Here is a 64,505-nt window from a genome sequence, read left to right as displayed (position 1 = left end):
TGTGAGTGAGCATGGGGATGCTGGTCTGCCAGCATCTGGATACCCTGAGGCAGGACACCGGTCCCAGCTCTCGCCTCCAACTTCGAACAAGAGTTAGGAAGTTATTCAGTGTTCTGAGCAACTTAATGAAAAAAGTCCCCTTTGGCTGACTTGCAGAGAGGTGTGACTGTCACAGGGGCGCACCTAACATAACCTCCAGAGCAGATCACTTTTTAACCCTCCTTTTCTCTATACGGCAAGATTTTTTCAGTCGTGATCATGAAATAAAATAAGTTACAGTTACGACCAGAAAAGAAGCGGAGACAAGTGAAAACGTTCTTATATTGAACTTCAGCCACACAGTAGCCATGCCAGTAGGAAAAACTAAAATTGAAATGAACATGGTACCTCAAAAGAGAAAACTGTCACAGACGCCTCTCCTTCAAATCTGAACAAAAGCCGAGCCAGGCAGGGTATTCTTGGTTGTAGGTCTTTTCCTGTCATCATTTTAAATACATCACGCCACTCCCCTCTGGCCTTCAAAATTTCTGCCGAAAACTTAGCGGACACACTTAGTGTGGCTGAGTTCTCCATGGGGCTCACTTTATAATTAGTTGCCTAAGCCGACTACCATGCCTTTATTCATAAGTAATGACTCCATTTTTATGTGGTACTTACAGCAGTCAGTTCATAGAGACAGAAAGTAAAAGGGTGGTCACCAGGGGCTGGGGGGAGGGGGGACAACAGGAAGTTACTGTTTAATGAGGACAGAGTTTCAGTTTTGCAAGATGAAAAGCGTTCTGTGGCTGCGTGGTGGTGATGGCTGCACAATAATGTGAATGGACGTAATGCCGCCAAGCTGCACACTTAAACATGATCAGAATGGTCAATTGTACAGTTTACCACCACTTTTAAAAACAGCTAATTTTTTAAAAAAGATAAATAATTAAAATATGCCGACTTTCAGCTTGCATATGTTATGAAAAGTCAGCAGTCACCACAGCAGTTGTTTAGAACTCAGACCAACAAAAGATTTTATTCAAGGAGGAGCATTTTATCACTGACCAGGTCATCGTAGTAACAAAAGCACATCAACTTTTGTTGATCTCATTACTGTCTGTGAGTTCTCTGTAGACAGTGCCCTGCTATTCCCTGCCCCATGGAGGGCAGCCCCCACCTCCCCATCCTCGGTCGCACGTGTCAGGATCAGGATCGAAAGAGACAAGTGTTCTCCGTCCCAGCCTGTCTCAGCCCAAGCTCATCACCACCGCGGTCCCCACCCCTGCCCTGGATGACCGGGCGTCTCACCTTCCCTCTGTCAACTCATCCCCTCTCTCCAGTCTCCAGAGGTTAAAACTCATGTTTACCACTAGCCCGTTTCTCTCACTTCCACACCCAGCAAATAAAGTCCTGCCAGTCCTCTACCAGGTTCAAATCCAGGCTCCATCCTCCTGTCCTGCACTCACTTCAGGGTTTCCCAGCTGGGCTCCCTGAACCCCATTTCCCCTTTTCTCAGTGGATTTATTGTTCTGCTGGGGCTGGTCTTCCTCAGTGCCGCTTTCATCTCAAGACCTCCCGTCGCAACCTCTTCCCTGCCCCACCAGCGGGAAATGGACCTGCTGGCCCTTCCCAGCATGACCCCACCCCTTGACCAGCATTTCTCATAATCCCTCAAGTTCTGCTGGGTCAGGAAGACCCCTCAAAGCTCCACAGACCTGCCTTGCTCATTCCTGCCCCTGGGATTTGTTTGTTCCTCTTTCCCTGCACGTGACAGTCTTCCATCCGCCTGGCCATGTCCTACTCTCCCTGCGAGGTCGCTCTTGGTGCTAGGTTCTTGAGCACCTGCGTCATCTCTCATCTAATTTAAAAAAACAAAAAAACAGCAGGGTAAGAGACCCAGGACAAGGTGCTCTCTGAGACCAAATGCCCGTCCAGATCCGCCCCTCCTTCCCCATCGGCTCTCAACCCGGTGGGGGCTGACCTGCTCCGACAACCCCAGTGGACCCTTCCTCTCTGGTCTCTGACTGGAGGTCCTCTAACTCCTTTGTGAGATTGCCCTGGGGTTGGCCATGTCCCTTGACCAAAAGGTCCTTTTTTCTTCCGAGGTGACCTCTTCTGTACAACTCTCGCTCCGAGTCTAGTAGCCACTTGCTTCCCTTGGTCCCTCCAGCCTGGAGTTGGTGACAGTCTGCTGCTACCAGCCCAGCCCAGAGCTGCCTGCTCATCCTGCGGTTCCCCTAGACTCCTGCCTCTGGAGGGAGTGCCTCCATGAGCACGTTTCTCTCAGGTTGCCTTGTTGCCTGGAAGGGATGCTGCAGGATTTCCAGTGTCTGCAGTGCCCAGTGCTTTTCTCCTGGAACTGTGCATCTAACACAAGTCGCACACCTCCCAGGGTCACTTGACCGCACATGTCTCCTGTCCTTGGTTGCTGACTCCTGGTCACCCCCCCCAAATACGATTGCTCTTCTGCAAACACTGCCTTCTGTCACTGCCGGGACACGGTGTCAACAATACAAGACAACAGACGGTGCACTGATCTCCCTGCCTTGTTGTCATTTCACAGAGAAGGTGCTAGATAATCTCGTGTGTGTTGGTGGAGACTCTCTGAGCAGCGATTGCTTCTGGAGACTGGGCTGGGGACTGGTCGGGGCCAAGGAGGAGACTGAAGAAGGCATTTGCCAGATCTTTCTGTTCATTCCTGCCCCGCTGTCCAGGCAGCAAATGTAACTTGGGGTTTCGGTGAGAAAAGCCAAATTAATGACCTTGTGTGTGCTCTTTCTTTCCTGTGTTAGTTCATTAAGATAGAAGCAATTGGGGCTTCTCGCTCGCTGGTCCTGTGAGGGTTTAGAGATGAGTCCACATGGGGGGCTGTGAGGGATTCAGGGAGTCCCCATCCGGCCCTTGGTTCTATTGGGAGCAAAACTTTGGCAAGACCTGAATTTCCAAGCAGAAGAAATACCTGGGGTTGGGGAGGTTATACCATTTCCTTCCCACATGAGCCCGGAAGTTGGCAGAACACCTTGTTGGCACCAGCTCTTGCCATCCTGTAACTTCCGTCATCCTCACTGCCCGTGGGCTCACGGCCCCGCCGTCCGCACATGTGCTCTGGTGAAAAGCACTCTTGAGCTGGAAATCAGCTCCACTCCCAGTGTGCCTGACTCTCCTGTCCCTGAGAACATCCTTCTTCCTTTTCATCTCCTTGATCCCTCGGCAGAATGTTAATTAGGCTCAGAAGAACCAAGTCTGCTGGAGTTTATCTGTGGACAACTACAGAGACGGGTTCCATGAAACTCAGGGCAATTCCTGCTCTCTGAAGTGCTACATTCACACAGGAAAGGTAGACCTGAAGTCCACAGAGCTTCCTGGAGAGAGAATGCAGCGTGCATTAGTGAAAGGGAAGAATAACCGTGGCCCGTATTCGTAGAGCAGCCCCTGACTCTTCCAATTGTCAGTGCTAGTCCTGGGATGACACCGCTACCGGGCGCCTCCGGCTGGGCGCCTCCGGCTGGGCGCGGGGCTGTAATGAGAGGAAGCTGTGCTCCCGTGCTCGCCCCTCACTGTGCTTCCAGTGGGCTCCCCTCGTACAGTCCCCGGAACTTACAGGATCTCATGAAAGCAGCTACTGCGCGCTGGGCAGCCAGACAAGCCAGCTTCATCACTCCTTCTCTGTAATCTCTGATGAAACAGATGTCTGAATGGGTTAAGCACTCGGTCCCAAACTCCCCTGGCTGTTCTGACCACAGTCTCAGCCCCTGCCCTGCCACCCCAATCACCTCAGCAAACAAACATCCCCGGATCTTCCCACGAGAGCCCCAGTTTATTTAAAAGGAATGTTCTTCTGCAAGCGGAACTGGTTAACTGGAACTCAGTTCACAGGGTCTGTTTAGGTTTTTCACGGAAATCATCAGTTGTGCACATTGACCCCAGTGCAGGCCCAGGTGTGTTGGGCCTGGTCTGCAAGAACAGGAAAGTAGGGGCCCAGGTAGGTGAGGAGCCAAGGCTGAAGCTGCATTAGCTTCATGGTGAGTCCACCTGTGCCCTTAGAGAAGCACACCTTAGCAGACGCTGGGCTTTCTCTGCACTGAGACGCCCCATCGCTTATGATGGTGTCTGTCACTTTCAAGCAGCACAACGCAAGGAAGAAAATAATCATGGGCACCACGATGGCCTGGGTTCAAACACCACCCGTCTCTCACTTAGTGACCTTGAGCGTTAAGTTACCTAACCTCACTACGTTTCAGTTTCTTCCTCTGAAAAACACCAGAGGTGGCAATGCATCCTTCACGCGTGTGCTGTTGAGAATTACAGGAATGGCGTGTCTTATGAAACACACGTACGGGTGTTTCAGACTATCTGCTCAGTGAACAGTGGTTCAGACTCCCACTCTACAGTTCTCAATGAGAGTTCATTCATGTGACTGAAATCTGCCTTCTGCAAAGGCAAGTTGGTTATTAGCTTGACAAGAAGAGGCATGGAGGATGCGAGATCTACTCAGAGGGAGCAGAAATGTATAAAAGCAAGATGCAAAATAGAACAACACAGACTGAACCAGCGGCCAAGAATTATTTTCCGACCACTATGTACTGAAGGGATGAAACACAGTGCTTAACACAGCAGCAGAAGAGGAGACATACAGTTTGCAAAGCTCTCAGACGTTGTCTGCTTCCTCCTGGCTCATGTTCTCCTCCAACCTATTTCCCAGCCCCCGTGACCCATCCCAGTCCCAGCTGAGAATCACACTCTTTACTATAATTAAGGCAACATGTTGAATTTATTCAGTTGATTTGACCAGGCACGTCGGATAAAAGTGTTGTTTTCATTTGCATGATGTAAAAACTTACTTTAAGTAGGAATGCTCACATACTTTACAGTGTTAAAACTACGTACATACAGATGTGAAAGATTCATGAAGGCATTTGATAGAAAACATACACAGTATGCTATTTTCATATACAAATGCTTTAAAGAAAAGAGCCTTAATTATAAAAGTAGCATCATTAATAATTTATAAACATTTCCATTTTTCTTAAAGGTCACAATTTCATCCTTTGGGATGTACAGAAATTATGTGGTTTAACACAGTTTTATCCACATTCAAAACATCATGTTTTAAATGTTTTAAGCATAGCATGTACAATACAAAATGTTTCCATAGGAACATAACAGAACCCGTGACTCGTGGCCTGCTGTCAGATGGCCCCCCGTTAACCAGTTGGCCATTTTTAAGACATTAGTTCAGCTTATTGCTACAATATTCAAGTTGTTCTCTTCACCCAAAATATAAAGATTTTAATATATATTGGAATTTACTGACAAAGGCTCAGAGGGTTATCATATAATGTACACCAATATACACACAACTGTTTTGAGTTACACGAAGTTCCCAGATTTAAGTTAGAACCCAAGAATAGTCATTTCAGGCTAGTATATTATCCTTGTGATTGGCATCTTTTAAAAATTTCGAGCAAAGTGCACAGTGAATGAAATCAGTCACCAGAAGCCATCCTTCCGTGTAAGTCCTAGCATCCTGTGCGTCAGACGTACCACCTGAGAGGTGAGTCCCTTCCAGCCTGGTGGGTCCCAGGGCAGCTTCACCAACCAGAGCACGCCGGAGCCACATGGAGTCACAACTGTGAGCCCACGGGAGCCCGGCTAAGGAATGCACAATTCACTCGGCAGAGCCCCGGTGCAGAGTCAGCAGAACCAGCTTCCCAGAGAGAGAGAAACGCTGAGTCGTAACGGAGGGCAAAGGACGCCATCAGTCAGCCGTATTCCAGGGTTGGTGGACCCCGGACGAGGTTGAAATAGCCAGCCAGGGCCCCCAGGTCTATGTAGAGAGAACGCTGTCTCTTTAGCACCTCTGACTCCTCAGTGCTTCCTGTGCACGAAGAATCTGAAAAGGGAAACATTGAAAAAAATAAATGACCAGGGGACACGTTCAAAAATACATGTGTTCCTTTGAAAAATAAGTATTTTGAACCTCACGAAGCAGCATCGGGCTGTGGTGGTATTAAAGAGCTGGCGAGTCGAACACTGTGGGCTAGTTGATGCAATGCGACATACAGCAAAGAATTCAAAAACAGAGTCAGCGACCACAAGCAGCCTGAACTCCTGACCTGTGTTCCCACACCCCAGGTGGCTCTCTTCCAATGCAGAAAAGTCAGACAAGAAGCGGAGAAACACAAACCAGCGTCCCAGGCGTGACGTCTGGGTTTAGTCCCACATGGATTAAGAATGCCACAGTTTCATCATAAAAATAGAAACCTCTCTCCGTGTGTATTCAGTGCTCCCGGAATGCGTCCCTGACTTTCCTAAGTGGGAAAGTTTCACAGCTGGCCATGAGATTTTACGCAGAGGAAGACAGAAACGCCAGCTGACTTCAAACTCAATGTTTTACTAGTGCCGTGATGCTTCCAACCAAGGGCTGGCGTGGCTTACCACGACTGCACTGACCAGAACCCCGCTCTCTGCCAGCAGCCAAACCGTCATGCCTGATCTGTTTTTTTAAGGCAAATGCTCATCTCTGTTGCAAAAAAGCAAGGCAGAGGCGATTCTCAGTGTCTGCTCTACCTCCATGTGCACCAGAAACCTGTCAGACTTTGCTGGTAAATGAGCCAGTTTTTAAAAATACACTCTTGCTAACATTCTGGCTGAAGTTTCTCAAACAACTTATAGCACGCAAGGAGTCACTTCATTTTTTTTTTCCCCAAGTGTTTTTATGAGCTCCATGGGAAGCTGGATGAAGACAGAGAAGGAGGGGCAGCCAGGGCCCCGCACACAGCAGGGCGTCCGTACCCGCGATGTTCTCCGGAAGCTCCAGCTCCTTCCGGCTCAGCAGCCTTTTCCGCTCAAAGAGGGCAGAGTCCAGGCTCTGACAGCGGGGCTGGTCCTCCCTGGGGGGGTTCAGGGCCTCGTGCTTCAGGAGGGCGGCCGCCCCGGGGCGGTGGTGGGGGTTCCTCTCCAGGGCGGCCTCCATCAGCTCTCTCATGGCGGGGCTGCAGTCTTCAGAGATATCTTCCAGAGGGGGTGCTTGCTTGTGGATCTAGCGACAGACAGACAGCTCTCTCAGCATCAAGGGCAGGCAGAGACCCTCAAGCATTCTGGTTACAGGACCTGGCAAGTCCTTGGCTTCCCACCACATGCCCTGAAGCAACTATAGTTCCTACCCTTGAACAAATTTTCCTTCCGTTTCCAAAGGACACCAAGTTAAACCCATCTTTTGATTTACAGCAGTCAAAGATGGATGTTAGGTCTGGATAAACAGGGGCGGTTTTGAATGGGAGCAGCCAAGGTCACTGTGAGGTCACGGGGATGTACCTGCCTCAACATACTCAGTGTTCACCATGCTTCACCACGTGCCAGGCTGCCACAGGGATCTATAATCTAGTATCTTTGGGGCGGGGGGAAGTGTTCAAAGAACATCTACAAGTTCCTTGGCTCAATGACCTATGCCACTCTGATGCTTCTAAGTGGCGTCCTGTATGACGGAACAGCATATTATTCCGTGCAATGCACATTTTGGTAGCTTCCCGCTGAAACAGTGATGTCTTTGCAAGACTGGACCATCCCTCAGTGTGGGAGGAACTTGCAGCTCCCTCCCCTGGGTCCCTCATTCAGCATTATCCCCCTCAGGGTGAGTGTTCCCGGAGAAAGGACAGCTCTCTCCCTCCGCCCTCGCGCCAGCTGCCCCACTTACTATGTACAGGTAGGAGGGGTAGGCGGAGCGCGGGTAGCGCTTCACCCAGGGCGGGGTGCCCGTCTGCATGTGGATGAGCGTGGCTCCCAGGCTGTAGATGTCCGCTTTGGTTGAATGACCCCTGCAGAGGATCACCTCTGGGCTCATGTAAATCTGAAAGAGAAGCAGGACACATTAGCATGACTCCCCTCATCTGTCTGGGTACCAGTTCCCTCATCCGGTTCTGGAAGCTGGCTCGTCCCCCTTCACCATATTCATTGCACACATCATCCTTTCAGAAGAGCACGTCACTGCTACGTTCCCTTAAGTGAAGCAGCACAGACCCTCGGGGAGCCAGGCAGCTCTGGCCGAGGTGCCCCTGCAGCCAAAGAACACCTTTCCCCACAGAATGAACACGTGATGGGACTGGCAGCAAAGGACCCACCTGCGACTCCCCCTCATCAAAGTTCTGCAAAGCCTGGATCAACATTTAATGCCTCTAATTCGAAAAGATACATGCACCCTGATGTCCCTCACAGCACTGTTTACAATAGCCAAGACATGGAAGCAACCTAAGTGTCCATCAACAGATGACTGGATAAAGAAGTTGTGGTATATTTATACAATGGAATACTACTCAGCCATAAGAAAGAATAAAATAATGCCATTTGCAGCAACATGGATGGATGCAGAGATTATCATACAAAAGAGAAAAATAAAGTAATAAGTGAAGTAGATCAGACAGAAAGAAAAATATCATATGATACCACTTACATGTGGAATCTAAAAAAATGACACAAATGAACTTATTTACAAAACAGACTCACAGGCATAGAAAGCAAACTTATGGTTGGGGCAGGGTGGAAGGATAAATTGGGAGTTCAGGATTTGCAGATACTAACTACTGTGTGTAAAATAGATAAACAGCAAGGTCCCCCTGTAGAGCACAGGGAACTATATTCAATGTCTTGTAATAACCTATAATGAAAAAGACTAGGAGCAGGAATCTATGTATGTACATGTATCACTGAATCACTGTGCTGTACACCAGAAAGTAATACAACATTGTAAACCGACTCTACTTCAATTTAAAAAAAATGTTTCTATTAAAACACCAATTCCTTTTATATTTAAATGGACCCTGCAAATACATGTCCTCCTTTCATGTTGGTCATTAAAACACCAAACCTCTAATTATCTGCAGCAGTAAGAGGCAGAAGTGCACAGGGCATTAGCACCGAGTATGTGGAAAAGAACTCAAAGTGTAACGTTGGAAAAGGGGTCCTAAGTGGTCATTTCTATGAACTGCTTCTTAGTTCCACCTACCAGGTAGCCCAGCAGGTAAATATTAAAAGTCGTGCTGGTAACACTGTCTGCGCACTCTTTGGCTCTGTGAGCCAGCGCTGGCAAAGGGGGGTTCGTTTCAGAAAGAGTTTCTCTAAGGAGTGTTTGTTTCTAAATATAAAGAAGGAGAGAAAGAGCAAATGCTGGTGAGCCCGGACCCACGGGCTGTACCCCGTCGTCACGGCCGGTACAGACACAGTCACTACCCTCACTGTCAGTATTTGGCTTTAAGAAGTTTTAATACTGCCTGTCATTTGTGGAGAAGGAGGTGAGTGTTCCCAGAATACATTTCAGAGTAAAGAACCGGCTTACAAAAACTGGGGAAATTGCCCAGTTTCCCCTCCCAACGCGGTTCCAGTCCTTCCTATAACACACTTCCGGCTGGCTGGCTTTGGTTCCCGGCCTTGTTCCTCCTCCCTCCCTCCCTCCCTTCCTCTCTCTGCCTGTCTCTCTGTCTCTGTCTCAGCAAACAGGCTAAACCAAGCTCCCTGTTCTCAAACTTCCCCTAGAGCAACGACAGAGTATTTGGATCTTGAGGGACTTTCTTACTAAATAAAATCACCAAGTTTGGCAGCACACGCAGTGGGTGGGATGGCAGTCAACTGAGGCCGCCCCCTCCCCCTCCCCCCACCCCTAAAGGGATTAGACAGCGCGTTACTGTTGGTGTCACCAGTGGCCACTGTGCCCGTGGGCCCCGGAGGTGCTGTGTGATGGTGCATTTGGGGACGGCAGCATCCTCTCCACCTGGTAGCCTGGTGGCTGCCCCCTAGGCAGATTCCCACCCCCAGCCTCTGCCCAGAGTTCCTTGGCTCACAGATCCTACTTCCTCAAACTCCACAGCAGCCAAAGCAGCAGGGCGTGGGGTTAAGGACTGCAGGCCAGCTGACTGCAGCCATGAAACAGGCCTGGTGGGACCCCCGCAGGCTCTCTGGGAGTTGTGCACCCTCAGGTGCGGGCACTGAAGCAAAGGTCAAGGTCAAAGCCTTGACCTTGCAACACATCTATTACAAAGGGCAAGACTGTGTGTGTGTGTGTGTGTGTGTGTGTGTGTGTGTGTACATGTGCTGTGACTTGTTAACTTACATAAGAACTGAAAAGACTGAACCATGCCATAAAAGTGATTCTAATTAGTTATTCACGTTCACTCTTTATTCTTTTTCTGTACCAGGTAATTCAAAAACAATAGATTAAAGATATGCCAGGGGAAGGGGATAGAGCTCAGTGGTAGAGCGCATGCTTGGCATGCACAAGGGCCTGGGTTTAGTCCCCGGTACCTCCATTAACAAACAGACAAACAAACCAAACACACACACACACACACACACACAAAAGATATGCCAGATAAGCCGTGTGTGTGTGTATCACATGGTTACAAGATCATGTTCATACAGTTGCTGCAGGGGACCAGTGTTTGGATTCGTGAGCCATGTTGGGGGGATCAGAAATCATTGACAGCTACGTGGTGGCCAAGTGATCAGTCAAGTTCTAATGTAAAGCGAGTCTGCAAGGTTGACTTTGACTAACTACATCTTCTTGGCTGTCTAAGTATGAGGAGGCAAGACAAGCTTGCTGAGAGCGTTCACTAGCAGCTTCACACTTCATCTCCTGAGTGCCTCATGGACAGTAAACAAAGGCAGGCTGCTTACAAGGGTTTGGAACTAGGAACACCAAAGCTGGTTCAGCACTTCATAAGCAGCAATGTACATTTGGAGAAAAGACCTCAGTGCAGACACTGCTCAGGGCTAGACACCGTGTTCTTATCTCATACTCCAGCATCCACTCTCCTTCTGCAAGAAAATCCCAGAAAGGGGATGTCTCTCTCCAGCTATTGCAAAATGTTCAATTTGATCACACTTCTGGGAAGAGAAAGGTATTTTCCATCTTTAATACCATAAATAGTTTGTTTCTCAAACCGGCTCCAGGAAAAAGGGTAGACTGTCCCATATCTGAACGTCTGACTACTGCCAAAATATGCTGAAATATTTTCCAAAAAAAACCATGTCGTAAGCATTAAGTCTTATTAAATTTTGTGCTTTGGTGAAGGGTTCTTAAGATCTGGAGACTAAAACGTTCCTTAAAAAAATAAGACTACAGTTTTATTTTCTGAATATGTCTCTGCTCAGAGACAACTCTCAACAATCCTCTCCCAAGTATTTTCCAGAATAACTTCGGTAATAACAGCAAAACCAAGGATTTCTTCTCCTGTCCAGGAGAGTCTTTCCTTTGAGAAAGTTAAGAAAAGGCTTACAGAATCTTGGTTTGAAATGCACACATTTTTTTTTTTTTTTGTACTGCAGCAGGGTTCAGTGCAATACATCTTCTAGCTAAACTAAAGGTTACCATTTGGTTGAACACTAGGACTGACCTGGTAATCTTGAGGTAAAGGTGCAGCCAGCCACCCCCTCTCCATTTCCTGTGGGCACTTTCAACAGAGAGAAGGGCCCGGGCTGGGAGGCTGGTTGAGCATCCCATAGTAATGGAGGTGGGTCAGGAAGACAACTTCTACCCCCATTTACCTTCCCAGGTAAATCCAACCCCATGCCTACCACAACCTACTGTGAGCTCAACTATCAGTCCTTCATAATTCGGGTAAATTTAAAACAGGTCCTTTCCCGCAAGTAGAAAGTCCACTGTGGGCTTGTCCAGTGCTCCGTCCCTGGTACCCATGACAGCCTGAGCACACCAGATGCTCAATAGACACTACACGAATCAACTACTGATTCTAATATTGAAAGCCCATGAATGCATTTCCCTGAATCCCATTTAGAATCAGGAACATTTTGTGTTTGTTGTTTTTGCTTCACAAATGAGTTAAATGTTATAGCAAGCTCCTATCTTCAAATAAGATATATTTCTACTAAAATAAAGGAGGTTTATTATAAGACTTCCAGGATTAAAGGGAGACCAGAAATGTTGTCAGTTCTCAATAAATGTTATTAATGACCATGACAGTTCTGGCTGTAATTGAACCAAAAATATTGGTTATGCCAGAAACATATATTCATTACATTAAAAAGTTACATAGAAATTAAACCTTAGACTTTAGACTCAGAAAAAAAATAGTTTCAAGTCTCTGATGTATTGGTGGCTGAGGAACTTTGGGCACTTTAATTAACCTCTTCAAGCTTATTTTCTTATTTTAAAATGGGAATGATAGTATTTGCCTACGATAACGGTGTTTACCAATAACAAGGTTGTTACGAAGATAAAATAATGTAATTTATTGTAAAGCGCTAAAATATGAAAACAAATATATGTGTGTATATGCATGACTGGGCATTGTGCTGGACACCAGAGATCAACACATCGTAACTGACTGTACTTCAATAAAAAAAATAAAGTGCTGAATTGAATATTTGGCAGAGAGAGAATGCGCGTTTAGTATGTTCCATCGATAGTAATGATTTAATCCAATGGTTTTCCTTCCCTTCTTTGTCCTTTTCGCAGTAAAGCTAGAACATTTTATTTTTCCTCTTAATAAGATTTTTGCCCATTCCTGTTGACTATAATTACCTCTGTTCCTCGGAGGTCCTTAGGAAAATAGATCTCTTCAGTCATTTGAACACTGAGACCAAAATCCACCAAAACAGCTTTTGTGGACATGAAAACAATGTTGCTAGCTATAGAGAGAGAAGAATGTTCAGTCAAAAATTGTGTAGACATTCATACATAAAATGAAAACATTATTTAAAACAATGAGTTCTAAATATAGATCGAAATGCTTCCCCTACTAAAATAGGTGTATTATTGTATTCAATAAAGAAGGATGAATCTGGGTGAGAGTTTAGGTAAAAATCACTTCAGATTTGTCAAGAATTCAGCCAAGGTGGATATAAATGATTGCAGCCATTAATAATTCTCAAAATACAACAGCCAAGACATGGAAACAACCTAAGTGCCCATCAATGGACAAATGGATAAAGAAGATGAGAGATATATATATAAATTTTGTGATATGTCATATATATAGATTATGTGAGATATACATATAGTGGAATATTATTTAGTCATAAAAAGGCAGGAAATCCTGCTATTTGTGAGAACACTGATGAACTCTGAGGGCATTATGCTAAGCAATGTAAGACAAATACCATATGATCTCACTTACGTGAGAAATTTTTTAAAGAACAGCAAGAACAACAAACTCATAGGAACAGAGAACAGAGTGGTTGCCAGGGGTGGTGGGGCAGGGGGCCAAAACATGGGAGTACAAACTTCCAGTAGTAAGAAAAATAAGTCCTGGGGATGTAATGTACAGCATGGTGACTCTGTTTACCAATACTGTATTGTACATCTGCAAGTTGCTAAGACAGTAGATTTTAAAAGTTCTCACCACAAAAAAAAATATAAACATGTGAAGTGATAGATGCTTTAACTAACGTTATTGCGGTGATCATTTTGCAATCTATACATGTATCAAGTCATTATTACATCGTACACCTTAAACTCACATGTTGTGTGTCAACTATATCTCAGTAAAGCTGGAAGAATATTTTTAAATATTTGATACATTGTTTCAGAGTCTAAGATATAAGCCTACTATTATCAAGCCACTTTCTAAAACAAAAAAGTAAAAGACCCACTTTTTGTCAGCACAAGTTGTGCGAGTCCGATTGCTCATTAGATATTAGGGGTTCGTGGTGGGTCTCTCTCGAGTATTTCTCCACAGTCTCTCACTCCTAGAATGCAGTCAGTGAAGGCTTCTTTAATGGACTGTTGACAAATTAGCATTCAGACTTAGAAAGCTACTTGTTTTCCAAAAATATTGACTGTGTTTTTAAGGAAATAACTGCTTTAAAAGCCTCATTAACAAGGGCATAGGCAGTTGTTACTGACGTGTGGCTATCATCTTTTCCACAACAACTGGAAAATCATTCTTCCTATGACTTGGAAAGCTTTACTGACCTCACTTGACTCTACAGTGTGTTTCCAGAGCCCAATGGAGGACAGTGAAAAGTGCTCCCAGGGTGGGGGTCGGGTTGGGATTGGGGATCCTCCCTGCCGCTGAGGACCTTCAGACTGAAGGGAGGAGCCTGTCTGCCTGCGGTCTAACTAGTTTCTTTAAGCCAAAAAGGGACCCATCCAAAGATAAACTCACGTTTAATATCATGGTGAATCACTTTCTTCGAGTGTAGAAAATCAAGTCCCTTGAGAACATGCTTTGTCACCCAGATAATTTCAAATTCTCTCATTGGTCCACAGCTCTCCAGTTTCTCCAGAACAGACCCTCCCTCGCCTGCTTCCATGAAGAGATGGACGGTTTCGCCCCACAGAACCGCGCCATACAACTCAGCGATGTTCTCGTGCCGGAAGCAAGCCTGGATTTCTACGTCAGATGGCTTAAACTGGTCTACTGGGATCTGGAACACAATAATACAAGGAAGATTCTAAACAACCACAGGATAATGAAAAAAATGTATACACAATATAGGTCAACCTGCCAACCAGAAGGCAAATACACCCCCTCGAGGATTGCATGTGTTATCAAGCTGTCCTGCCAAGTTAAGATGATGTTTACTTGAGATCTGCCTTTATGTCTGCTTCAGGTAAAATACTCAAAATAAGGAAATTAAAAACAAAATAATGAAATACTACTTCATTTAGAATATAGACATCCAACCAAAGAATGATTCATGATCAAATCAAAAGAAATAATTTCTCACGTGTAATTTCTGTGGCACCTAGATTTGAGGTCATATTTTCAGTATTCCTTGTCATGAAATAAGACATGTTTGGCCTCACAGTTCATGGTCTAACAGTGCACCTGAATAGCACTGGTCGTCTATTCTATGAAAGATTGGAAGGCATTAATAGGGAAGGAATTCAGTATAGATAGATATAGAATGTCTCCAAAATACAGTGTTAGACTGGAAAAAGCAAGATGCAGAAGGCCATATGCTATGTTCCCATTTGAAAAATAATTTTCAGCAAATATATACATGTCCATAGAAATTTTCTTGAAGGATATGTAAGAACCCATGAACAGTAGTTGCCTCAAGGAAAGAGATCTCATTTTTCAGCCTGCATCCTTTTGAACCTGTGTGGGATTGTTAATCATCTTGTATGTTTCTCTTTTTTAAGAAAAAATACTACTTAAAAATTAAATATAAGCACTTCAAGGAAAACAAACCCACAGAGCCATTTTTCTGTAATGAAACTGAAAAATGGGCCACTTTGGTTCTAAGAGCTTTATAAAATATCTCCAGATTTTTTTAAAAACTTAGGCATATCTCCTTCCAAATGCAACCTTCAAATGACTTACTACAGTAAGTTAGTAGTAAGTACGTCCTTTTTTTCCTTTTAATAAAAGATGCTCTAGCCAGCCTTGATGGAGTAAAAAATGAGGCCAACATATTGTTGCTCTTTCTATGATAACAGAGATTAAGATAATATTCAGTAATTATTTTCCATTTTGGTTTTTGTTAAATCAGAAGTGAGTTTATTTTATTGTATTAAAAAAAACCTTTAAAACAGACACACATAAAAGTGGAAAACTGGTTAAGTATCAAACTCAGTGAATTTTCAACTGAACAAACCCACATAACCACCATCAAGACAGGAAACAGACCGCTACCAGCACCCCAGAAACCCCCTCCTGACCCCTGTCTGCCGCCACTCCTCACAGGCACCTGCTCACCTGACTACCAGCAGCACCGGTTTGTTCAGCCTTTGTTTTGGGCCGTTGTAGACATGGAATCTCATGACAGCAGATCTTATTCTGTGCCTGGTCGTTTGGCCTAACCTCATGTAGCTGTATCTACATCAGTACAGCTGTGAATCATCTCTTTTCTGTACTGCATCCCATTGTGTAAACATACTACCTTTCAGCATCTGGAAACATTCCAGTTCGGGGCTATTACAAATACTGCTATGAACATCCTGGCACACAGTTCCCGGTGACCACATGCGCAAGCCTGTTGAGTGTACGCCCGCAGAAGCGGGACTGCTGGTCACCGGGCGTGTGTGCGTTCCCTGTGGTAGGTCCTACCAAACAGTCTTCCAAAGTGGGAGCAGCTCAGTAATGACTGCTCAGTGAGAAGAGACGAGGTATTTCCAGTACTTGGTCTATTTAAACTCAGCCCTTTAATCTGCAGTCCTGAGAAGCCTGGCAGCTTTCCCAGCATCTGTTTCCCCGCCTGGTCCCCTCTCCAGGGGGTGGGATTAAAGGAGCAGCAAAATTTGCTCCTGCAGGACAGCTCCCTTCCCCCTGCCACCGGGCCACAGGAGGGATGCGGTTTCCCACACTGATGCCAAATAAGCCAGTGCTTTCTTTTTAATCAAAGCAAACGAGATGAAAATCAACTGTGCACTTCAGCAGACTTAGGGGCAGGTAGCAAATAGATCTAGAAACATAGATGCTTTTTTGGACAGAGCATCCTTAGATAAGATCCAGTCCAAGGGTAGCCGGCTGTGAGGAAAGCAAATAAACACACAAGAGCCACAATGCCCAACACGCAGGGCACGCTGTCTGGTTATGAAGTACATACCAATTTACACGCCATTCTTTTCTTCGTCTTTATGTCCTGGGCTAAGTACACTTTTCCAAAGGCCCCCCGAGGAATGAAATCGGAGCCAATGTTCCTGTACGTCAGCTTCCAAGGGATGAGCAGGACATCAGAGTCTATCTGATAACGTCCATTCCGGGGAGTGATCACCTGCAACAGAGTGAAAATGCGGGAGGGTGAGAATTTCAGCAAAGTCCTTGTTCTAAGACCCACCCTTTGGAAACTGGTTACATTAGACTGCATTCCTACACGCCCTGTTGGAAACTAATGTCACTGTATGTAACCATAACAGTGTGCAGGGACTATATTTAGAGCTTCGGCATGACAGAGAAAGCATGTAACAGAGACACGTCCCGGGTCAGACCTGCTCGTATTTCTAGCTCCTGGTGAGTAATTCATTGCCAAATAGAAGCTGAAAAATGATTTATCTGTGGGAGCATGACTGCCGTGACCAAAAGGCTGAAAATAAAGATTGCACAAATATAAGTTGGGCACGCAAGCTGCCTTGTTTCCAGTTAGAATGTGCTAACCTGTTAGTCTGCATAAGTCTTACTCAGAGATGATGCATACAGAGAGAGTGTAGAAATTGACTGATGAACACGGAGGAGTCTGGAAAACAATGTGTTATGGCAGAGCTGTGAGTCGCCAGTGCTACTTGAGTAAAAGAATTGTTTCTCACCTGCTTACTCATTTAATACTTATTGAGGGCATGATACATGCCAGGCACTGTGTTTGGTGCTGAGGAGGCATCTAAGGACAAGAAACAGATGGCCCTTGACCTCTGAGGGTTCATGAGTCAGCAAACACTTCAAATAAGAGGTTTCAACCAGTTGAGTCGGAAATTGAGAGAGATACCCTGATGGCAGCATGGGCTATCAGGATATGTGCCGTTGTCAAAACTCATCAAACTGGACAGCAGAGAGCTATGTGCTTTACTGCATGTAATGGCTATCACAATTTTTAAGAAGTGAAAAATTAAAAGGAGAAATAATTATAATTAAAATGAAAACAAATTAAGAAGACAGTCCATGGAAGATGTGACCCAGAGCACGTGCCTAAAAAAAAGGTGTGGAGTGTTCTTTCAAGGGCTGGACTCTGAAAAATACAGGTTTTCACTGACATGTTAATTAGCACTATTGTGACTTCAGACTATGAATCCGGGGATTATGAATCTATCAAAGTGACACAAAGTTATCTCAGGAATGGAAGAAGCAGAAGAGAAATGCAGATCACGTGGGGCAGGAAGGAACACCCGATTCATCTGTGGATGCCCGGGTCTCTGTGTGCCGTCACGGCTCCGGGAGAAATCCTGGTGACCGTAAGCGTTATTCACTTGGATCCATTATTGCTAATCTTGGCTACACCCCACCAACAGACGTGCTCAAGCTTAGTCAGGGAATGAAGCAGAGAACCACTCAAATACTTAGAAATGTGAAGTCACTACACTGAAAGATGAAGTATTTACGGAGCACGCCCTCCGTGCGGGACCCAAGAGGTAACACGATGAAGCAGAGGCCCCGGTCTGGCTGAGTGTGAAATATGACCTGCTTTCAAGAAGCGTGTCATCTGAGTTACGGGAGGCTGCATTGCCAGCACGCCGGGAACGTGATGCATTTAGGCCCTTCCCACATTCAGAAGAGGCCCCGCTCATGGCACTCAGGGGACTCAATTTCACTTGATTCTCCAGGAATCCACTTCCATGCTTAGCTCGCCTTCGTGAAAGTTCTGCTTTTGTCCAACCCAAATCTGCTGTCACCCACTGTGACCCGGTGTCCTCTTACTCTAGCCAAGAGGATGAGAAGTAATGATAACAGCCGTCTGCCACGGGCTAATTCTGGGCCAGGCACTGTGCCGAGTATCTCATACCTTCACTCAGCTAAGTCTCACAACAGTCCTCGGGGGTAAGCATCATGTTTTAGCTCCATTTACAGACAAGGAAACTGGCTTCAAGTGGTGACCTAACTTTTAGGTGGAGACAGAGCCAGGATTCAAACTCAGGTCTGTCTGACCCCAAAGCCACAGTCCCTGTTCTTTGGACAAAATGCTTTGATCTTCCAGAGGCTGTAATTAAGGCTGAGCCATGATTAAAACCCAGTTATTAGAAGCCTCCACTTACCCATCACTGAGCACACCTTGGCCGTCTCCTCTTCAGATCAAATACTGCAAGTTCCTTCGCCTGGTTTTACAGTCCCCTCCCCGTTCTGTGGACCCTCCTCTGAACACCCACAAGTTCTCCACGCCACCTCTGATGACAGTCCCTGAACGTGCAATGTGACACACAAGTGTTGGCCAGTCTGTGGTTCTGCAACGTCCCTGGATCTTCCCCGAGCCCTTGACCTTCCCTATTTGGGTTTGGAAAGGCTTTTTCCCCTTCTTCTTCTTCTTTCTAGGGGCCCCACCAAATAATCTTATGGAAATGCATGCTGTTCATTCTCTCTGCTAACTCCTCAGTGTTCCAAAGCCACTGTCAAGTGCAGAGCCTGTAAGCAAGCTTTCCATCTCCTCGCCTAGATCACTGTCGCGGCAGCCCTTGAGAAAAGGCCTTAGGTGTGCCCGCAAGAATAATTCCATAAGGGACCTGCGTGACCTCAGGCTGCACTCAGGCCTGGAATCTAGAACAAAGGCCAGCCTGGCTCTGTCCTGCTCTGTTGGTCCCACAGCAAAGGGATGGCCATGTTCAAGTTCTGGGCTGTAAGAGGGCACTGGCACAAGCTCGAGACCAGAGGCCACCACTCGGAGGAGAAGGAAGGTCACCCCACAGCACGCGAGATAAGCCGGAATGACTAGAAGTGTCGGTGAGAGAGGAGGGAAGACATGGGGACTGTGCAGGTCTTAGACACTGGAGGACTGTCGTAGGAAGGAGAGTGAAAACCACCACTGCAACGCCTCACATCCTTTCAACACTCACTCTGTGTCACCAGGTCACGTGTGTTCATTATCTGTTCCACACAGCAACTATATAGAGCGAATGTGGTCATCTTACCTATTGTTACCCATTTTACAGATGAGTAAACTGAGGCATAGAGGGCTGTCATAGCCCAATGTCACACAACTAGTCCATTTCAGAGCTGAGATACCTTCAAGGGCCTACAATCTTCACCACAACTCATCAGATATATACATTTTTTATCACCAAAAAGCAGGACCAGGATAAGGCGTGTCGGAGATGGATTTTAGTGCTGTCTAAGGAAGGACTTTCCTACGATCAGCATGGGCCCGATGTGACATTAAACGCCCCAGTACATGATGAACACTTCATCACCAACATCGAAGCACAGACCAAAATGCTCCAGCAATTATTGGCGATGATGAATGGGGTGATTCAAGCACCAGACGGAGGCTTTGACTCAAGTACATGTTTAAGTTTTTTTTTTTTGAGACCTGGGCTCCATGACTAACCCTTCCATCTATGAGCGAGCTCTCTGGAGCTCCTCCACTTCCCAAGTGATCAGCAAAGAGCTGAGTGTTCAGAGCTCGTGTTAGGCTGTGCACCCCCAGACGAGGGCACGTGTGGGTCTGGATTATAAGTAACCTGTGGCACTTGCACACAAAGCGACCCTGAGGTGGGCCTCTTCAAGTGTCCTCCCTGACCCTGCAGGATATTGCTGGAAGCTTTGTAAATATTATTTTTAAGAGAATAGCATTCACATGCACCCCCACGCAGACCACCCTTTAAGATGCCTGTGTTGCAGGATTTTCTTGTTGTCCTGGTCCTCCACCCCGTCTAATCAACTCCATGGGCGTCGTGGTTGTTGGTTGCCTGGAACACACCAGGCATCTGTGCCTCCCATTCTCTCCATCTGGAACATTCTCTGCTGTCTGTCCTCCTCATCTAACTGGCTCCAACTCAGTAACTTGCACATCAGTTCCTCTTGGAAGCCTCAGACATTCTCCCTTCCTCCTACCCATGCTCATAGTTATGTGAAGCATCCCGTCTGACCGTTTCCATAGCGATCAGGGTGTAGCTCACTGGGAAGTACCACACTGGACTATAATTGCCTGTTTACTTGCCTCCTGCTTCTGCAGGCTGAAAACTACCAGGGAACACAGACTGTTCAACATTGAATCTCTAGCACCTGAAGCAGTCCTCCTACCCTGCAGATGTCCAAGCTCTGACTAGCACATGAGTGGATGAGTTCTGGAAGGAAAGCATTTGGTCCCTAGGTAGATACACTTTTGGGTCAACTTTACCTTGGAACCAATCTGTTTGGTACATAATTAGCTGTCATCTTGTAAAACAGAGAAACAGAGACCAGCAAGGCCACAAGAGAAAAGTTTTCATAGAGTCTTAGGGGAAGGACCACGGGAAGAGGAAGGTCTTGGCTGTGGGATAGTTCCAAGGAGAGCACAGTGTGAGGATGAAGGAAGCTGGAAGCCAACTTCACTGCCTCCAACATCTTGTCTCAGACTTGCTGTGATGTGGGATGGCAAGTCGCTCCTATGCTGTTATTTATAAATCACAGAGCTGTGACCGGTTACTAGCCGTCACCAGCATGTATCCAGCCCTTAAGGGCAGTGACAGGAAAGCCAACCAAGGCCCCCAGAACTCTCACCCACGGAATGATTTACCCAATGAGGCATGGGCCACATTCCTGTGCATTTCTCCCTTCTCTTGTTATTCCATTCCATTTTAAGACCTCTTGTGTTGTTTTATGTTTTTGATCATTTTTTAAACTGAAAAGCTTTCTGAAAGTTTTAAAGATCCCTGCTTTTATGATACGTCCCAGTATTAAATTTTCTCCTGAGTGTGCAATGGTTCATTTCTGGAGTGCAGGCCCCATGGCAGGGACTGGCAATATTTCACTCTTACCCTTGGCTGATAAAATTTTTACCTCTTTCAGTGTCTTCATTTCTGTCCTTTGCTGCATCAGCCTTTTTTTTCTTCCCACACCAAAACCTTCAGGAATCTACTCTTTGTACTCTTTATAATTTTCCTGAATTCCCTTCCAATCATCCCCAACCCCATGGACCATCTCTCATCAGTCTGATGAACCAGATGAAATAAATTCTATGTATTTACAAGCAAAAATAACGTGTTTATTCTGCAGTTTCCTTTTAAAACACCCATTTTAACAAATGTAAAAAAATGAGCAAGAGAGAGAAATACATAAACATTTGGTGTCTGATCGGGGACACCTATGCCACTCTGAACCAGAGTTCTCCAGGTATGTTTCAGCTAAGAAAATCAGGTATCGCTCCTAATTCAAACTGTCACTTCCTATGTATAAAAAGAAGTACTCTTCTCAAGGTGACGTCAACTATCAAATACAGTTTGGTGTACCCAGACCAAAGCAAGCCATACAGTTATGCAAAATGTAATTTTTATTTTGCAAAATGTAAGTTTTCCATCTTGCTGCAAATTGAGCAATAGCTGAACACAGCTGGCTTCTAACAAAACAATTCACTACAAAGCTGACCTAAATCGCTGCGTTGTTTTTAACTGAATGAATGTGGTGCACAAAAAAAACAAAGTAATTAAGTACTTTGTTCAGACTCTTTAGTTGTCCAGTCCTGACCTCCACACATGAGCCATCTTGCCATTTAGACCAAAGGAGAGGGAGGCACTTTCATCAATACGCAGATTTTGCAAGTTACCACCTACTCCTTTGTGAATTGTTTTATTTGAAAAATTAGATCACCTGTAGCCAGCACCTGTGTTCACCTTTGACACACTAAGAGACGGACGGAATCCTGGGCACACCTAAAAACATCACCTGATCTTCTACTGTGGCAACTGAGTGTTGTCACAATATTTTGGATGATTTGCATACTTGGGATGACTAAACAAACATATCATTTGTCATTCACACTTTGCCAATTAAAGAGAGTGAATCTGTGGATAACTATCTACTGCCCACAAACTACATTTCTGCAAGAACCGAATTTAGCCAATAGTAATATTGTGACATTTCAAGATGTGACAAGAGAGGAGCAAAAAAATTCAGCCTTCAAAAATAGTAATTAAATAGCAATATATATATTTTTTGGATCTGTCGCCTAAAGCAAAGGAAATAAAAGCAAAAATAAACCAGTGGGACCTAATTAAACTTCAAAGATTTTGCACAGCAAAGGAAACCACTGACAAAACAAAACACCAACTAGGAGAAAATATTTGCAAGTGGTATGGCCAATAAAGGGTTAATGTCCAAACTATATAAACAGCTCGACATCAAAAAACAAGCAGCCCAACTAAAAAGTGAGCAGAAGACCTGAACAGACATTTTTCCAAAGATGACATGCAGATAGCAAACAGGCATATGAAAAGATGCTCGAAGTGACATCAGAAAGAACACAGATAACAAGCTTTGGCGAGGATGTGGAGAAAAGGGAGCCCTCATACACTGTCGGCGGGAATGTAAATTGGTACAGCCGCTGTGGAAAACAGTACAGATGTTTCTCAAAAAACTAAAAACACAACTACCATAAAACCCAGCAGTTCCACTCCTGGGTGTATATCTGAAAAAACAAAACAAAACAAAACACTAATTCCAAAATATATATGCAACCAGTGTTCACAGCAGCACTATTTTACAATAGCCAAGACATGGAAGCAACCTCGGTGTCCATCAACAGATGACTGGCTAAAGAAGATGTGCTGTATATAGATATATATACACAATGCAATACTACTCAGCCGTAGAAAAGAAGAAAATCTTGCCATATGCAACAACATGGACGGACTTGGGAGGGTATTAATCCTAAGTGAAGTAAGTCAGACAGAGAAAGATAAATACTATATGATATCATTTTTTTGTGGAATCTAAAAATAAACTAGTGAGGATAACAAAAAGCAGACTCACAGATACAAAGAACAAACCAGTGGTCCCCAGTGAGAAGGGGGAGGGGCAATATCGGGGTAGAGGATTAAGAGGTGCAAACTGTTATGTATAAATAAGCTAAAAGGACGTACTGTACAACACAGAGAATGGAGCCAATATTTTATAACCATAAACGGAGTATAACCTTTAAAAATTGTGACTCGCTACACTACACCTGTAACTTATATAAAATTGTACAGCAACTATACTTCAATAAAATATACATATATTAATTAAAAATGGAGTCTTTATTCCCTTCTCAAATGGAGTTTCAATAAGCCTCTCCCTTCTGCCTAAATGACAAATGAGCTCCTGAATGAATCATTAAATTAAAATTCTTTCTTCTTCACTGCCTATTTGTAGAACTACTCCTAAAATACAGAAAAGATTCTTTAAATGGAACTTTTAAAGAAGACTTTTTTTTTTTTTGCATCTTGAACATGGAAGTGATTCTTACAGATACTACATTTTAATAAAACATACCTGGCAGCCAGTCTAAACCAAGTTCAGACCTCACTCCACATTAAATGAAAGCTGCAGCAGTGAGCTGAATGCACAGCACTCAACTGATCAGGGAAAAAAAAAACATACCATATTTAATAAAATTCCCGATTCTTGTGGTCGGTGTCCATATAGACGCTTTGCGGTGTTGGATATGTGGTTTGCAAAAGCAAGCAAATCCTCCACGGTTCCATATCTGACCGACGACAACCACGGCACCTCCTGGCCACTGAGCAGCAGAGACTCAGACCGCTCCTCGTTCTGATTACTGTCCTGACACATGGTCATCAGGCTGGGTTCATAAACTGCCGGCTCTTCGCTCGCGTAAATATTTTCCATAATGTCTATTACATCGGACACGTTCAAATGCTTCATTAATAGGTCGATTTCATCGTTATTGTCACTTCCGGTGCTCATGTACTCCATCACTCTCGGGCTCTCCAGAGAGTCTGCAAAAGAGAAGACAACAACTTGGTTTGCTATATTCCTACTGCATTTGAAATCAACAGGAAACTGACAGAAGAATGGGGAGAAGGCTGCTTGCATGCCTTGTTTATAAAATAAGGGCTCTGTGTCAACAGTGTGTGTGAAGTCAAGTGAAGAAGGGGACCTCAGATGACCTTCAGTCCACCGCTCGTGTGACAGAGGGGAAACCTGAGGTCCAGAGATCTCACTTGTCACTCACTCATGGAGCTGGTGGCATCAGTTAGAGCCACTGAAAACAAACTTTCACCAGACATAAGCATGAACTAGAGCAGTGCAGGAATTTGACGAGCTGAGGCTCCTGGCCCTTGACAGCTTCCAACCCTGCTGCTCCCCCAAGGGGACAATCCTTCCTGCACGATTTCTGTGGCTTTTATGCCTTGGGTGATAAAAAAAAAAAAAAAAAGAATAAAGAAAGAAAGAAACTACAACATCAAATTCAATGAGCTAACTTTACAAATAAAATTCGGGCCCTGAAGCCAGAAGCTTGTGAAATAGATTTTGATTTAAGCAAATATAATGATGATAATAAGTCAAGTTTCAGGAATAATTCTTATGCAAGTAAGTTAAACAGCTTATTTAGAAGGGAGACAACAGATCTCAAATCCTCTTTCTGCCAAGGATGGTATGAGAAAGGAGAAGTTTCATTTAACCTGTCAATCAGTGCTCCCTCCTGAAACCAGGGTTCTTTCATAGTACATCTCAAAGGCCCAAGAAGATTAATTTAATGTCTAGCTCGGTGATTCTCTAGAGGCCAAGGAAGCCCAGTCTATCATAAGCAAGGCTTGGGCAAGGCCAAGTAAACTCTGATTAGCCAGAACTGTATTTCAGCTCTTATCTACAAATCAGGAACCACACTTGGGGTTACTCAGGATTTTGGAACAACTCCATTCCACAGGATTAAAGATAAAAGGACTTACGAGATCTAAGAGAATTTAAAGGTACATGTGTCTGCTTAAACTACTGTGCTCCTGAAAGCACAGCCTCTCTCTTCAAGACGTTTCAGGTTCCTCAAAGCACAAGCCTTCAAGGCATTCAGCACGCAGTGCTCAAAGCCACAGGAGCACAAGCACAAAGCTCTGGGAAATATTCCATCTTGGGACCACCTGCCTCCAGGACCAGACAGAGGCCCTTTGGTGAATTTCATTTGGGAAAAGAACCAGACAATTTAGTGTCATTATAAAGTTACTGGATGATCTGATGTACAAAATTGTGTCTGTGGAAAGCAGTCTAACATCCTATAGTCTGACTCACTGCCGGCGATCAAATCTCAACCCCTCCCTCCTTTACTGTCTGCACCATCTTGGGCACATCCTTTAACTTCAGGGCACCTGAGCGTCCCCCATCTGAAAAATGGAAGTGGTAACAGCACGTCCCTCACAGGTGGTTGTGAGGATTAAAAGAGGTCACGAGCATAAGATGCTTGGTGCAGTGTCTGGCACACGGTAAATAAACTGTGTCATTTGAGGTTGCTAATCCGTGCACCAAAGAGAGGTGTGCAGTCAGATTCCTGGCTTTGCAGAGACTGCTTCAGGCCTCCTTTCTTATCTGCATATGGGATGTGACTACCTATTCCCCTGCTTCTTCACCGCAAGGTTTTAAAGACTATCTAAAATAAGACATGAAGAAAAAAAGGCAGAAACTTATGAAGTGCTTTGATGGCTGTTATCAGCATGGTTACATCTACAGAGCGAAGGAAGCTCCGTCTCTGACACCTTGCACGTCTCTGAGGAAGACTCTGATTCAGGCTCTTGGAGTCTGTTGAGTTATGAAAGGAATTTCTTAGGTCAGTGGAGGAACATTCGACTTGGGTTTCATGGGGTCATTTAGTTGCAGTTTCTACTTGGAGAATTTGCTGAGAAAAAAAAAAAAGGAATTAAAACAAAAGCAGCCCAACTTGGAACCCCACTGGATGAAAAGTTCCAAGGCCCCTGGGTTTAATCAAATGGTTAATCAGAGAGAAAGTAGTTTCTGGCGGTAACATGTCTATAGAAAGAGAGGGAAAGGTCCATACAGTTTACAGGTCAGAGAAGAAAGGCAGGTTTTGGTTTTTACACGCAGCAAAAAGTCTGGAGCATTTAAATGTAAAACCTAAGAGGTGAAATACGTCTCTCATCTGGGCGCTGGGGAAGGGAAGGAGGGAAGGAGGGAAGGGAGGAAGGGCAAGGAGGTGGAGGGGTGTGTGACACCAGAACTGTCTTCAGTGCCACTAATTCCTTAGCAGTACCAGCCTCAGCTCACTCAAATCTGCCTGCTCCCAAGACAACCCTGACTATCGGTCCACCCACTAAATGCCCCCCCCAACACACACAAAAAAAGCCTCAGCACTTTCAGGTCTTAACTAAGCAGACAGGAGGCTAGTTTCCGAGTTAATTCAAGATCAGGAGCCATCCAGAAAGAGTATGAATGGTGAAGGTATCTGTATTCTACTTTAGCAAAAAGGTTCCTTCCCCACACGGTTTACAGTAAGAATTTGCACTAAATCCCTGCTTGTTACCAATTTTAGAGATGGACAAATGGGCAGATACAGTTAAAATGATCTGCTCTGAATTATTTCTGAAATCGTCAACAAAATCAAGAGAAAATACTACTCCTAAATATGAATGTCATACTCTCGGCCACTTCCATCCACATAAACAAAAGTTGAGTGTTTCCTGGTAAATGTGAATGAAAATGGTCAAGATTACTGGCATAAACTTCCACCTAACAAAGGATGATTTTACCTTGTGTTACTTCCCATTTAAAAGATTTTTTTTTCTGCCAAAATTGTACATTGCCCCTGAAGGCACATCTTCTGTAAGGGTTTTTTTTTTCCCTCAATAATATTTTTGTTCTCACAAAGCCCTAGAATGACACCATTCTAGCTGTATTAGAAGGACAGCCACTCTGCTTCAAAACCTCTAGATGCCTCAACTATCCGATTTTCCTCATAGGACATCTGCAGAAATACTGCACACAAACCTCAACCCATCAGATTTGGGGGCGTTTGCTGATTCAGGCTACGTTCTACTCGGCAAATACTGAAGACTCAGGCCACAGACACGGAAAGCAACTACCTCAGTGCTTCTTTCCCTGTTTTTATCCGGAGCAGTCCTTTATTCTGGGCCAAAACATGTCTTTTCCAAAACTGACACGGACATTGAGATGTTTCACCAAAAGACAGCTAGCGGTCTTCCCTAGTCACGTCTGGGACAATCTGTACTCTGCTTCCTTCTCAGCGCGGTTCCCTGCCTAGAACTAGAACTCCGGAGTCCTGATACCGCATTGCCACCGGGAAACATCTGCGAAATAACTTTTCCCCCTTAATATTCTTTCTTAGGCCGAAAGCCCAGCGTTCGTGTTCGGCTCTATTATTAGTCACAGAATAGACTCCAGGACGCAAGCATGAAATTAAGTTTCAGCTCTTCGAAAGCTCTCAGCCCCGCCAACCCCCACCCCCACTCCGGTGCCTCACGGCGAGGGGAGCCTTAAAGGGCTTGCAAATTAAAAAAGCACCCATCCAGAGTAAGGGCGAGCGGCAGTGGGGCCCCAGCCTCCGGGGTGCACTCACCGGGTCTGGCCAGGGAGAGTGCAGCCATGCGGGTGGCGCGCGCGGCGGGAGGCACGGTGACAGCGGGTGGCTGCCTCCCCGCGCACTGCCGGGACCTGCGCCGCTCGCACGCTAGGGATCCAGGAAGGAGGAGGAAGGGGGAGGAGTCGCGAGGCGCGGCCGGTGAGACCCTTGCGCAAGGTGCTTTCCAGCCGTGCCAGGTGCAGCGGCGACCTGCGCGTAGGACCGCAGCGCGGCAGCGGGAGGCGAGCAAGCTCCCACCTTCCCGGAGCCCTGGACTCCACTATGATGCCGGGGCTTCCCGGATTCCCGGGTGGGAACCGCCGGGGCACCCAGCAGGGCTGCGATCGTAACGACACCCCCAAGCCCCCGACTATGCATTACCTGCGGCCTCCTCGCGCCCCGGCTGGCCGAGCGCTCCAGCCGCTGTCCCCCGACGGCTCGCCGCGCAGCTGGCGGGCGGCCCCCGGGAGCCGGGCGCGCCGGGGCCCCGAGGTCCGGCGGCGGCAGAAACGGGAGCCAGGGTGACTGGCCTCAGCGTGGTGCGTCGTCCGGGCCCGAGCAGCAGACTGAGCCCTGCGCCGCCCGCGCGCCCGGGCCGCCCTCGTCGGCCCCTGACTCACGGCGTCTGAGCCGGCCGAGGGGCGGCGCAGCGGACTCCAGCCGCCGCCTCCCCGCCTTTTCCATTTCCCCTTTTTCTCCGTAAACAGAAAGAGCCCGCCGGGTTGCGGGGCAGCCCGAGCCCCCGCGCTGGGAAATTCCGTCCTCCCCCCTCTTGCCCTCGGGGCGCCGGGGGGAGCTGGAGGCGGGACCGGGGAGGAGCGCGCGCCGCGAGCTGGATGGACCTCGCCACGCCTCCTCTCCCCGGGGCCGGGACCGCTGCGTGGCCCCGGCCGACCGCCTGGGAAAACACCTACGAGTTTTCCCTCCGATGGTAGAGGGCGCCCCGATGCGCAGTTGGAAAGGGCGATCGTGCCTCCGCACCCCTTACCCGCCCCCGAAGGAAGATCGTATTTCCTAACGTGCTGGCGCCCACGGCGCTCCTCGGGTGTCCCCGGCACTTTCCCGCGTCCCCATCCCCCCACGCCAGAGGAATTGGGGAGGGGGGGGGCTGGGCGTGGGGGCGGGGGAACAGAGGCGCCCAGCGCTGCAAGGAGGCGCAGGGAGCTTCCCAGAACCGCGGCCCGCCCCGCTCAGATTTCACTTCTGGTCACGCACACAGAGTTCGCTGATCTGTGCTCCGCACGCACCAACTCCAGTTTACGTGCTCGGGAGGGGCGGCCTCTGGGTGGGCGGAGGGCGAGCGCTTGGACCGGGGCCGGGGTACTTAGCGAAACCTGGTTTCGCTCTTTACAGCTTTTATTGGAACTGGTTATTTTGCGGCACCGCCCAATTACGGAGTGTATCTGCACTGATCTCCTCCTAATCCCAGTCTGAGAGTCTCCGTCTTGCTTGGGAAGAAAATCGAAGTTCGTCTAGAGTGTTCTTCCTTCTCGAGTGGAAAGCGTTTACTCTCGGTGAAGCCAGAAGAAAGTTCGAGGGAAATAGCGCCTTTCTCCACGAAATCCGCTCTGCGGGATATTTCCAATACCTCCTGAGTTGCAGTGCACTTTCCCCACCTCTCCCCAACCCAGTATCCCCGCCAGTATTTCCTGAGACAGCCCGGAGAAGGAGAGGTCCTGGGTGTCCCCGGCACTTTACCGCGTCCCCATCCCCCCACGCCAGAGGAGTAGGGAGGCGGGGCTGGGCGTGGGGGCGGGGGAACAGAGGCGCCCAGCGCTGCAAGGAGGCGCAGGGAGCTTCCCAGAACCACCGCCCGCCCCGCTCAGATTTCCCTTCAGGTCCTGTAAGGCAGACCCAAATTATTTGAAACACTAGAGTGCTTCGGCATGAATGACCGGGGACGCGTACCAGGTCCAGGCGGTCACAAGCCTGCACCACCCGCCTGGTCCAGGGGGACTGGGCTTTATTCTGGCCTTAGAGGAGGGAGTGCGGCTTGGGCCAGTCCTGCCGCCCTGTCTCGCCCAGCCTGGGAGAAGCCTGGCTGTCTTGGACGCGGACTCCGCTGAATTTGGCCTGGGTTCAAGGGCAGATTATCTGAGTCTCTAAGCTGAAACTGAAATATCAAGTCCCTTAGCCTTTTCTCTGGGAACCAGATTGGCCGGGTTGTTGCCTCTAATTGTGAGTGACAACGCTTCTGTTGTCTTTGAACAATAAAGGATGGTCTTTATAAGCATTTTAAAAATAGAAACATGGAAACACTCCTGCCCCACCCCCTTGATGAGCTCATTAAAACCACACCTAGTCTTCTGGGAACTAAATTTTAGCCTTACTTCCTACATAGAGGTCTTCCAAATATAGCTGCATTTTAGGGAGCTGGGGAAATGGCTGCTCCAGCAGGGTGCTCTCTGGCTATTAATTGCTTGTGCAAGAGCGGATTTCACCTGGTGGGGTAAATTAGAGGAGGTTTTACTCAAACACGTTTTTAAAGTCTAGCAAAAACTCGATCTGGTGACCCGGATTACTGGATAGAGAGAGGATAACTGGAAAGAAATAAAAAGTTTGCAAACTTTTCATTTTTCTTGGTCAAAACTTGGTTACACAGGCTTGCAAAAGCAATCCTTGTCTTTCAGGAAAGTGCTAGAAAAGTGAGAATTTAAACTTGCAAGGGGAAGCCACCAGAGGGTGATGTGATTCAGGAAGTCTCACTCTCTTTTTTTTGTACGGGAGGAAGGTAATAAGGTTTATTTATTTACTTTTTTTTTTTTTTTTTAAGCAGAGGTACTGGAATTTGAGCCCAGGACCTCCTCCATGCTAGGCATGGGTCTTACCACTGAGTTATACTCACACTCGGGAGACCATTATTACAGTACATTACAAAACAGATTTTGAAGCTGTTTGCAGCCAACAAAAGGCACTTTAAAACTGAGTTGCAACGTTGCAGTTTCCTTGAAGACGCTTTCTCCACTTGCAAGTTGGGACGATGATAGATTTGTCACCTGTAGTTTGGAAATCAGAACTCCTTGGCTTACAGAAACCAATTAACAATGGAAGGTTACCCGCTCAGTGCATCAGCCTGTGTAACCCTAACTGGCTCTGGGTTAATAAATATAATGCAGGACACTGCTTTCCAGTCTTATTCATATTCATAAAATATTTTTAGAGATTACTGGGATAAACTGGAATAAATAGGGGGATACCTATATGTGGCTTGGCAAAAAAATGCATTTCATTTTCTTAAATTATAATAACAATAAAATACAAAGAGTTCGAGGAAGATCACGTACTGAATTTCAGCAAAGCTTTCAATATTTTTAAAGAGGAACTTGAGCCCAATTTCATAAGCGTAACTTCCTTCTATCTGGTTTCTATTATAGCAACTGTACCTACTTACCAATAAAGATGTTTAAATAATGACCTCTTCAAAATTCTGATAATAACCTTCAGATGAGAAACTGTACAGATACATGAGTAATGAAGTTAAAACCATTACTGTCATCTTTAAATTTTTCACAGTTGAAATGGTATTTTATATAATCAGTCTGGTAGGACTTATTTTTCATTGGCATACGTTAAGTTTCTTACGATAATGTGATTGGATTTAATTTAGAATTGAACCTGTTCATATTAAGTCCTCGTAAGTGACAAAGCTGTAATTTGCAAAACTTATACGCACTGTCAGAGCATTTAGCTTGGATGGCACTAAAAAGACACAGCAGACCCAAGGATGAAGCATCCAAGGGAGGAGATGCAAGGCCACCTCCCCCAGCTCTGGGCCACCAGCTGCACCCCATGCCCCGCCCCCACTGCCCATGCTCCCTGGGCTTTGGCCTTGCTCCTCTGTTACTGGAAACACAAACTGATTCTTCCAGCCTAGCCTGGACGCCTGCAGCTGCTGGCTGACGGACCTGCTGGCCTCCCTCAGCATCTTGCAGTGGATTAGAGGTGTCCATCAGACCTGAGGGGACCACTTGTGCATCCCAGATAAGACCACATAGGCAGCTGGCTGCCTTAAGGAGTAAAGGGGTGTCTACATTCCTGCCACATCGGGATTTCCCCTTCAGGTCCCCCTAGGACTCGGGGAGGAGGGCAGACAAGGATGAAAGGGGCACTCTTCTCTGTCCTCCTCCCTCCTTGTGGTACATCACTGTACCCGCCCACTTTCACGAGCACTGTGTAAAGTGGGAACAGCAACTGAAGGAGGGAAATGGGGCCTGGGGCAGAGATGGAGCCCTCACGTGGGGGGGGGGGGTGAGAAATCCCCCGATTCCTAATGCTCTCAGCCGTGGCTGTTGTTTCTCTATGGAGGTCGTGGGTAAAATGAGCCCGTGTGTCAGCCAGAGATCTGTTCTCCTGTACAGAAAGCTAAAACTCAGGTCTCGCAAAGTTCCTGAATCGCACCGTTCGGTGTGATGTGTGTCATGTTTTTGTTCACTGCTTTGTGCTGTGACTTCCCCAAATGTGAGGTCCCTGAATCACACTTTGAAAACAGAAACTACTGAGTGGTGCTTCTCCCTTCCACCTCCCGGATGGAAACTCCTGGTACAGTATTTCTTAACCTCAGGCTTCCAAGATTACCACATGGCCCGGGATGCCCCTAGGAACTGCAAGGTTCTGTCCTCTGGGCGATGCAATAGCTTTCATTTTTCACATTTGGGGGGGGGGGGAAGACAGGCTCAGCAGTGAGGCTCCCCCAAACTCTGGGGACAAATGTCGCAGCATCCCGGGTGTGTTTGTGGAAGTTATCTCTGTGCAGTTTCAGGCCCGGCCCACGACTCCTTATTCACCTGAATCCCCTACCCCGGTTCTATGCATCACCTGCAAACACAGTGTAGAAAGAGCGCTGGCTGTGGTGTGAGGGACTCTTGGCAACATGTTGCCTTGGAGAGGCAAGGAATGGGTTGAAAAAAGTAAGTATAATCTGATCTGCAAATGTAAATGCAGACCCAGAAAAAACCACTAGGGTAGCATCCTCTCCAAAAACAGTCTTTCCTGACCTCCTTTGAAATGGTATTCTTCAGACAGTCCACGTTAGGAAATTGGCCAGATTACTATTTCCACAGCCTGAATAAAAAGGTGTTGGCTGCTTATTCTCTCGTGACTTGTTGATCCAAGTGAGTTTTACACGTTTCAGTTTTTGCCCTTGCAATTTACGTTACAGCCCTGAAAACAATTGCCAACAGATTCCACTCAGTGTGGATTGGGGAAACTTCTTTCCTTTCTGAAATAAAGCCAAGGGTCATGTTCATTAGAACTTTTTTTCCTAGGCATCAAGATGCTTTGATGGATGGATTTCAAAATAATGACGCATCAGAATACATCTCGACCATGTTAAAAATCACGTTGATAGCCATTGTATTTTAAGTACTTACTGCGCCCAGGGACTCTGCTTATTTCTCTCCTGAAGCAGGCACTAGTCTCTCCCTTTGCAAGTAGGATATACTTGACTTTAAAGAGGTTAAATAACGTCCAAGGAAACTGGATTCTAATCCGGGTCAGTCTGATCCCAAACCCCAAAAAAGCCAACTTTCTGCATCGACCAGCACGTGGTTGCCTCCCACAGCAGAGACACCTGGGTGCAAGCTGATCATTGTTGGTACCACTTGGAGGAAACAGGACCGACCACTGGCCAGCTGTGAAGACCTCCCATTGCTTTCCCATCCCGGCCTCGGCCTTGTTTTTGCATGAGGTCGGTTTTTCTTTTCAGGGTCTATCCTCAAGATGAATGGATTTCAGCTACACCTCCACCAGGCCTTCATATTTGTAATCGTTTCTCTCTGACCGCAGGAGGAGAGGCTCTGAAGGTATTTCAGCTGTCACCAGGAGGGCAGAGATGTGAAAGAGGGCTAAGCCCAGGAAACCTCAGAGATGGAGCACCAATTTTGCTTATGCTTAAAGTAAGCCAGCTTTAATTCTTCTTGGGGTCTGCGGGAACCCAGAGAGACTTCCTGCCCCATCTCCGCGCCCCTGGTGCTGGGAGGGATGACGGGTGTGTGGAGGTGCTGCAGGGGCTTAAGAACATCTCAAGATGCTGTGGGCGGATGCACAGGCTGTTTTTCCCACTCGCCCACCTAGCTCTAGTCCTCCAGGCCAACACTCTCCCCAAATGATTCCTCTGCCCAGACCCTGAGGGATGGATGCAGCCTATTTTTCCCAGCTCACAGAGCCAGTGTTAAACTCTCCAGGTTCTGTGGGAGCTGGTGGTTAAATCTAGTCATTACTAAAAATAAAATTATAAGTAAGTGAAATACACATGAAAAGATAAGGTAATAAATACTAAAAAAAATTACCACTTCCTGATTATTTTATTGTGCTGTGTTGTTTTCTAAGCTCCTGAGGTCCCTCATGTCCATTACACCACAGTGGTGGAAATACTATCACAGCATGTCTCTTTCCGACCTTGCATTCAGTGGCCTCGCATTAGCAGCTTAAAATAGGCCATCGTGGGAGTATTGACACCACAGAAGCCAGCAAATGCTACAGACCAGGGCAGAGCTTTCACAAAGCTGCTTGTTAAATATTTACCAGCACACCGCTGCGCCCAGGTACTTGTGCCATACTTTTTAGTTCTCTCTGACACACTTGAGGTTGTTTTTGTAGTCTACCCTCCCTTTTCCAATAGTCAGTAATTCATCGGAATATCTCTCATGTCTACCCAAGTAGCAATATCTCCAACAACGAAGGGTTGGAGATATTGCTCTGTCATCTCTGGAACTTCATCTCTGTTCTAACAGCAGAGCCACAGGAAGGGGAGCAGGTCACCAGAAGCCTGTCCTGAGAGCCAGGCTGTGGCCTGGGATGCCCCCTCGGGGCTCAGGGAGCCGGGCCACCGGCAGTGGGGCAGACATGTTCATTAATAATCTGAACTCCCAAGCTGATGCTGGCGGAGCTTAGGGTCAGAATTGCCCCTTGCCTCATAGGAATTGCCTGGGGAATTCTTGTTCTGTGCAAGGGGCTTGAGATCTGAATTTCAGAAAGCTTCCGGAGAATGGAGCTGGGAGATACGGGGCAAGTGAAAAAAGCACTTTTTTTATTCAAACCTCCGCTTTGCCACTTCCTGTCCACATGATAGTAGGCGAATCACTAAATTCATGGAGCTTTGGTTTCTTTCTTTATAGAAAGAGAAAAAAAATAGAAGCTACTTTGTTTTCATTTTACTCTTACACTTTCCTTTCCTTTTTTTCTTTAATATCAACTGCTATCTGTCAATAACCCACAGCTTTGACATTATGAGAGAAGTGAAATCAATTATTCCGTGTATTTAAACTGTACTAAAATACTATTGAAAAACATAATGCTTTCCTTTCTTTGTTAGTTATTATCACTAATACAAAAACCTTGAAAGTTACTGTAATTAGGCTGTTTTACATTTAAGCAATCTAAAATGCAGAGATAGGTAACTTGTCTGAGATCACTTAGATAATACACAGAGCCAAACTTCTAGCCCAAATTTGCTGCTTTCAAAACCAGGCAGCCATTAGGTTATGATGTTCTTGGACTCAGCAGGTGCTAAGTTTCATTTCATTCAAGAGCCGTTCATGTGGATCAGTAGACTCTAGAGATAAGACCCTCATTGTCCGTCTGCTGCTGCTTATTGTCCTTGAAGCCACTAGCCTGTCATCCCCACTTCCTCTGCAGCCCTTCTGTCAGAGTCCACGCCAGCTTGGTCCCCCCCCACCTCCTTGCTCACTTGAAAGCTGCCACCATGGGGGGTTCTAGCTAGCTGAACTGCTGCAGAATCAGCTTCCCTGCTCCACCCACCAGATCCAAGATTCATGTGCGGTCTGGGGCACAGACCTCCAAACAGGGCTGGAGTAGTAAGAAGCATCTTCTTAGCTGTAGTTAATTTAAGATGGAGGAGCATTGGACCCACCACATAGCTCCCGTGAGTGCCTAGTCCCGATGTCCAAGCCGTAGCTGTAACTGCTCCCGGAAGAACACCAAATTAGCACAGGAAGAGTCTGTACTTTTAAAAAACTTAAATCTGATTGTGAAACTATTTATGTTCGGGAAAGACCTTTGCGAAAACAGAGATCATGAAATTTTTACCCCCAGTCCCAACGCTCAGATCGATGATAACTGCTGTCCACCTTGTTGTGAACATCATTCTGATTATTTTTGTAATGCACAGAAATTAACATTTTGTTGCCTTTACCCCGGGTGACTGCTTCCAAAATGAGCTTTGAAGGGGGGAGGGTATAGCTCAAGTGGTAGAGCGCATACCTAGCATGCACAGGGTCCTGGGATCAATCCCTGGTAATTCCTCCAAAAATAAATAAGTAAACCTAATTATCTCCCCCTTAAAAAACAAACAAACAAAAAATTAAAAATAAAATAAAATAAAATGAACTTTGCAAGTGAGAAGCAAAGAATAACCACCACACCATTTAAAAAGCAATTTGCTGCTCATTTGTTCATTCACCGAACACATGAGTGGGAGTTCTATGGCAGGCAGAGCTCCACGTGCTGGGAAACAGCAGCGAGCAAACTCAGGGAGCAAACTCCCCTTCAGGGAGCCCACAGCTTGGGGAACCGTGAAACACTGGACAGATAAACAAATACAGAAGAGTTCAGTTTATGACAAGTGCCCCGAAGGAAATGAACAAGGTGGAGGAAGTAAAGGGAAGTGAAAGATGCTATGGACTGAATCTTGCTAAGCTCAGAGAGGACCTTTCTGAGCATGTGCCCTTCTCGTACGGATGATGGTGTAGAGTATAGCCACCTGGACCGGGTCGAAAGTCGCTGTGCAGGAGTAGCCGTCGGTCACTTCAATCCATGCTTCAGTTTTGCTATAAGTTGATGTGGGTTGATTCTCAAAGGAAGCAAAGATCTTAGAGGTGACTTAATTCAACACTGCACTTTGTAAATATGAAGATGACATCAGAGGGTGACTTAGCCAGAGTCGTGTTATGAGCAGAGAGCAGAATCATGTCTAGAAGTTAACTTTTTTAACCCACAGACCCCATCTATTATTACTGTAACACACAACTCCTTTCAGAGAGGAGTAATACAAGGAAACAACGCTCTCTGTGGCTCCCGTAAACACAATGTAACCAAATATAGTCAGTTGCATCCTATCTGCATCATTTTTGTTTCCCTCTGATGCAAAGTCTGGGGTGAAAGAAAGAATAGAGATTTTACATAACATCCAGATGCCTTTTTTTTTTTTTTTGCCTTTCCCTAGCTGTGTGATTTGGAAAAGCTACTTAATCCTTTATGAAACCAGGATGCCTAGTAAATAGGTTATTATTCCAATGTTTAAATGGAGAAAACAGTAAGTGGTTATGAGGGGGTGGAAATGGCATACATAGAGTGATAAAATTTAATGTCTTCAATGCAGGAGAAACAGAGTTGAACTTGCTGGTGGCTGGATTTTTCTTTCAACTGAATAGGGCCCTGGTTAGTAACAGAAACCCCAAGTCCGTGCGTGGAGAAACCTGGTAACCAATCCAGCAAGTCGAAGCCGTGTCACTGTGGTTTTTCTTTTTAAGATACCAAACCTTCCGGTTTTCTTTAGGGCCTCTTTTATTACACTCGCATTATTTACTGCGTCGTAAGCTGTGTGGTAGTGGTTTCATTTTTACCAGTGCCCTGGATTACCCCACGGCAAATCTCCCTGGGGTTCTTGGAAAAATATCTGAAATCGATAAGAACCAGGACATTTTTAAGGAAATACCCAACTAAGCTGTTGAATGTTCTACACCATTTGCAGAGGTTTTAGGGAAATATTAACAGCCTGTTTAGAAAGGTCGATTTAAAGGCCGATGTTTCTGTCTCGGAGACCTCCATGGAGTGCTCACTTTTTAGAACACTGAAACAGACAGGAATTGGCCTCAGTCTTCAGCTCTGAGGCCCCCGAGGCAGGCTGCTCTTTTCCTAACACAGCTGGGTTGCTGCGGACCCAGCGAAAGTGGTTTGACCCAGGGAGAAAACGTGGGCTTTGTCTCAAGGTTCCCAGACACCGGACCCCTCCAACCAGAGGCTGCTTCCCTCCACTTTGCTGCCCCTGGCAGGCATTTCTGCCTGGAAAAGGCGTTTTCACCACAGCTTGGTGGCGGCAGCATTTCCAGAGGGATGGGTGAGGGCGCCAGGGACAGATGGCTCCACCAGAGGAGCCGGACAGCAGCCCACAGAAGAGAGAAAGCTGGTGTGGCAACCTCGCTTCCCTCCTGCTCTTCAAAGGAGTCTCCTTTCTTCTTTCTTCCTTTCCTTTTTAAAAAAGAAAACAAGATATGCATTAGTACCAAATGTGACAGGAACAGAAATGAGTATTTCTGTACTGGTGACTATGTGGCTGAGTTCGTGAGCTTGTCTGCGTGGAAGGTCATAGACTTTGCCAATAACATGGGATCACGATTCAAAATCACATACAAATGAACCAGTAAAACTCTAAAATCCAAGTAAAAAATTCATGTAAGCAAATTCAGCAAATACAGCTATTATTATTGAAAGGGAGCAGAATATGCCACCTCAAAATATACCACTTTAGTATATTGATTATTTTGAATTAAAGTCACCAGAGAATACTACTCAGCCATAAAAAAGAGTGAAATAATGCCATTTGCAGCAACATGGATGGACCTAGAGATTATCATATTAAGTGAAGTAAGTCAGAGAAAGACCGATATCATATGATATCACTTATATGTGGAATCTTTAAAAAAATGCAAATTCTATTTACAAACCAAAAATAGGTTCACGGACATGGAAAACAAACTATGGTTACCAAAGGGGAAAGGGCAGGGGAGGGATAAATTAGGAGTTTGGGATTAATAGACACACATGACTATATATAAAATAAACAAGAATCTACTGTACAGCATAGGGAACTATACTCAATTTCTTGTGATAACACACAAGGGAAAAGAATCTGAAAAGAAAAAAAATATATGTATGTATATGTGTAACTGAATTGCTTTGCTGTACACCTGAAACTAACATTATAAATCAATTACACTTCAATAAAAAATAAAATTAAAAAAGTCACTTGAGAAACCGCTGGTACAAGATGGACACACTGACCCTCCTTTGTCCCCCTGAAAGGAGGAAGTAAATCTCCCATGTGAGGTTACCCTCCCTGTACCAGGAGGGTAGAGAGACATCCTTATCACCAGAGATAGGGAATTCAAGGCTGAGAAGGCTGTGTAAACAAATCTTATTGCTTCCTCCCTAATTTACAATCCCCAGTCCAAACTTCTTTGTGTTGTCAGTTCTTCACACATTTATTGTTAGTTGTTGTTGTTGTTGTTGTTGTTCTGGGGGGTTGTCTAAAAGGTATAAAAGTTGCTTGCTTTAGTCACTTCTTTGAGTCTCATATTTTTATGGACTCCCCTAAGTACAAAATTAAATTTGTTTTTCTCCTGTTTAATCCATCATATGTCAATTTAATTATTAGACCAGCCAAAGAACTTAGAAGGAAAGAAGAAAAGGTTTCCTCCCCTACATTACAATGATGGAGAAAAAAAAAAAGTAGTAACTTATTCTCCATGGAGAAAAGTGCTTAACTCTAGCAATAATTAGATAAGGTGAGGTGTTTTCCATGGGGTAAACAACTAACTTCTTTAGAAAAGTGTAAAATTCCACGGGATTACACACACACACACACACACACACACAGCACTGGTTCTGAAGCTTTAGTATACCTAATGCTAACAGCTTGTTAAAAAAAAACAAAACGCGTATTCCTGAATCCCACCCCTAGACAGCCTGATTAAATAAGTCTGGGGTACAACCCAGAACTCTATTTTAGTAAGCTCACCAAATGCTTCTGATGCAAGAATCAGGTCCCAGGACCAACGTCAGAAACCCTAGCCTCCCAACCAGAGAAAGAACACTTATTGTGAAATATACAAAGTTAAACTGCAAGAACATTGGTGTCACCTTCCCAAAGCCGATGTTCACATTTTAAAACATTTGCTTATACGCATTTGTACAGAACTTTCAATCTAATGTTCAGTCTTTATGTTCCATGAATAGTAGCAATTGCTTAGAAAAAAATCCCAGGAGAAAGAGAAAAGTTATTAGTGCTACTCGTTCACATAAAGCATCTCAGACGGTAGTGAAGAAAATATAAAACTTTTTTTTAGTTGAAGTATAGTCAGTTACAATGTGTCAATTTCTGGTGTACAGCACAATGTCCCAGTCATGTATATACATACATAGATTTGCAAAACTCTTTCAATTAAGGCAACTTTGTAGCTCAGAGCTCTGTTGAATTTACTGAATAGAAGAGATTCTTGTGCTCCTAATAGCAACGTTTCCTATGATTTGAGGTCTGTGCAAAAACCCTCCATGTGTTCTGAGTTGCCTGAATTACTCTTTCCTTCAGGGTCTTTTGTTAGCTTTTTTTTAATCATTAAAATATCATATTTTTTCTTGAGAAAGAAAGAGAAAAGAGACATTGACCAACCTGGGACTTTGGTCACCTTAATTATTATTCTACCTTTATTTACTGCCTTTTTTAAAAAATCTTGGGCAAATTATTTAATCTCTCTATGCCTCAGTTTATTCACTCATAAAGTGAGGGATGGTAATAGTTTATTTTATCCATTCTAAGATGAACATTTCCCCCATATTTTAATATCTATGAAATCAGAACGCACCTCACCACTGACAACTTAAAAAAAAGCATTGTGTCCTAGGTTAATTGGCACCATTTTTCTTAGTGGTGCATAAAATAATGGAGTGTCTTATAATAGTGGTGTTTTAGATGAGATGAAATATAATAATATGTATATCCTAAGGTTTTGTCAGGGTTAACTGAGCCAAGAAACAAAATGCTTAGAACTGTGACTCAACATTAATCGCTCAATACATGTAATCTATTAGTATTCTCACCTGTGGTTGGATTATAAATTAGTGCTTCCTTGGTGGCCCTGTAGATTGTCCCCGATATTTCTACCATTATATACTGCATCATGCATCTTTGTATGTAAACTTTGACGTGCACCTCTGACTACCATAGATTTCCAGAAGTGGAAATACTGGGTCAGGAAGCAGGGACATATTGAAAGGATGGACTTACAATCATGGTGATTAGAAAGTCAGTCAAACCTGGGTCCACATCACCAAACGATCTTAGTCACTTCACTTAACCTTTCTACATCTCAATTTTTGCATCTATCAAATGGGGAGACTAATAAAATTCACAGGTGTTACAGAGAAAAACCAGAGGCCCAGAATGGCATCACTTCTGCTAACGTCCAAAGTATCAAACCCAGACTTAACCCCTAACCTGTCTACAGTTTCAATCTCCCCTAGAAATGAAATCTTAATCAACCAGTCTGAAATTTTCTGGTCAGCAGCAATGATGTCATCTGTCATGTGGACCCTTTTCATTCCCCCACTCCCCAGAGGCAGAAGAGGCATCTGGACGATAAAACCCCTGCCATCATTCCCTTACCTGCACCCCACCTGAAAAAAAAAAAGTGTCTTGACTTGAAAATAAGCCTTTTCTTTTGCTGATAGCTCCCTGCACCACCCTTCTGGCTATAAAACCCCTCCATTTTGTACAACCCCTTGGAGTGCCCTTATAGTTGCTAGATGGGGTACTTCGCAATTAATGAGCCACTAAATAAAACTATTTGGATCTTCAAACTGACTTGGTCAAATTTTGTTTTTTGATGCAGGCATATTGTGAGCTTTAAATAATACGATGCAATTAGACACAGTACAATACTGGCCCATAGTAAGTTCAAAATAAATGTAAGCTATTTTACTAGGACCTTGAGATGCCAGCAGGACACCTGGCTTCCCGTTGGCTTCACAGCAGCCTGCGTTGCACTACGTGAAATCACCAGTTTTCAATGGTGACCCCGTGTGGCCGTAATGGGAACAGAACCCGCAGATAGTAGGCTTGTGTTGTCAGAAATGATGAGATTCCTCAGTTCTTTCTCCCCGTGCTGGTTGAGCAGAGTGTCCATCAGGAAGACAGAAGCCTGCGCTTGGATTCTTGAACGATCTGAGGTAGACAGACTCAGGAAAGGGACAGCGCTGCCCATCTGAATCGGAGGGCCTCAGCGATTGCTTTAAATGTTGCTGGCTGATGACCTCATTAAGATCTCAGAGACACATGTGAGCTGGGGAAATGGTTCAGTGTCATTTCTACGGAAACTGTGTAGGAACAGTCGATCTCCCCGCGTCACACAACCATGAGAAATCACTCCGGCAATTTTATTTGTCCCTTGTAAATCCCGACAAATTCTAAGACTGAATACTGGTGAGTGGTTGGGACTGACATCTGATGCCAGGCTGTAATTCCTAAGAAGCCTCCTGGGTTGAACTTCTGGAGACGCTGGGAACCGGAGTTTGGAAATACAACTAGAAGGGATTCTATAATGAGCACATTGAACCTATTAAACACCTGACTTGTCAGATGATCAATCTACGTATTTCATTGATTCTGTTTCATAGAACATCATGTCAATCTTCATTCCATGGTTTCTACAATCGACTCAGAAGGATTAAATGAAAGAGAATATGATTTTAAAATAAGCTTTTACTTTCTTAAGTAGATAGTGTTTAAAACTACGCTAAAAGTCTCTCTGTCTATGCATCTCAGCCCCTAAATCACCGCCTCACAAAGTATCACCATGTAACAGAAGTTTATGGTCTCACCATTCTGAAGGCTAGAAATCCAAAATCAAGTTGTTAGCAAGGCTATGTGGGAGAGGCCGGTGGGAGAATTCTTTCTTGTCCCTTCCTAGCTTCTGTAGTCTGCTGGCAATCTTTGGTGTTCCCTGTCTTGTAGCTCCAGTCTCTGCCTCTTCATCGGAGGGCACTCTCCCCCTGTGTTTCTGATTTCTCACGGCTGTCTTCTTGTAAGGACACCAGTCACAGCCCCCTGCCGCAGAATGACTTCAACTTAACTGACTGCATCTGTAGTAAGTATTTCCAAACAAGGTCATATTCTGAGGTCGTGGGTTAGGACTTCAATATACCTTTTTGGGGGGGAGGGGCACAATTCAATCCATAATAGTAGGTAAACTTTGTAAGCCAATAAATTAAGGTTACCATCTGTACTCAGTACTCAAATACTCAGTAATCCATGGAAGTTTGGTTCTTTTCCCCCATGTTTGAGAATCTATGTGGGTCCTTATTGATGGACATAGAGAAACCTGAATGAACCAACCTCAGCTAACCAGAACCTCCAACTTATTGACAAAAGTGTATTTGCATTTGCCTTTCCAAAGGAGAAATCACAAACAAGAAAATAATCGGATACCATGAGTGTAACTTTTTATTAAATATTGAGTGGAAACAAAATAATATTTATAAATATATATGTGGTAAGAAGGATTCTAATAAAATGAACAACTGTAGCCACACCACACAGTTTAAAAAATAAAACACCACCATTATCCTTCAAGAATCCTATATGGAATTTTTGAATGGCTAAATTAGTATGTTGACACATGCTTATTATAAAAAATTTCGTAACTAGAATTCTATTGCATAAAAAGTTTGAAATCTTCCCATGTCAAAGGTACCCTGTAGAAATAGTACCTCACTCTCTGGAATAGAGTTCCATTATATATCCATGCCTTTGTTGATGTAACCAATGATTGATGTTGAACTTACTTCCATTTCTCTGCTATTTCAATTAATGCACCTTGTACATATAAACTTGCACACTTGTGCAAATCAATCTATAAGGTAAATTCCTAGAAGTGAAAATGTTGGATAAAAGTCATGAATGTGCTTTTGAAACATACATGAATTTGAGTAGGTTTCCCGATACATTACATTAAAAATGCTTTCAGGTAAAAGAATGGTTGAGCCAGTCTTAAGGAAGTGATAACAAGTGAGCATTTGGACCCACATTTTAATGTTATAACCTACAAAATGACCTCGGTTCACAAAGAAGATCAGGGAAAACCCCATGATACCAGGCCAACAGGTGGAATTTCCTGGGGCAAGTACTTTACCATTATGACCAACTGTCAGTCATTCATTGAACACACCTACTGCCCACCTACATCAGCTCCATGTAGTCCATATTCCTAAATCTAGTCCCTCCGCTCGGGAACTAGATGCCATCCACCCTCTCTTAAGAACTACTCGAAGACATTGCTCAGCAATTTCCCTTCTCTCCCTCATAATATCTATTTTGTATCTCTACTGGATTATTTTGATCAACATATAAATGTGCTATTTCTCCATGCCCCATTTCTCTATTCACCTGTATAGTAATCGCTAAAATAATCTTCTATACTCTCTTGTTTTAATTTCTCTCCTCTTGTTTGCACTTGAACCCATTCCAATCAGGTTGTCATCTTTATCATCCATTAAAACCACTCTTTTCATGAACATCAGTTCCATAGATAACAAATACGTGGCTATTTAGGGCTAGGGGGAGTGTGGTGATTAGGGGTGATAGCTAGTGGCACAAGGTTTCTTTTGGAGGTGATTACAATGTTCTAAAAATGATAATGATTATTGCACATCTTTGTGAGTATACTAAAAACCATTGAATGGTACATCTAAAGGGGTGAATTATATAGTATATGAATTAAATCTCAATAAAATTGTTACAAAGAAAGAAAGAAAGAAAGAAAAAAAAAAAAGCCTGTACCAGTAAACCTAGCTTTAACTTCCATCCGTACCCCTGCCTGGCTGTGCAACTTTAAGAATGTTACTTAACGTCTCTATGCCTTAGCCTCCCCATAAATAAATGGCGATAATAAGAATTCCTATTTCACAGGGCTGTTGTAAGGATTAAAAGAATCAACACATGTAAAGCAGTTAGAACAGTGGTAAAAAAAAGTGTTGTTTACTATAAGCATAGATTCCCAAGTCAGTGCTCCTTCCTCACGCCCTTGCTCTCTGGTTCTATTTTCACGACTCTATTTGCAAGAGTCGGAGGCGTGCGCGTTCTCTTGGGGGATCTTCTTTCGGAGAACCGTGAGAGAAGCAGAAATAAGACCTGTCTGAAAGCTCGCGCATCCTCATTCAAGCCCCAGTTCAATTTCTTTTCTAAGCGGAGCGCGTTCGCCTAGTTTGACCCTCGAGGTTTCCCGTCGTCTTCGCCGCAGCACGCCTGCGCGGAAGCCCGGCGCCCTTTCGTCTCTGGTCCTGCGGCTTCGACAATGGCGGCCCGCGGCGTGGGGCTCTTGACCCGTTTGCCCCTTTGTGTGCAGAGAAGTCCAGTCCAGCGTCCTGTCCGCAGACTTCTCAGTTACCCAGGAACGGTGGCCGCGGACCTCAGGAGGGAAGAGCAGCCCGCGGGGAGCGCCGAGACAGGTAATGGCGCGGTGTCTGCAGCCGCGACCCACGGCGGGCGAGGGAAGCGGCAGGAGACCGGGATGCGGCGAGTGCTCGGCCTCGGAAGCGGCCGCGGACCCTGTGCCCCGTCCTCGTCTGACCTCCCCAGGCCGTCGCCGTTGCTCGCGGTGGTGGCGGGGTGTGCGACGTTTCTTCCTTCGGGGACTCCCGTGCCCGGGAATGAAATTGTTCAGACCTAAGGGAAGTGCAGGCCAGGAGCCGAGCTTGCTATTTCAGTTTGACGAAATGTTGTTGCCAGTCACAGTGGTGATGCCACGGACCTCAGTCAGCTGCTCATCGCTCACAAGGTGCTGGTGGAGGCCGAGCATAGTGAAGCCTTGATGAATAACCAGGGTTCCTGACCCTCAAATGCAGGGCTCTGCCTGTGAAGTTTACTGCCGTTTAATTTATTCTTCTGGCCATGTTGAGCCAGATCAGCTTGATGACAGGTCTGCGTCCGCTGGAACAGGCTGTCGTCCCGCAGGTGTTCTAAATGTATATGCTGGTGTGTTGAGAAGGCCACTATTGGTGAACCCCCGTTGTGGCCCACGAGCTGTGTAGACGTTATTTACAGCGCTTACAACAATCTGGGAAGGAATGTATCGCTGCCTCTATTTTACAGGTGTAGAAAGAGGCTCAGAGAGCTAAGTGACTCGTGCAGCGTCGCACAGCTGAGTTAATTCCGACCCTCAGTCCTGCTGTTAAACAGAATGTGTTGGTTTTTACCATTTCTTAGAGCTGTAGTTTTAAGATGTGAAATTATTTCTGGGAACAGTTCTAAAGTAGTCTAAACAAGTACTATATTTCCCCCTGAAATAAATGGTAGGATTGCTGTTCTTATGAGACTGTGAAAGACTCATGTTGAGAGTGAGAAATATTATGTAGTATGACAGCTCATGAAAATACTGATTGGATTGTATTCAGTGGAAGCTGCTTCTGTTAAAAATTCTTTAGTGACTGAAAATTTGAGTAAGGCTTCTGCCACAGAAGTCGTTATAGTTTAACATGTGTATAGGGGTTTAAATTGGAGAGTTTTTTCATATGTTCCTTGAGAAATAAAACTGTGAACTAGGTTTGGAAGGAATTACTGTTACTCCTTTTATAGATGCAGAAACAGACTAGGCCAGGTGGCTAGTTCAGACTTACTCAGCTATTGAGTAGCAAAGGTAAGAATAAAACCTTTTGACTCCAAGGTCGAACTACTATGTAATAGAGCTAGGCAGTTTTCCCAGGAAATGTGTTTCATTTTGTATCACTAATATAATATAATGTAGCTAAATATTCAGGGACTCCTGTGCGGATAACAGGTAACAATCCTCATTTGAATTTCTTTTCCATTTTTAAAAAGAGAACAAGGTAATTACACCTTTGTAACTCACTTAGAAGCATATAATGTTGTAATTAGGGAAACTGAGAAATATCTAATTGAGTTTTTCCCTCAGGTGAAAACTCACTGCCAAAACATTGCTAGTAACATTTTCCAGTAACAGGGAACACAGCGTTTGATAAATCAGCCAGTTCCATTTTTTGGTCAGGCTTTGATGGCTGACAGATACCTATAATGAGCTAAATCTATTCATTTCCCATTTCCTTTTTGGTCTTAGTTTTGACATAGTGTTCATGTGAGTAGTGGGAAGAACCCTGATTTAAGAACAAAAATATGTAGTGTATTGTTCAGGATTCATTGGGTGCAGGTGAGAGAAACTAACTCGAATTAGCGTAGGTAGAAAAGGGAGGGTACAGGAACCTTGTAACCAAACCCCAGAAAGAGACGCGGCTGCTTTCAGGTCACTGGGTGGATGGGGTCAGAGTGAGGTGGTGTTTCCTCAGCTATTGTTTGACGGCCTCCTCATCTCAGATTGGCCTAGCAGGGGTGTTGCCGGGGTAGGGGGCGGCGACGGCCACCAGCAGCTCCACTTTCACAGCTTGCAGCTTTTTCCAAAGGGACGAATAAAATAATCTTTTGCCTGAATTTGAAAAATTCTAAGAAAGAGCTTTTGATCGTCACACCCCCACTTTTTGAACCAAGAGGAGCTATTTTAAATGGTCTGATAGTCTTGGCCTCTCAGGTGGGGTGATGGGTAGGATAACCTGACAGCCCCACAAACACACAGCCTGGTGTTCTACAAGCAGGGCTGTGCTTTCATCAGAACAAGGGGGACGGGTGCCAGCACCCCAGCAACAGCAAACTCTGCAGGAGCTGCCTGGCTTGTTAGATGGTTGTCTTTGTGCAGTTTTTCACCAGGGAGAATACCTGCGCTGTCTACCTCAAATGGTCGTGGTGAGATTCAGAAGAGAATGTTTTTGTAAAAACTGGGAAGTGCTGCACAGTGGAAGGGCAGCTCTCAGGTTCTCGTTAGTTTTTTCCAGTTTGTAAATCCCCACTTCATCCGCAGTAAGTCTCTGTCAAGAGTTTCTAGACCTTTCATTGCTCTCCTCTGGATCCTCCCTGGTTCATCAGTATCCTTCATATCCATTATGTCCAGAGCAGAGCATATGCTCTGTGTGTGGCCTGACCAGTGAACAGGAAAGAAGTGCTGTTACCCCTTGAACTTGGATTATCTGTATTTGCTCCTTGTCCTCACCCCCGATGTTAAGGCATTCCCCGGACTTTCATCAAATCAAACTTCTGGGCCTCTTATACATCTACTGCTAACTGAATTTTCCCCCCATTATGTGCATGTGTCTTTAAGTTGTTTTTAATCTAGTCTTATTTTTTTGTGTTTATGCTCACTAGGTTATGGATCAAGACCACTGCAAATTTGACTGTCATAAAATATTAGCACATATTTGTTTTTCCTCCCAACTTTGTGTCATTTGTAGGTTTGACAAGCCTTCTGTAAGATACTAAACTTATGCTCCCTGAGCTGTCCACTCCTTCATGTCTCCGTCATTCATACCTACTGTTGTTCAAGGCCAGGGCTGTCAGTACTTCAGACATTCCCCCTCTCATCTTCTCAAGCACATGCTCCACCTTTTATCAAACTTCTCCGTCTCCATCTCAGATTCAGTCTCTGCTCTTGCCCAGTAATCCAGCTGCAGGGATAGACCTGCATGGAGGTGCAAAGGCGCTGTATACAGCTAACGTTGCAGTATTGTTTGTAATAGTGAAACAAGGTAAATCACCTAAATATTTATCAGTAGAGGATTGACTGAATTACCATAAATATCCAAGAATACTTATGCAATTATTTAAAAAATGAGGTAAATGGATATCTGCTGACATGAAAAGATATCCACAATGTATTAAATATTTGAAAGTGTATTAGAACAGAATAGAATGTGTATAGTACATTTTCAGTAATTTCAGTTGTGTGAAAAAGGTTTATCTCTGGAGAGATACAAATGTATTTGTTTACATATGCCTTTAAAATGTCTGGAGGTAAAAAAGATAAGTATCAAACCTAATGCTTGGGTATTAGAGGGAGAGGCCTAGGGGAGGATGTATACTTTTGCTCTGTAAAATTTTATTTTGACTTTACTTTTACAGTAAGCAGCTGGACATCAGTCTACTCAGTAAATATCAGAGACAGGAAGTTAGAGGTAGTAATGGTGATTGGAAAAGTGGGTGAAGTGGTCCAGGCAAAGCCTATACCATTAAAAAAAAAAGAAGGGGCTAGGGAGCAGTTGGAAGGGCTGTCAGTAGACTGAGAAGAAAGTGAGCAAGAGTGGTCCCTGTCCTCAGTGTGGGAGGCAGGTGTCCCCGCATCTTGTTCAGTAACTGCAACACCATGAGTTACGCTCTTTCATGGATGTTGGAGTGAGGTAACGCAGAGGTGGAAACGATTCTGCCGTGGAGGGTCAGAAGTCTTCACAGACCTGAGCCAGACTGCGAGGGTGAATGGGATTTTGCCAGGCAGAAAATGAGAAGGTGGGCATTCCAGCCAGACAGAAGACGTGAGCGTTCCTAGTATGTGTGCAGGTCTTGTGTGTGGAGAGGACCGTGAGCGAACATTGCAGACGGAGGAAGTGGTGCAAGTTGACTTCGAGAGGAGAGAGGGGACGGTAACTTGATACCCACTTGTGGGGTTTAGACTTGATCGCGGATGCGGTAGGGAAGCTGTTGACGAGTTTGAAGCAGGCAAGTCAAAGAATAAGACAGTTAAAAAAAGATTATTTTATAAAGATCACTTTGGCGGCAGTGTAGAGAACAGCCTGAGACAGACAAGAGTCAGTGAGACCAGTTTAGGAATCAGACTGCTGTGTTCCAGGCCTGAAATGAGAGATTGATATTGAAGAACTGGCATCTGGAATAAAGATGAGGCTGCACATTTTTTACTGAATTATAGTCAGTTTACAGTGTTGTGTCTGTTGTTGGTGTACAGCACAGTTTTTCAGCCATACCTGAATATACATATATTCGTTTTCATTTTCTTCTTCACCGTGAGCTACTACAAGATCTTGACTATATTTCCCTGTGCTGTACAGTATAAACTTGTTTATCTATTCTGTATATACCTGTCAGTATCTACAAATCTCGAACTCCCAGTCTGTCCCTCCCCCTCCCCCTTGGCAACCACAAGTTTGTATTTTATGTAAGAGATGTATTTTTAACATCTACACTGTGAATGTAGGAAAGATACTCAGTATGTTTGAACAGTTGTTAGAAATGTGGAGTAGGTGTGGGTCCAGAGTCCTCCGGGGAGGCTGGCCTCTGGGGCGACACTGATGAGCAGAGTTTAGGGTCCCGCTGGTTCTCATTGTCATCAGTCTATGTTGCTCTGTCTTGTCCATGACGATGTCTTGGCACTTGCTGAAGTGAAGTTTCAGTGTAAGTGCAGTATTTCCTTTATCCATCAGTTTTGTAACCTTTTGAAAGAAGATGAGGCTAAAAGCCTTTGCTTATTTCTCTGCATCAGTTACATTTTTATTCCATTTGATCTCTTTGGAATTAGAGCTTGAATTATTTTCTTTTTCCTTACATTTAGTTCACTTGTTGATCTTACCTTTGTGATCAGTTGATTGTTAATATTTAATCCTTGCCTATCACGGCTCTTATCTTCATTTCCTGTGATTTGCAAAACCTCAAACCCCTGGAGTGGTTTTTAATGGAAAAAAAATAGACCTATATTTCTTTAGTAGAAAGGATCATGAGCTCTTTGATTCCTTGTGATACAGAGTGCATGATCATTGGTAACTGGTTGACTGAGCCAGATCAAGACTCTTTAGGAAGAAAAACTATAACAACTTACTTTAACACATTAAACTTCTAAGCTCATTGTCTCATAACACTCAGGCTTGTAATAATTTCTTTTAGGCTTTGGAATGTTAGACACATACGAAGTCTGTGTAAGTTGTATTTTGTGGAAGGGTTGGTTACGTGAGTGAGTTTACTTTTCTGGTTTTGCTTTTAAAACTTTGTGGAAATCTCCCTTAGTAGCGCTATACATTGAATATAGGAAAGCAAAATAGAGTGGAGAGTTTAACTGTAGTCCTAAGAGAATGGAAAAATGAGCACTGGAAGCAGCATAGGTTCACCCTCATATAGGGAGAGGAGATGAGATTAGGATAAAGTTGGTTTTACTCAGATAGAAAATATAAATTGTTTATCTTATAAGATATACTTTAAATTTTATGTGTTTATGTGTGTTGGGAATATTTTTGTCTCGTTCATAGGCTCTGAAGACAGGACTCCCAAAAAAAGATTCTGTGAGGTGCAGAGTGAAAGGCGAGAGCAGGCCCAGCGGACTGTGCTCATTCACTGCCCGAGCAAAATCAGTGAGAAGAGGTTTCTCAAGTATTTATCCCAGCATGGACCTATTAATAACCATTTCTTCTATGAAAGCTTTGTAAGTATTTGAAAAACAATCTGCCTTAACATTCATGCTTTCTTTTTAAGTGATTTTTTTGCTATGTTGCCTCTGCAATGTGGTACAGTTAGATTCTAATATCCTACATCTTTCTTTATCTGAATTTCTTTTTTTGTTTGTTTTTTTGGGTGGAGGTAATTAGGTTTAATTGTTTACTTTTAGAGGAGGTACTGGGGATTGAACCCAGTACCTTCTGTAAGTAAGCTAAGCATGTGCTCTACCACTTGAGCTATATCCTTCCCCATTTCTTTAATGAGTTTTTTTTTTTTTTTTTTTTGGTATGAGAATAGAAATCCTTACAGGAGTATTACAGAATTCTAAGCAATTTATAACTGAATCATTCCATTATTTGAATATTTTAAATAGTTCCATTATCTTAGGAATAGAGACCAGTGGGAGATCTCTGTTGTGTGTTTTAATTTTCTACTTCAGCATTCTTTTCAGCTTCTTTTAACTCATACCACTTTATAATGTTTCTTTTCTTCATCTGCTTATAATGATTAAAACCGTTGTTTGTGTTAGAAGCGTATCATTGTAAATTTTAAAAATTAAAAAAAATTTTCCATGTTATGAAAATTGCTTTGCAATATGAACTAAAATACTCTGTTAAAAATAGCATTTTGAAGTGTGCTCTGTTTTTCTTACATTTTTGGTCTAGGGTCTTTACGCCGTTGTAGAGTTTCATCAAAAGGAAAGTGTAGCTTCCCTACAGAGTGTGACTCGCACGCCGAGCCTGGGCGCAGAGGCTGCGATTCCGTTCAGATCGCGTTACTTCAGTTTAAAGTTGAAGAATCCATCAAACCAGACTTCGGGCCAGCCGAGTGTTCAGTGCAGTAATCAGTCTTCTCCTGCAAGCAGGAAGCTTTTTGATTTACTTTGTTGTGCAGAAAATGTAAGTTTATAGGTATACTTCCCCAGCTTTATATGTGTGTGTTTGACTTGTTTTGTATAAGTTGACTATTATTAAATATTCAAACTACAGAATATACTGAGTGAAGAGTAAAAGTTTTGGGCCTTTAGATTATCCTGGTTTTCTTTTTCTTGTCAACACAATGATGTACTATTGTACATACCATTCTTGTATAAATTTTGAAGTATCTTATTTCTGGTTTTATCTCTTTTTTCTGCTGAGTAGTGTTTATGTTAGTTTTGGTTTTTTTACTCAGACCTGTTAAAGGTTTAACTAGTCCTTTCAGAGAATCTGCTTTTGGTTTTATTTATCAAAATACTATTTTTTGGTTTGATTTTCTAATTTTTAAAACTTTACTTCTAACCTTTTGTATTTCCTTTCCTTTCTGTAATTTATTTTTCTTAAGTTAAATGCTTAGTTCAGTTATTTTCAATATTATTTTCAAATGTGGGCGTCTGAGACTGTGGTTTTTATTTTAAATATTCAACGTCAGTGTGTATCTTCACAATGTGGTCATTTCAAGCCCAGTCTTCTAGTGGACATACGAGATTGTTATTCTAAGGAGCTGAGGGATCTTGGGCCTTCGTTCCTTGCAGCCTTGCTTATTTCCTGTGTTTCTTACCTTTAACATTGGTTCTTTTCTCCCCACAACTTTTCTTAAGTGTCTAGCTTTGTGATTGTTTTGATGTCCTCTTCTGGAGCATTTTACTCTTTTCTTTGTCTGAAAACAAAACTTTATACTCATGGCTTAAGAAAAGGAGTAGTAATTCTAGCCAGCTGTTGTCCTCATTCCTCAGTGCTTTTGCAAGGGCATTTGTGCAATCTGCTTTTAAGGCTACCTTTGAAAAGACTGCATATTTTTAAGGTAGGTCTCCTAAGCCAAGTAAAATGACAGTTATTTTGTATGAACTGAACATTTTCTGTATTTCATGGGTTTTGTGTTGGCCAGCTAGGTAGATGATCAGCTGAACACTCTGACAAAGGAGCTTCAGCTGACGGAGGAGAACACCAGGCTTCGCCACCTCACCTGTTCCCTCATCGAAGACGTAGCTGCCGCGTACTTCCCTGACTGCGCCATCAGACCCTTTGGCTCCTCAGTGAACAGTTTTGGGAAATTAGGATGTGATTTGGACATGTTTTTGGATCTAGATGACATTGGAAAATTTAGTGCTCACAAGGTAATTATATTTCTTTAGATCACACAGTTAAGATATTAGGGGGAAAAAAGGAAATCTTTAGACTCCAATCTGTGAGTCTTTTTTATTTATTATTTATTCTTATTTTTATTTCCTATTTTTTTCTTTGCTTTTCACTCCCTTTCCTCCCTCTTCCTGTTGGATTGATTTTCTTTATTCTGCACTTTCTACCTCTCCCTTCTTTCCTCTTACAGCTTAGAAATTATATATTCCATTTATGTTCTTAGTAACATGCATGCCTGACAGAGTAAAGTTAATCAGTCTCTCTGCCATCATCCCAAACAATATAAGGGATGCTTTAATTGAATTACAACTTTGACTGGAAAAGACATCTATGTTTTTGTAAAATGTTAGGTTTTTATGACCCTGTCTTGTATATTTCAAACTAGCAATCGTCTCTGTGTAGATGTCCAATTATAAATTTTTGTAAAAGTTCTTATATGTTTCCCATGTTTTAGTGGCATCTTAGCTTTTCTGATGTTTGCTGTCATCTAGGCAAAGATATCTAAGCTCTCTTTTGGGTCTGCCTCTTCATTTATATCCTCAAAGCTGTGGTCGCACAGTCCCTTATAAGTTCCCACTTAGGTGAGTGTAACCGCATCCAGCTTTCCGCTTGTCACTCCTCGTGTCGTGCCTTGGTATTCCAGCCTTCAGTCTCTGCTGTAGTTACCTTAAAACCCAGACTGGATCATCCACAAACTGACAGTGATTTTCCTTTTTAACGTAGAATTGAAGTGATCTCTCATAATTCATTTTAATAATCATTTCTCGTTCTGTATCTTCACATGCCAGTTTTCCAGTCACACCATTTATTAGCTAATTATAAGGCGCTTTTAGAACATGAATAACGACCAAAGAGTATTCTGTCTCTTCAGTGAGCTCCTCTCCATTGCTGACTGTCATTCCTGAGCAGCTTTCAGGGCCTAGTTCTGACTCTACCTTCTTGAAACCATGCTTGATTTTCATCTGCTCCAGTCAGAATTAACCACTTTTTTTTTTTGTAGTACCTGCTCATATTTCTGTCTGTCCCACATCCCTTCTGTGCATGTTCAGCTGGTGGTTGATGTGTGTCTCTCACTGCATCATAAACGTGAACAGGGCAGGAACCACGTGTGTTCATTTTCTTAATGCACAGAGTGCCTGTCTCAATACATAATTACTGAGTTGAAACTGGCCAAGGAATACGAAACACATCAGAGTGGAACAGATCACTCTTACTGAGACTAACGTGTACTTGAAATTTACTAAATTCCTGGCAGGTACACTTAAATTGTATTGGGCTCTCTTTATTTTAAATAAAAGACCTTACTGAATAATTAAGACTCATGATAATATGTCATAACAGTGAAAGCTTGGGTTTAGGAGCCAAATGGCAGAATAGTAATTCTGCTTACTAGCTGTGTGGCCCTAGGTGAGTTACTTACCTTCTCTGTTCCTCTATTTTCCCAGCTATAAAATTAAGTTAGTGCTGTAGCACCAAGTCATGTAGTTTGAGAAGATTGATAGACAGTGCTTAGCCCTTAATAAGTGTTCAAATGTTGACCACCACCAGCAGCAATATTATTAATTGTTCTATTATTACATAAGTAAGAAATACAGTTTTTTCTGTTGGAATCAGAGGGAGGAGTTGGAAACTTAGTTGGATGTTAGATTTCTGAAATATAAAGGTATTTAGAGAAAGATATTTTAAAAGATAGTGCTCCAGTCTCACTCAACAATTTGACATTATTTTGCATATAGGTTTAATTTATGCAGTGTTGTTATGAATGTGTACTTTGAAATAGTACTTGTTTAAAATTATAATAGCTTTGCTAATAGAAACATTTTAAAAATGAAATATGATGAAAAACAGAAGCACTTTTAAATTCATCGTTCATAAAGCCCCCTGTCTGATTACTTTACACAGTCGTGAGCCTCTCCTTCCTCCTGCCTCGTGGTACTTTGTGTGTCTCTTGGCACTCCACTCAGGTTTGTAATCCTCTGGGCTTGCTTCATTCTTTGGCCTGACTTGAGGGCAGTTAGGAAGAGATTATAACTTAATCTATACATAGTTTAAGGTGAATTTTTTTTTCCCAGTTAATAGTTTCTTAGTAATTCAATCTGCTGCATCCTTTTCAGTGGCTGCAGAATATTCCATTGAATGAATGGACTGTAATTTAGTTACCCAGTCCTTAATTTGTTAGACAGTTAGAGGGTGGTATCTTTTCACCCCTTTTTGCCAGCTGTATTAGGTAATATTCTTTGGTTGTACATAGCAGAAACCAACCCAAAGTTGCTTAAACAAAAAAAGTAGAGGAAGGATCTTAGAACCCTCAGTCAGGAGTGTGGGTCAGTCTTAGGAAAGCACTGGGACTAGGAAGTATAAACTATCAAGAGTCCATGACGTGTTCTGTTTCTCTCCTCATACTTGCTTTAATATCTTTCTCTCCCCCCTTCACTCCCCTCTCCCCATCCTCGTTGTTTTCTTTACATCTTCATCCTTGTGGTATAGAATGTGCCTCCCCAGAGCTTCTGAGTTACATTTCAGCCACATGATTGCCTGGGCTGCAGTCCTTGGTGGCGATCTCTGGGTGAATGGGCAGTGTGCCCTCTGACAGCACTTACGTCAGCTGCCCATGCTGGTCCACGTGGCTGCGGGGAGGGGTGGCTTCCATCATAAACATTGTTGGGGCCTCAGTCCTTTCAGTCAGAATGAGTTCTCAAAGAGGGGTGGTTGAGGGTAGGGGGCTTTATTAAGCTAGATAGAGCTCTAGAATTTTAACAGCTAGTCCGAACATTACATATTTAAAGTCCCGATATTTCAGTATTGAAATTGTCCCAAAAGCATGTCAGTGTTGACACTCCCCCTGACAGGTGTATGTTTTCCCACACCCACCAGTGCAGGTCCTGTCACCCTTTTTGTCTTTGCCAGACTGATAAATGAGAAATCTCATTGCCATTTTAATTTCTTCTTAGTTTCTAGAAAACATCTGCTACTGTGTTTCTTACTCACGTTTATTTCTTCTGTTAATTTCTTATTCAAGTGTTTCTGGTCATTTTTAGGATTGGGTGGGTTTTCCTCCTTTCTATTTGTACAAACCCTTCATAAATTAGGGGAATTAGCCCTTTATATGACCTATATATTATTGTCTTCCTTTGTCTTTTATCTAGTAGTGAATATATGCTTGACCATAAGATGGTTTTTTTATTCCTTCATATTTCTTCTTGGGTATTCTGGAATTTTGTGTCACACTTAGGGACCCCTGTCTAAGATGACCGCATTCACCCATTATCTTCCAGTGCTTTATCGATAAAACCTTTTATATTTAAGTCTTTGATCCATGTTGAATTTACTTTTATTTAAAGATTAGTCTAGTTTATTTTTTTAATGGCCACTTATTTGTTGAATAGCAGTTTTCCCCCAGTAATTTGCAGAGTTCATTTTATTAAATATTAAATTCTATATATACTTACGTCTGTTTATACTGTTTTTTTCTGTTGATCTGTTCTTGTACATGTATTTCCTACGTAACTGCTGTGGGTTTATAGGATCTATTAAAATGTGAAGGCTAGCTTGGAAAGAGCATGTGTATTGACTGAATTTATACTCTATGGTTCTATGTATAGTATTACTTTATAAGTAATACACTGTGGTGTATAAATTAATTATAAAAAGCCAGTAATTTTTCAGCTTAGTACTTTATACTCTGGAGAAGCAAAAGACAACTGAAGATTTTTTTTTTCTTTTTTAAACTGTAGATTTTTTAGGTCCGCTTTTGGCTGCAATTTCATGAAGACTTCTGTGTGTGTGTGTGTGTGTGTCTGTGTGTGTGGTTATTGATTTTTTGTTTGTTTGGGTTTTTTGTATGTGTGTTTGGCCAGAAATGACTTAGAGCATCCTTTTAGAAAAGTTATTTAAGAAATTCCTTTTTATAAAAAGTTCCTGTTTACAAGTGTTTTTATTATTCAGGCCTCAGGAAATTTTCTGATGGAATTTCAAGTGAAAAACGTTCCTTCAGAAAGAATTGCATCTCAGAAGATCCTGTCTGTGATAGGAGAATGCCTCGACCACTTTGGCCCTGGCTGTGTGGGAGTACAAAAAATACTAAATGCTCGCTGTCCGCTCGTCAGGTTCTCACACCAGGCCTCTGGATTTCAGTGTGACTTGACGACTAATAATAGGTATGATCTCTTTGTTTGTTATCTTAAGTGTGACTATTGTAAGTCGTGAACATAATGTTTCTTGTACAGAAACAGTGGCTTTTGACTCTTTGATATGCTTTAATAATAATTTTTAAAAATTTGAAGCACTTGAACTGAAAAGTAGAAAATACTTTCTCTTACATGTATCTGTTGGGTTTTGGGTTTTTTTTTTGGTGTTCCTAATGTTAAGCCACTGTGTTAAAATGCTAACATACCTAGCATCTGAGAGGAACTATATTTCATTGTTTTCACTTATGTAGTCTGATAACAACCGAAAGTACTTAAGTATATATTACAGTCTTCTAAGTGTACTTAGAAAATCAAGTAGCAACTTGAGTTTGACCTCTGAATTGCTTCCAGATATGTAGTCAATTTTGTGTCCAAACAAATTCGTATTTGCAAAGTCAGACAGTGGTTTTTATTTACCATATTTTTACTGTATTATCAACCTGTTTGCTTTTTAAAACAATGGGATGAGAATAAGTTCTTTCATACTCTGTTTCCTTTTCCTTGGTTCTCAGTAGGGAGCACGCCTCAGGGGAGGGGTTTCTTTCTGAACTCTCTGGTATTCTCACGCGTGCATTTGGTTTCACTCCCCAACCTGTTAGATAAATAATCATAACTAATAATACATTCAGAAAATCCAATCTAGAGCAGTTTTGATTCAACTCAGGCTCACTAACAAATCAGGGCTTAAGTACTTCTGAATTTCTCTCAAGTAGCCCTGGAGTAAAAATTAGTAAGAATATATACTATACTTTCTATCATTGTAATATTTTCTTTATAGTATGTAAATAGAATAAAATGACATTTCTCTTTGTTACTGTGCTATTTTCATTGTCTTGCTGGTAAAATTTAAAAAAAATCGTTTTAATATGCTTCAGGTTTTTATTTTTAGATTTATTTCTTTATGTCAGATACCTCACACTATTTGATATTTATTTTTCAGCTTAATTTAGCTTAATCAAGCTTAATCACCTTGAATTTCTAATTTGCTGTTTGTTCCTCTTTAAACTCAGGAAGCAAGTGCCATCCATGTGGGACTGTGTAGGCAAGTGGGAGTTGATGTTAAATGATATTGTGCCCTCTCAGTTCTCTGAGAAATTACAAGACATGTTTTGAACTGTAAAGCTTAACTTTAAAGTATTTCATTTAATTCTTTGCATTGTAACGTTATGACCAGGAAACTTGCTGAAAATAGGTTTGATTTCTTAATAGGCATTTTATCTTCATGGGTTGGGTTTTTATAAATATTAAGTAATTTGGGGTGAATTTTAAGACATTTATACTTGATAAAATAAGTAAAATGTTTTCCTTACCAGGGAACTAGATAACCCCTCTTTCCCATTCGAAAGTGTCCTGATTTGGATAATAAAGTATAAGGTCACCGCACTTACAGTCCAAAACGAAGTCAGATTTGTTTTTGAAATTCAGTTGTCAGGAAATGCTTACCCCAGAGGCGTTGTCGTATTTGCTCCCTGGGCTAACGTAAATCCTGCAGGTGACTCCATTTGCTTTCCCGCTACATCTGACAGGAAGATCGGAGACAGACTTGAAGCTCAGTTTCGGTTACTCTGCAGAGTTGTTGGCCCGGATGCCTACAGCCCAGATAGATTCTGGTGCTGACTGTGTTCATTCTGTGTCTTTGATCTAAATTTATAGAGTCATCCCTGGACATCTTACTACAGGGATTCTTAAATGCTGTCTAAAAACAGTGGAAAGCAAATAACAAAAGTTACTTGTTTGGGTGCAACAAACAAATACATGAATTAATGACAACTTAAAAAAAAAGAAAGAACTGGATAACCTGGTGTGAAACTGAGATGTGAAGCCTCATTTACGAACGCGTCTGTGTCTTTATTGGCGGTTACTGAAGGACACTCATGCAGTGTCTTTCTCTTATTAAGGCATGTTTAGGAACTTTGATTCTGAGCTTTAGAACTGCATCATGATTGTCAGCATTTAAGAGATTGTTTTATTGGTAATGAATGTACTTGGTATATAACCCTTCACATTAAATTTTATGTTGCAAATACATAGTGCTTTCGATTATCTGCTCATGCTGTTCTGAATATGTTCAGATATGGTAAGATATTTAGAAATGTTCCCAGGTATGTGTTTCATTCTATTCTGGGATCATAATTTGGGGGTTTGAAAATTCTTGTTATTTTTCTCTTTTGAAGGATTGCCTTGAGAAGTTCTGAGCTCCTTTATATATATGGTGCCCTGGACTCTCGAGTGAGAGCTTTGGTGTTCACTGTCCGGTGCTGGGCTCGAGCACATTCCTTAACGAGTAGTATTCCTGGTGCTTGGATTACAAATTTCTCCCTTACCATCATGGTCATCTTTTTTCTCCAGAGGAGATCACCCCCTATTCTCCCAACACTAGACTACCTAAAAACCCTAGCAGGTGAGACTAGAAGCATCTGTCTGATGGTTGAATGGATAGAAATACCATGTGTTAACCAAGCCGTGTGTGTGTGTGTGTGTGTGTGTTGGTGGTCATGTATTTTCAAAGCCTTATGAATCTAAAATTTCAGTGCCTTTTATTTTCTCGGTGTCCACCAGGGGTCATGAGAGAAGATGGTTTGCAAAGCTGAGGCCTTTAGAATTTTTTGAGAGTTCCGTCCGGTTGTGTCAGTTGGCAACGTTGTTTACAACTGTCGGGAGACAGTTGGAGCCTCTCCCTTAGTTGACCGAGCTTGGAGTGACCTTGGGAAAAAACATTTTTAGAGTAATCTTGGGGAAAAAAACATTCCGGATACAGCTTTTGACTGGATCACAGCTTCAGAGATGGCTTTCCAAGTCTGAAGCTATTTCCTGATTTCTGTTAGAGATGCTAAAAACCGTTTCATGATGTTTTAAGATCCTAAATTTTTTTTTAGTTTAAAGGTTATAAGCAATCTTACGTGAATTATTTTACAATTAGTATACTATTTAATTTATATTATAAGTAAATTAAAATTTTGATAGACTACTGGAGGAGATACCAAAGTATGACAGTCCTAAATTCCAAAAGGAAGATAATTCAGGAATGTACTCAAAATGTATATGCACTCCATCTACCTACATACTGCTGCCACCTAATTCTTTTAAAGTACATCCCTGAATCCTCCCTGTTTAAAATAACGTTAATGTGATTTTATTCCCTATAATATAAACCTCAGTTTACTTAGCTTGGTGTTTAAGATCTTCACCTGTAGCCACAACCCATTTTTGCAGCTGCTTCTCCCACCATTCCTCTCCATATGTTCCCACATTTCAGCCAATAATACGATCATAACATTTCCTCTTAACTCCTTTGTTGATGCTTTGTGTCTCTTCCTGGAATGTGCTTTTTTTTCTCTAAACTCTTTTTTATGCCACTTTTCCTTATTATTCAGATTGGAAGTGATCTCTTCTTTCCTGTGAATGCTGTGTTGGTATAGCTTGAAATTGAGCTTTAATAAAAGCTCTGTGTGATAGGTTAATGGCAGTTTGGAAGTTTTCAGGGAGGTGGAGTGGTGGGCACCTTTCAGAACTCTTAGAAGATTCAGTTTGTGTGTGTCATTGATGAATTGTTGAAAGTAAATGTATTAAAGGGTAGTAAGAATGAAAATGGAGATCTAAATTAAATATTATTGATCAAGGATAATGCAAGGATTTAAGTTGGTGAAAGATGGAAGCTATCTACGTATTCATTTATAACTAAAAACTGATGATGTCAAAAGATAGGTCAGGAATCACTGAGTGTTGATAGACAATTCTGGTTTTCTAAAGTAAATAATTTCACCATAGTATAATTGGTGTCAAATCTTTTTTAATGGAGTTTTTATCCTACTGTCTATGCGTGTACAAATACCCGCTAATAGAACACATTAGTCTGTAACTTTGATACATGTGATTATGGATTTCTGAAGTAGAAAATATCCTTGAAATAGATTGTGAAATACTTTTCATTTCTGTTTATTTAAGATGCAGAAGATAAGTGTATAATAGAAGGCCACAACTGTACATTTGTTCGTGACTTGAATAAAATTAAACCTTCAGGAAACACAGAGACGCTCGGTAGGTACTTTCTTTTTCTTTGCTCCTTTTTGGACTGAAACAGACTTTCTTCTTATTTTTCTTGTTTTATTTTCTTACAGAATTACTTCTGAAAGAGTTTTTTGAATATTTTGGAAATTTCGCTTTCAATAAGAATTCCATAAATATTCGGCAGGTAAGTACTGTTTTAATATTTGGTTATTAGGCATATGGTCTTCTGTACTAATATTTAATGAGTTTAGTTTTTGAAAAAGCACTCTAGCAAATGCATGGCAGCTCTGCAGTGGTAGGTGGTGATGAGGAAATGGGTGGTGATGCCTGTGGAGCTGTGGAACTTGGCCAAGATCAGTCGTCTGGTGTTTGGAAGAGCAGGCGTCAGCTCTTTTGACATCTGCGTTTGTCACTTATACTAATACTGTATCCTTCAAAAGGTGGGATATGCTATGAAAAGTTCTTTAGAAAGCACAATTTTACATACAGTTCTCTTTGAGCTGGATTTGGGTTTCTGTAGAAGAAACGGAATACCTCGCCCCAGAGGTAAACTTTGGTCTTCCCCTCCATTTGAGCCCTTAGGCTAGTGAATTTATGACTTTGGTTCTTCTGAGTAGCTAGAATGATAGACATTTTCCATAAAAGGAAACGTATCAACGCAGCCCCTAGGCACAATTTGTTTACAAGGAGGGGTACTTGAGTTAGCTCTCTGGGTTTATTCTGTGTAGCGGGTGGATATTTGGTGACGGCCCTTATAAGATTGGCTTCATAAAACACATACTCAGGTATTCTTTTCTGCTGTTTCTTCAATTCTCCTTTTTTCATTCTTCCCTAACGCTTGTCCTGCTCGTGGAGATTTTGTTAAAGAAAAGAAAAAGTGTGGGGAAGGGAAGGGGTAGAGAGACAGAGCTCTGGAACACAATCTAGAAGAAAAAGGGCAGGGGGCCAAGGAAGTTCTTGACCCTGTTTGGACCCTCGCCCCTTAGGGCTCGGAGGTGACGGACAGGCAGGGCCCCTGCGGGGCGGCGCTTGGAGCAGTGAGGGAGTGAAGGTGCTGCTCACGTTGGAGACCCTTTACTGTTGGTTTAGTAGTATTTCAGTTATATATGTGAAAGAGGAGAAGAGTATATATAGGCTGATGGATCCCTGACGTTCATAGGAGTGGAGTCCTAGCTTTGCTTTTATTTCTGTGAGGTATCTTACCTGGCAGAGCCTTATTTAAATTGGCTGTTTAGGAGTGTACATAGGAAATCTTTAGTGTTTTAAAATGAATAATGGATGATTCCTTGTTCCTTCTTTTCCTTTCTCGTTTCATACTTGTGAAACATTAATTGCCATATTTAATTTAAGGCTTCTGATTTTGTGTGCTTCTATTCCCACTGTAATAGGTGTGTTTTTAGCAAGTTTTAAAAATAAGTATATCTAATCTTATTTTTTGTTATTTTTCTTTTTCATATTTTTTTTTCTCTTCCCGGCTCTATCCTGTTAGGTAAAAGTTACGTTATGTTAAAAATACTTTTATTGGTTGACTTGGTCCAGATACCACTCATCTGAGCAGTGACATCATCTTCCATGGCTCATAAACCTAATTTATTTTTCTCTAAAGAATACTCGTAAAACTACAGTGGGGAAAAATATCAGAAGTACACACACATATATAACACTAATGCACAACACGCATCCATACCCGTCCCCGTGGGAAAGGAACTCTACTCTGTAAAGTTAATGCTGGTATTTTACGTGTTTTTGACATTTTATTAAACCAAACTGTTTTTATATCTGAGCCCTTCGAATATTTCTACATTTTTTCCTTCTTTGTAATGCTCTGTAGGGAAAGGAACAGAACAAACCAGAATCTTCTCCACTGCACATTCAGAATCCTTTTGAAACTTCTCTCAACATCAGCAAAAATGTAAGTCAAAGCCAGCTGCAAAAATTCGTAGATCTGGCCAGAGAAAGTGCCTGGATTTTACATCAGGAAGATAAAGGTCGTCCTTCCCCGTCAGGTAACCAGCCCTGGGGGCTGGCAGCCCTGCTGCTGCCTTCTGTAGCAAATGGTGTGTCTCTTGCCAAGAAGAAGAAGCCAGCAAGTGAAAGAATTAAAAACTTGTTGGAATCCATAAAAAGCGGTCCAGAAAATTCCACCAACACCAATGGAAAAAGAGCAGCTAGTCCTCAGTCATAATGGCTGCTGCCCTGCCTTCAGAACTGGTTTTATCCCATAAGGGGACCTCTGGACCACCTGGAAGAACTGAGGGAGACCCTCCCAGGTCTCACTGTCATCTGACGTCTCTTCACGATCTTCTCATTGGGCCCCTTAAACTGCTCTGATGCCCCGCGATGTGTGCAGGCCGGTGCCCCATGGCAGTGTCTCACAGTGTTAGCCACGGGAACGCGGGGGAAGATCGGAATGTGCTTTAGACAGACCACGCTAAGCGAAAGGGGAAAAATCAGATTTAGAGTCAAACCATTGTTGATCTCCACATCAGTCCCTGGGTGTAAATCATTTAAGAGGACTTCTAGGTATGTACATGTGTAGGCAGTGAATATAATAAAGCTGCAAAATTTGATAGTACTCTTTATTTTAGTATTCTTCAAAGTACTGTTAGTCACATATAAATTAAAACTGGTTGGTACTGATTTCCAGAAATGTTCATGTTTTTAAAAGATATAAATGCCACTTCAATGACTACATTCTAGGTATTCTAAGCCAAATATATAAAAAATACTGGTACATTGTGTTTAAAAATATTTACTAAATTTTCCTATTTTCAAAAATAAAATCATTTTTCTACTAATGTGATATTGCCAATATTCCTTCCCTTCTCTTTTGAGAACTCCTGTAGGAAACAGAAACGTATTGAAATAGAATTTCCATTATGTTCCCTGTACTTTCAGGTTAAGAAGCAAATAATGCAGTGTTGGAAAACACTGAGCCAGGCTGACCTCACAGTAAATTACTCAGTTTCTTTGGGCCCCAGTTGTTTGATCTGCAGAATGGAGGTGACAGTCGTGCCTCCTTTACCAGGTTGTGGGGAAGACTGAGTGAGGCCCGTGGAAGGTGCTGGGTCCAGGGCCTGGCATTTAGTGCATGTTCCTTCTCTTTAGCTGTTCCTTCTGAGTGTTTGTTGTGTATAATTATTATCCTTGCTCCTCAGTGTTCAGATTTAGAGTTTGTAGAGTTTGTAGTGTTTTTTTCAAAATAGTTTCTCATCTAAATTTTGGATCAGAAATTGTAATGAGCTCTGCTTGAGATACTATGGGAAGCACGTT

General features: G+C 43.2%; 2 protein-coding genes across 3 annotated transcripts; one reads left to right on the top strand and one right to left on the bottom strand.

Moving 5' to 3' along the window:
• Positions 1-4,731: 4,731 nt before the first annotated feature.
• MAP3K8 (mitogen-activated protein kinase kinase kinase 8) lies at positions 4,732-29,030 on the bottom strand. 2 transcript variants are annotated; one of them, XM_010958422.3, is made up of 8 exons: positions 28,240-29,030; positions 23,913-24,271; positions 16,486-16,653; positions 14,097-14,358; positions 12,512-12,618; positions 7,676-7,828; positions 6,775-7,021; positions 4,732-5,872 (listed from the first exon to the last, which is right to left on the bottom strand). In XM_010958422.3, exons 2-8 carry the CDS (start codon positions 24,246-24,248, stop codon positions 5,742-5,744), a joined length of 1,404 nt encoding a protein of 467 aa, XP_010956724.1. In that variant the 5' UTR covers positions 24,249-24,271; positions 28,240-29,030; the 3' UTR covers positions 4,732-5,741. The 2 variants fall into 2 exon arrangements, with proteins under 2 accessions (XP_010956724.1, XP_010956716.1); XM_010958414.3 differs by lacking the exon at positions 28,240-29,030 and adding an exon at positions 27,856-28,217.
• Positions 29,031-44,897: 15,867 nt separating this feature from the next.
• On the top strand, positions 44,898-64,030 carry MTPAP (mitochondrial poly(A) polymerase). The gene is made up of 9 exons (XM_074357971.1): positions 44,898-45,096; positions 50,734-50,906; positions 51,586-51,819; positions 52,791-53,015; positions 56,983-57,194; positions 59,399-59,625; positions 61,170-61,262; positions 61,343-61,416; positions 63,064-64,030. The coding sequence occupies exons 1-9, from the start codon at positions 44,943-44,945 to the stop codon at positions 63,415-63,417; spliced, it is 1,746 nt and encodes a 581-aa protein (XP_074214072.1). The 5' UTR covers positions 44,898-44,942; the 3' UTR covers positions 63,418-64,030.
• Positions 64,031-64,505: the final 475 nt, after the last annotated feature.

Source organism: Camelus bactrianus, chromosome 35 (genome assembly GCF_048773025.1).
Source record: "Camelus bactrianus isolate YW-2024 breed Bactrian camel chromosome 35, ASM4877302v1, whole genome shotgun sequence".
NCBI lineage: Eukaryota > Metazoa > Chordata > Mammalia > Artiodactyla > Camelidae > Camelus > Camelus bactrianus.
The sequence above is the reverse complement of the archived record's forward strand: the minus strand, read 5'-3'. Positions and strand labels throughout refer to the sequence as shown.

What these genes read in the sequence shown, in the direction of transcription:
- MTPAP (XM_074357971.1), top strand. Translation starts at nt 44,943, where the DNA reads ATGGCGGCCCGCGGCGTGGGGCTCTTGACCCGTTTGCCCCTTTGTGTG. An exon ending in ATTTCTTCTATGAAAGCTTT is followed by an intron (nt 50,907 to 51,585) that starts GTAAGTATTTGA and finishes TTTTTGGTCTAG; the next exon opens with GGTCTTTACGCCGTTGTAGA. An exon ending in AGGAAACACAGAGACGCTCG is followed by an intron (nt 61,263 to 61,342) that starts GTAGGTACTTTC and finishes ATTTTCTTACAG; the next exon opens with AATTACTTCTGAAAGAGTTT.
- MAP3K8 (XM_010958414.3), bottom strand. Translation starts at nt 27,883, where the DNA reads ATGGCTGCACTCTCCCTGGCCAGACCCG. An exon ending in AAAGAATGGCGTGTAAATTG is followed by an intron (nt 14,359 to 16,485) that starts GTATGTACTTCA and finishes ATTGTGTTCCAG; the next exon opens with ATCCCAGTAGACCAGTTTAA. An exon ending in GATTCACCATGATATTAAAC is followed by an intron (nt 12,619 to 14,096) that starts GTGAGTTTATCT and finishes CTCTCTCTATAG; the next exon opens with CTAGCAACATTGTTTTCATG.